The sequence below is a fragment of the Bidens hawaiensis genome, unplaced genomic scaffold, assembly GCF_021521415.1.
Source record: "Bidens hawaiensis isolate Kalapana, Puna unplaced genomic scaffold, B.hawaiensis_p1.1 tig00001842_1, whole genome shotgun sequence".
Taxonomy (NCBI): Eukaryota; Viridiplantae; Streptophyta; class Magnoliopsida; order Asterales; family Asteraceae; genus Bidens; species Bidens hawaiensis.
In genome coordinates this window covers 2,260,647-2,332,735 of record NW_027491102.1, presented here as the reverse complement: position 1 = coordinate 2,332,735, position 72,089 = coordinate 2,260,647, and the positions used below count along the sequence as shown (strand labels likewise).

The 72,089-nt window shown below is 35.5% G+C and overlaps 3 protein-coding genes and 1 long non-coding RNA gene across 4 annotated transcripts; 2 read left to right on the top strand and 2 right to left on the bottom strand.

Moving 5' to 3' along the window:
• Nucleotides 1-24,372: 24,372 nt before the first annotated feature.
• Nucleotides 24,373-26,932, bottom strand: LOC143597925 (uncharacterized). The gene is made up of 3 exons (XR_013147013.1): nucleotides 26,662-26,932; nucleotides 26,490-26,551; nucleotides 24,373-24,488 (listed from the first exon to the last, which is right to left on the bottom strand). It is a non-coding gene; the product is annotated as an uncharacterized LOC143597925 (long non-coding RNA).
• A 2,128-nt stretch (nucleotides 26,933-29,060) lies between these two features.
• LOC143598302 (uncharacterized) lies at nucleotides 29,061-31,161 on the bottom strand. The gene has a single exon (XM_077076550.1). The coding sequence runs from the start codon at nucleotides 30,919-30,921 to the stop codon at nucleotides 29,263-29,265; it is 1,659 nt and encodes a 552-aa protein (XP_076932665.1). The 5' UTR covers nucleotides 30,922-31,161; the 3' UTR covers nucleotides 29,061-29,262.
• Nucleotides 31,162-39,165: 8,004 nt separating this feature from the next.
• LOC143598290 (BTB/POZ domain-containing protein At1g04390-like) lies at nucleotides 39,166-45,722 on the top strand. The gene is made up of 8 exons (XM_077076544.1): nucleotides 39,166-39,334; nucleotides 40,253-40,376; nucleotides 40,448-40,949; nucleotides 41,027-41,160; nucleotides 41,874-42,310; nucleotides 42,389-43,441; nucleotides 43,537-43,689; nucleotides 44,605-45,722. Exons 1-8 carry the CDS (start codon nucleotides 39,228-39,230, stop codon nucleotides 45,029-45,031), a joined length of 2,937 nt encoding a protein of 978 aa, XP_076932659.1. The 5' UTR covers nucleotides 39,166-39,227; the 3' UTR covers nucleotides 45,032-45,722.
• A 4,125-nt stretch (nucleotides 45,723-49,847) lies between these two features.
• LOC143597917 (peptidyl-prolyl cis-trans isomerase CYP59-like) lies at nucleotides 49,848-54,910 on the top strand. Its single transcript, XM_077076289.1, has 14 exons — nucleotides 49,848-49,985; nucleotides 50,102-50,206; nucleotides 50,311-50,428; nucleotides 50,544-50,594; nucleotides 50,688-50,779; nucleotides 50,860-50,959; nucleotides 51,050-51,172; nucleotides 51,929-52,006; nucleotides 52,085-52,131; nucleotides 52,220-52,275; nucleotides 52,923-52,963; nucleotides 53,060-53,165; nucleotides 53,245-53,383; nucleotides 54,282-54,910. The coding sequence occupies exons 1-14, from the start codon at nucleotides 49,888-49,890 to the stop codon at nucleotides 54,766-54,768; spliced, it is 1,641 nt and encodes a 546-aa protein (XP_076932404.1). The 5' UTR covers nucleotides 49,848-49,887; the 3' UTR covers nucleotides 54,769-54,910.
• The last annotated feature ends 17,179 nt before the right edge of the window (nucleotides 54,911-72,089 follow it).

The following is a 72,089-nucleotide window of genomic DNA, read 5'->3' as shown; positions in this document are numbered from 1 at the left end:
CCACATGACAGATATGCAATAGGAACCAAATGGGTGTTCAGAAATAAAAGGGATGAAAGGGGTTTGGTGATTAAGAACAAAGCAAGACTTGTAGCACTGGGATGTCTTCAAAAGGAAGGGATAGACTTTGAGGAAGTGTTTGCACCAGTTGCAAGACTAGAAGCCATAAGGATTTTTCTTGCATATGCTGCCTCAAAGAACATTAAAGTATTCCAGCTTGATGTCAAATCTGCATTCCTTAATGGAAAGATTGATGAAGAAGTGTATGTGACTCAACCACCAGGCTTTGAGGATCTCATGTATCCAAACAGGGTGTATAAGCTAAACAAAGCCCTTTATGGTTTACATTAGGTTCCTAGAGCATGGTATGATGAGTTATCAACTCATTTACTTGAAAATGGCTTCACAGGGGGAGCTAGACAAGACACTCTTCTACAAAAGACAAGGGTCAGATTTGCTGCTTGTACAAGTCTATGTTGATGATATCATCTTTGGATCTACAAATGAAAATATGTGTTTGGATTTTGAAGAGGTGATGAAGTCCAAGTACAGCATGAGTTCCATGGGTGAAATGAATTTCTTTCTGGGACTACAAGTTCAACAAAAGGATGAAGGAATCTTCATTCACCAAGCTAAGTATGTGCAGGACATTCTGAATAAGTTCAACTGTCATGATTACAAGGCTGCATCAACTCCAATGGACACCAAAGAAAAGATGATAGCTGATGAAAAGGAGGAGCCAGTTGATGAACATGAATACAGAGCCAAGATTGGATCACTGATGTATCTGACTGCAACAAGACCAGATATCATGTTTGCTGTATGTGTATGTGCTAGGTTCCAATCAAATCCAAAAGTCTCCCACATGAATGCTGTGAAAAGAATATTCAGATATTTGAAGGGAAGACCAGACTTAGGGATTTGGTATCCTAAGAACCAATCCTTTGATCTGATTGCATACACATACAGTGATTATGATGGATGCAATATGAGTAGAAAGTCAACATCAGGGGGATGCCAGTTTTTGGGTGAAAGGCTAGTGTCATGGCAATGCAAGAAACAGACCACTGTGTCAATCTCCACTGCAGAAGCTGAATATGTTGCTGCATCTGCCTGCTGTGCACAAGTTCTCTGGATTCAGAATCAGATGCTGGACTATGGTTTGAACTTTCTAAACACCCCTATTCTGATTGATAATACTGCTGCATATTTTACTGTTAAGAATCCTGTGCAACATTCTAAGACTAAGCATATTGAAATCAGACATCACTTCATCAGAGATTGTAGTGAAAAGGGGTTGATTGAAATGCAAAGAGTTGATACAAGTGATAATCTGGCTGACCTATTCACCAAACCACTTGATAGAACTAGGTTCAACTTTCTGTTGAAAGCCCTGGGGATGATCAACTCTGATGAAATCCGATTAAGGATGTGTGCTTAGTTGTGTACCTCTATGTGCTACTTGAATATTTTAGAAGAGGTCACACATGCTGAATATGTTGCTGAATATGTTGCTGAATATGTTGATGAATATGTTGCTGAATATGTTGTTTAATATGTTTTGATTATGTCACTGCTTTGATGTTAACTGATAGGTACTTGCGTGACTACTTGTGCAATTTGGTTGATTTTGATGATAATACTTGACTATCTTGTTAACTGATCTGATGTTATGATAAGTAATTAGATCTGTTTAGATGAGATTAATTGCTTATCTAATGTCATGAGTAATCACATGTTTATGATTACTTGAATATGATCTTAATCTGATCTTCTGAAGTTGTTAAGGTAGAATAGACATTGAATGAAATGACAGTCTGTTTTTCTTAATGATGATAGAATGATTAAGATTTGAGTATGAGATGCAACTGTTTGTGTCAAAATGTGTTTTATGTCAAAATTATGTGATTCAATGAAATTTATAATGAATTTTGCATAAATACTATATTTTGGTCAAAACATGAGCAAGTTGATTAATGGTGAAGAGATATGATAAGATTATTCAGTTCAAGCTTTTAAGAAGCTTAAAAGAAGGATTTTTAAAGGGAAAGATCTCAAACAGTTGTTTTTGCTGAAAATTATGTCAATTGTCCAGTTGAAAGGACATGCACTTGTGTATGTTTGGTCCTTAAATCTCTATAGATTCAAAGGATAGTCATTGACCTGAAAACTGAATGCATTTGGGGCAATTATGACTTGTTTCTTATTCCTTCACTTAAAACTATGTCAATAACTCTGACTTTGACAGGACATATATTCACATGTATGTTTGGTCCTGTTGACCACTTTTGGTCAATACAGGATAGCCATTAACCTGACAATGAAGAGGTATTGGGGTGATTGAATATTAAACTGTATATTTGGGAAATGATAGTACATTGACTACTTAGCTGATCATATGGAATTAATAGGCTAAAAAGGCCTTAGTATAGTCATTAACATGTATGGTTGCTTTCCCATGATGATGTAAAATCTAAGGTGATATAAACATAATGAATATGCTAATCTTTATGTGGAGATGCATAGTTGTTTTGCATGTCTCAAGATAGATCTCTTCGAATGATATGGCAGAAAAGTTATTACCCAGTCATACACAAGCCTGTTGTTATTTGGTCAACCAAAATGAAACATTTTTTATATGATAAAGAACATGCTTTAAGAAAATTTTAGAAAATATCAAAAACAAGGGGAAGAATGAATAAATCAACCAAAGTTGATAAATGTTTTAAATATTTTATCAAACAAGAGGGTTACAACAAGAACTACAAAGATGTTGACAAAATATGTCTCATCTTGAATGAAAGGCATGTTGCTAACTGTAAGTCCAATGTTCAACCTCTATACATGTTTGAATATCAAAAGTCCAAAAATACAATAAGTTCTGTCATAAGAAACTATTTTTGACCAAATACAGGAGGTTGGAGTCAAATTGGGGTGATCTGGGGAAAGCCAAATAAGCTTTGAGAAGAGATATGAGGCATCATAGCACAGTGTTGACCATTATTGCATTATGCTCAAATTGAATCTTAATCATATCACCAAAGAGATGAAAATCATGCTAAGTTTATACCTGCTGTTAACCTATCTAAGCTGTCATAATAATGCTGAGAGTGAAGCAATGAGATAGCTACTTAGTCAATATGATCCCATTCCTGAGATCTTTTCAGTTTATAAAAGAAATTGTTTTGAAGTGAAGTATAACTGAAATTTGATCTCTTAATGCACCATTTGCTCTTAAACTATGTTCTAAAATGATACATAACTTAGAAATGTCTTTGAAAAGTGGTTTAAGTCAAAATGTGTTGCATTTTGCCTAAAGTAGGCTGAATATGTAAGTTCGAGTAAGGTTTGATGATTTCTAATCCTCTCGAGCACAAACTGTTTGAATATGTATTTTCGGGTAAGGTTATTGAATTATAACCTTTCCGAGTACAAAACAGTTGATTATGTCTGAATATGTAAGTTCGAGTAAGGTTGGATGATTTACAACCTTCTCGAGCACAAACTGTTTGAATATGTATTTTCGGGTAAGGTTATTGAATTATAACCTTTCCGAGTACAGAACAGTTGAGTATGTGTGAATATGTTGTTTCGGGTAAGGTTTGACAACTTTCAACCTTTCCGAGTAAGCTTAGTCATTTTTGACTAACATTATGATTTTCGGGCATGCTTTGAAATGTTTGCACTATTGCACTCACTTTCCGAGCAAGCTTGAAGTCTTGAGATGATTATGTGTGGAAATAGCTAGCTGTCAACAAGAAATTCTTGTTTCGAGTAAGCTATGCATGTTATATGTTAGCTTCAAGTAAGCTATGCATGTTATATGCTGATTGTGTTGTCAAGCAAACTTTGTGCACTTGAGTGAGTGTACCGAGTAAGCTTTGAGTGAATATGCTGTTAGGAAAGACTTGTTAATCTTTCCGGGCACGCTTAAATGTTACTGTTTAAGTTTGTCATTTTCGGGTATGGTTTGATATGATAAGTTACCTCGTGCAAGGGCATACCTGATGTTTGAATGTGTTTATCCTAGCTAGCATTAAGCTAACTTAGGATTTTCGAGCAAGCTCTATGAAATTTTAGACTATAGCACACTTAAATGTTTATATGTTTAATTTCATGTCGAGCATGCTCTTTGATATGTTTGTATATGATTTCTTTGAAATTACAAGTGTTTTCGGGCAAACTTCGTTTACCGAGCACACTTTATATTTCGGGTACACTTGTGTTCCTTTAATATACTTGGTAATTTTCAAAACCCAACTTTACGAGTACACTGTCTGCTAGAATTTGGTTTCGAGCACACTTTGTACTATATGAAAGTTATTCGAGTATAATTAGCACAAGATTATTGTCCGAGCACACTTTACATTTGAAAGAATGCTCGAGCACAATTTTCATACAAGCATACTTGAATGAATGCATTGATTGAATATGTTAGTATGATGAAATTGTTTTGACTCATACTTGAATGAATACGTTGTTTGATTATGTTAGTGATTGTGATTTTTAGGGTTCATGCTAGATAAGTTTTAATTTGAATTTGAGAAATTTTTGGGAGGATCTTAATTGATTCTTAGTAAGAATGTTTATTTGATAACTATATTTGATTATTTGTCTTGCGACTATTTCTCAAGAAATCAAGTATTTCGGGAAAGCTTTCTTCATTATATCTTAACTTTAAATTAATTTACTTGATCGAGCAAGGTTGGAAAAGAGAAGTATTCGGGCAAACTTTATATTCAAAATGAAAATCTTTTCGAGTAAAGTTTGACCGAGTAAAGCTGTTAGTGGAAGAAGATCGAGTAGACTTTGGTTAAATTAAATTTTCGAGTAAGGTCTTATGATTTTAAATAAGATTAAATATTTTTAATATATCAAGTGGATAATGTTACTGGTTGACAGCTAGTAATTCACAAGAAGACAAAAAGCATTTAAAACCCACTTTCAAAATGTATAAAAGAGGGACTTAGGCAAATTTCTTCTACATTATTTCCCTCTATCTCTCTCCTTCCACTGCAAATCTCTCTTACTAAGAAAATTAACCGACTTATCGAATTCAAAATTAATCCGAACCCTAATTTTTATCAGCCACTTATTTCCGACTCGGTAAGCATGAAATTTTATGTTTTCCGATCACGATTAGATTGTGATTGTGACTTGATTATGTATTCGAGTACTAACACTCTGTTTATGTGTTTAGGTTATTAATTTGTCGAAGAACAGGTTCTTGAAGATTTTTGTCTTTCTTCTTCATTTTTATAACTTGAAATTGTCTAAAGTTTTAAACTTTATGTCTAATTTCACTTTGAATATGTTTGTTTATGTTTTACAGATATGGCAGACAACGAGCCGAAGTATGTGTTTGAGCCAAAGCACAATATGTGCGCACTACTTCAAGTAACACCAGAGAATGAACCGATGGCTCGGATGATCCTATGGATGGCACGGTCAAACATTAGCTTTACACTAACTGAATGCCCGATTATCTACAGAAATCACTCTTTGGATTTCTGGAGATCAGCAGAGCTTGTTGAAGACGGTAATGAAAGACGAATCGAGGCGACCGTGGCCAGACAAGAGATTCAGATTACTGAAAGGATGATAAGAAGGTGTTTAAGACTGAATGACGATGATCACAATCACATCAGCTTCGATACAAAGCATCTGTTGAAGATTTTCAGAGATACAATGGGGTATCAAGGAAAGGTCCATGAGGGACAGTTTCAGAAGGGTTTATTTCCGATGCTGTACAGATTTCTGATTCACCACATTATTCATGGATTTGCTCCAAGAAAGGGATCATGGACTCTGATGAGCCTTGATCTAGCAAATGCCACCGTTGGTACAATTTTTGATCTGCCATTTAATTTTTCCAAGATGATTTTTGATGGGCTAGTGGGGAATCTGAAGAAACCAGAAAGCAAAAGATTTTTATAGTACCCGAGATTCCTGCAGATCATATTTAATAGCACACTGCATGATTTACCAACAATTGGAACCACCCATAAACTGCAAGATCCCGATGCATACAAGAGAATAAAAAATCCTGGTGTTTCAAACAATTTTGATGCAAGTGTTCCACTGGAAATTCTGCCATGGTTATTAAACCATGATTTGGCTGTTATGCCTGTACCTGCGCTGAGCTCAGAGGAGAAAGAAGGGAGTGATGATGAGAGTGCTGGAGGAGACTCTGATGATTATGTAGATGGAAATGATGGGGGAGATGGTCTGGATATGGAGACTATGGCACAAGTACAGGGGGAGCAACATGAAGAACTTGAACAACCTATCCCTACACTACCACAATCACTACCACATACTTCACCACATCAAACACCACCTCAATCTTTCAACCTAGACCAACCAGAAACCTCCACACAACACACACAATCCCCATCCATCACTGAACTACCCACTTATGAACCATTACCTACAACCCCACCCTCAAGCCAACAAGAAAACACACTTCAAAGAAATATTGAACTAATGTTGGAGAATGATGAGTTGAAGAGGAGAGCTGAGGAGGTTAGGGATGAAAATGCTGAGTTGAGTAGAAAGAATGAAGAGCTAACAAATGAAAATGAAATGTTGTTAAAAAGGTTAGCTGAAGCTGAACTGATGATTCAAACCCTGAGCAGGAGCTTGAAAAGAACTCAGCTGCCCCAAAACAGGGGGAGAATATTTATGATGATGTTGTGGGTATGACTGATGCTGAATGTGCTGAAAATATTGATGGTTTGATGAGGATTATGAATGATTATGATGTTAGTGATGAGAATGAAGAAGGGGTGTGTGAAGAGGAAACAAATGATGATGAGAATGTGATTACAGAAGAGTTGACTGATATTGTGGATGAGGAGATGACTGTAGAGAATGTGAATGAGAATGCTACTACTGAGGAACTGATAAACACTGAACCTGAAGATGATCAAGAAGCTAGTTCCAAGAGGGCAGAGCATGATTCGGAATTAGATCAATTGTTCAAAGAAATTGATGATTATGAAACTGGTGATGAGCAAGAAAATGAAGAGCAGTTGAGAAAAAGAAAAGAAAAAGGCAAAGGAATAGCAAAAGAGGATGAGCCTGCTGTATATGTTGAGAAAGATGTATCCTTTGTTGATACTGCTGCTGCTGCTGCTCTTGCTGAGAGAGAAAGACTGATTAAAGAATCAATGGAAAGGGAAGCAATTGCCCACTCCTTGACTGAAGAAGAGTTGGCACAGCAGGACCTATTGATCAATGAAGCCAATGTAGCAAAAGAAATATTCCAAGATGTGGCAGATCAAGAGGTTATTGAAATTCTGGTAAATATGAACAAAACTCAAGAGTTTGATGACTCTTTGAAAAAAGTGGTTAACAAGTTTCAAGAGCAACAAGAGCATAATGCTGAAACATCAACCAATCTTAGCACTAACATGATTATACCTGAAGAGATTGGGGAGTCAATTGCATCTGAAGCTGCTAAGAAATGGGTTGATCAAGTAAAAGAAGACATGAAAAAGAACCCTACTAGTAACTGGGGAGAAAGAAGATTTGAAAAGACTTATCAAAGAAGAAGGAAATCTGCTGAACAAACTGATGATAAGCCAATCAGGGCAATCCCCTTGAAAACACTGAAACCAGGAGAAAAATTACCAGGGGTCCCTGATGTTGATGTCCCTGAGGCTGAGGTTCATGATGTTGATGTTACTGAACCAGAGCATCCTGCCTTTGATGAACCAAAGATAGATGCCATGAATGATCTATCAGATGATGGGGAGGATGACTCTGAGGAGTCTGATGGAAAGGGTGATGATCACCCTGATCAAGGAGGTGAGAAAGTTGACACAAGCTCTAATGCTGAGACCCCTCAAGCTGAAATGACTTATATTCAAAGGGGCATAATTGAAATAAATGCAGAGGAAGTCCTAAAGAAGGTTGAGAAAAGAAAGAAAAACACTGAGCACTATAAAACCTTTTTGAAGGTTAAAGGGTATCCTGAAGCTGCTTTAGAAAGATACACTGTTGATCAAATTGAAGATCTGTACAAAAGTGAGAAAGAGATAGTGTCAGAAAAATTTGTTAAAAAGGATTACAGGGTTGAGCTGGAAGAATTAAAGAAGAAATATGATGGAATGTGTGGTTATCTGATTGAGAAAGGGATAAAGCCTGAAGTTGTGAGAAACTTAAGCAAAGAGGCAGTTTTTGACCAATACTCCAAAATGAAAAAGAAAGAGATGAAAAGGGTCCAAACTGAGAGCTCAATTAAGAAAGAAACTGATGATGAGCCACCTGTGAAAAGAAGAAGAATCAGGACTGTGAGGGAGAAAGAGAAGGAACTAGAGAAAATTGCTGAAACTCCTATCCCTCAGCCAGAACAGCCTGAGCCTGAGTCTGATGAAGAGAAGTTCTTGCCATGGGAGAATGAGGAAATGATAAACATCCTCAGGAACATAATGATACATCAAAGAGGCATGACTGAAGCTGATTTCAATGCCCTAGAAAAGGTTGATCTGATAGACTTATTTTATATCCAGAAGGCAGAATGGGAAAAGGCCTTAAAGGAGGGTGAAAACCCTAGGTATTATGCAAATGGCAGGTTTGTACCAGCCAGATCAGCAAACACAGTGGGAATGGCAAAGATGTTGAATGAGCTTCACAAGCATGGGGTGAATGTGAGAGAGCTTGAAAATTTACCAACTGAAATGGTGGAGGCCACATACGGAAAATTCTTTAATTTGGGTCCTGAAAAGCCAAGAAAGTCAATTCCTATTAGACCTCCATTTCATCAGAGATTCCCTAGAGGAAGAGGTGAGTCAAGTAGCTCTGCACAACAAAGATCATATGGACCACAGTCTGATGTGGATCTACCAAGAGAGCTTTACTATGACTCAGTTACTGATTCTTTGAAAGTCATAATGGAAAGTAGGCAGTTAAGGGAGATTGTTGTAATAAGTGATTTCAGAGAATACAAAGAAGAACAACTAAGAAGAATGGAGTCACTTCACTTATACGATTTCAGGGACAGAGACAGATCAGCAGGAAGACAAATGAATGATTTATCTAAGTATCTACAAGAACAAGCTGATGATGGGTTCAAATTTTTAAAAGAAAAGAGAAGTTGGAGACTGATCCAACTTCACAAGTCAAGGAGGTCAGAAAAACTGAAGAAAATGGACAGGGCTGAGCTGAACTTCCAGATGAGAGTCCGAGATCAAAATCCTCTGTCCAACATGGAGACTTGTATAAGCTTGGGAAGAAGGATGAGAAGGCCGAATTACACAGTGCAGAAAAATGGTGTCATTACAGAAGTTGAATACAGAGAAGACACTGGCCACTATGTGCTGAGGAATTCAGATGGGAAGGCCTTGGCAACAATCAAGAAGGATGCAGATCTGAAATGCCTACATAATGATGATCTTGCTGATATAAGAGACTTGGTGATACAAGAAGGACACATTCACTACCAAGTGCTCAATATATTCAGAGAAAGGGCAGCATCTGTGATCCAGCTGAGAAGACAAGCAGCCTACAATGAGAGGAAAAGACAAATGAGATAGAATAGGCTTTGCTTTGTAATGTCTTCGGACAAACCTTTGATTATGTAATTTTTTACTTATGTAATTCAATTACGAAATTTGATGTGTATTTTGCTAAGTGTAAGTAACCATAGAGTGTTTTGGGTCAGCTGAGATGTTCCAATCTAGGGGGAGATTGTTGGGTCAAGAGTTTGACCCAAATGAGAAGATTTGACCTAATTGAAGAATATTGAAGATTGGAATCTTCTCAACCTCCTCAGAAACTGCTAAGTATTGAATCCGGGTACACATTGGACCTTCGAGTAAGCTTTTACTTAGCCGAGTACGAGATTTTGCCTTCCGGGCACGGTTTACTTCAAATAATCTTCTTAAGTGGATATCCGAGCAAGGTATGCTTTTTGGTAATTTCCGAGTAAGGTTCATCTATTTTGCATATCCGAGTAAGGTTCACTTTGTCAAGCAGGTTTGTTCTTCAAGACCAAGTATTTTACTCTTCCGAGTAAGGTATGGTCAACCAAGTCCAAGAAGCCAAGTAATTGGAAGACCGGGCAAGGTATTATTTAATAATTATGGTCCGAGTATACTTGATGAGTTGATGGAATCGAGTAAGGTTCTGCTCGAGTAAGGTATGTACTCCCGAGTCCGCCTTATCAATAAATTATTCAACTAACAAAGAGTCAAACAGGATCATAGAAGAACAAGGTTGCTCGTGAGGATTTGTCGAGCAAAGTTTGATAAGTCCAAGAAGATTGAAGTCTACTCGGTGAATATTTTACTTGGTAAAATATTCTTTAAGTAAAGTCTACCCGGAAACTGATTCCGAGTACACTTCTTTGTTTACCAAGTCTGAAGGAAGGCCGAGTACACTGCGTACTCGGAGACTGAAGTTTAATGAAAAGCTTACCCGGAAGACTTGTTTTACACTTAGTATATTTTTGAATATGTAAATTGAGTATGTACTATCGGATAGGGTTTCTAGAAGGAATGACAGCCTGTCTTAGGTTGGCAGGCCTATAAATAGAATAATTAGGGCACGCCGCCAAAGACACACGAAAAAGAGGAAGATCCGAGAGACAGAGTGGATAAGACCGACACATTAATTAAAAGAATATTTTGTATGTGACGGCTGTCCTAGGATTCCTCCAAAACCCTAATCGATTATCCTTTTGTATGATTAACGTTATATAAATGGAAATCTTTTGAGTAAATCCTTCGTGTGTCTTCGTATATTGAATATTCATTGCAACCGTATGTTTGTTATTGATTCCGCCTTTAACAAACGGTCATCTTTCTAAATATAGTAACCCGTCATTAACTCTCTTGTCAACACGATTAATTTTGTGTGAGTTATGACATGATTGATTAAGATCCGATTCGAAACGACCATCAAATATCTTGGGACCTGACATTCTCTTTACCCATTTTATATCGACGGATGATTAAATGCTGAGAGCAAATGAAAGCTTCAGATCTGGAATTGGAGAGAAAACGGAGAGATAGAAGATGTGAATGAATGGAAGGGGAGTTTGATCTATTTATACACATCGCAGTTAATGCGACTTATTGGATGCCAGTGGAGAGAGAAAAATCGGCCCAATCGACTTACTGGATGCCAGTGGCGGGAAAGACGAAAAAGCACAACAGACTGTAGAAAGACGTCAGATACGTCTTATCAACTCACCTGCAATATTTCTCTTTCCGCCACGTCATCATTTTTCCCCACTTGCAAGATTCAAAAATGGATGATTCAAAAATATCACACAAAATATTATCCTAACGAGAAATAATTCGAAACTCACAAGAAGACAAAAAGATTTCTTTTCATTTATGATTAAAGAATAGTTACATAATATGGAAAGAAATTACAAGTCTAATCTATCCTAAGGGTCTGGAGCGGATGAATCTTCTGGAGGAGTAGGCGGAGTATCTTCCGTTCCTTCCCCCAAATAATCTTTCAACTACTCCACACCGACGCTCGCCGCTGTGAACTCAGGAAACATGTCTTGCAAAGGAAATGTCAAATTGTCATATTCCTCTATATGCATGTCATACTCCCGAGTGACATCGAGTCCATGCAGCGGATGTTCGTCAAACGAGCGGTCGGCTTGAGCGTACACCATTCCTTCATTAAAGCCTGTTACGCGGCCAGAATTTGAAGAGGCAATGAGCAGGAAAGCAAGGCTATCCGTCATCTACGCTCCTCCTTGATATGTTTAATCACTTGCAATGGAAAGAAAAATTTATTAAACAACTGGCAACAAAATAATACAACAACGGAAGAGTAGGGTAACATACCGCGTTAAGACCCTGGCCTAGCAGCCCCCGTCGCTCCCTTTCTTCCTGCTCCGCCCTTTCCTGAAGTTCATGGAACCCGTCAGCTATCTTTTGCTTCTCATTTAGATATTCAGCTGAACAAGCTTCCGCTTCATCACGAGCCTGCAGAAGTGAGTTATAGGCGGCCTGTATATCAACAGCTCTTTTTTCATTAAGCTCCACCTGCTCCTTCCGCTCTTTCGAATCCGTCTCGAGCTCCTGGATAAGAACACCTTGGCGGGCCACTTGTTCTTCTAATGTCGTATTGGCATCAAGTGCCTTGGCCAAGTCATCCTTCTTTTTCTGAGTTTCAGCCCGGGCAGCTTGAAGAACAATGTTTTGTTTCTTGCAAGCTTCTTCCCATTGACGTGCGGCAGCCGCGTGGCGGTTTTTCTCATTTCAGAGATCAATTTCAGCATCAGACTGCTTCCACTTGGTAGTATTGGCAGCAAGTGTTGTTCACGATCTTCCTTCTTCGCTTCCTCCGAAGATTGAATTAGCTCACCCCATCGAGCGCCACTCGCGCAAAATTTCCTGCCCATAAGCCATAGTGTTGGCCAAAGACGAGGAATAGTCAAGATAAAGATCTTGACGAGGACTACCACGCTGATGAGTTCGCTCCGCAGGCGGGTCACAGTGGTTGACAAAAGCCACACAAGTGTCCAGATCGGTAAAGCGAGATCCCTTCACAAGGTTACAACCAGAGATAAACATATGGTCATCTTCTCCCGGATTTGCCTCCCTATAATAATCGAAATTTTAATGCTTGGGGACACACCGGGATAGAAGAAGACACATGGGGCAGAGATTTAGTTAACGCCCGAAGATAGAAGATGGGAATGCAAACTCCCCCCCCCCCCCCTCACCCGTCAGAAATGGTGAGGAAGAAGTCAGAAATTCTGGGGTAGTTTGGAGTGGCGATGTCTGCATTTTAGGCGCTTAAGCATTAGTAGTCGGCCCCTTCCCCTTGGTACTTTAATCATCCCCAGCCTTAAACAGTTAGGCCAGCGGATCTTTGGTTTCCGGTGGAGGAAGTGGAGTCTCTTGATTTTCCTCAAACAGAGGAGTTAACGGCCTATCCCCTTTCTCCGGAGTCGGGGATGGTAGTTTCTCACATTCAGGCGTTGGGGATGGTAACTTGTCTGATACATTACCTACATTCGCGGACAAGTCTACATAGTAAAATCACATATAAGTATTGGTTAAAATACAGAAGTAAAAAAAAGGTGTTAAAGCAGCTTACCAGCCATTCCCTTCATACGTTCAGCAAGGCTGACTCTCCTCTTCAGATGGTGTGTACGTTGCTTCTTTGTCGCTGGACCTTCCTCGGTGTACGCGGGTTTAACGCCCGTATCGCTCAACCGGAAGGATTGGAGATTTCTCTTCCGCTCCAACTCTGCCAATAGACACGAGACAGATGAAATTTCAGAAGCGTCATCGGAGTCTTCTTCTTCTTGGGATGTTGATTCGTCACTCGAAGAAAGAATGAAGACCACCCCATCATAAATAAGAGAATTGAGCGGATGAGGATTAAGAGTATACGCACATGTCTGGAAGATAGCTTCCGAAGTAGCAGGTTCAGCACATACTTTCGTAGGGAAGAGAAATTGGTTCTGTGTACAGGAATCTCTTTCGCATCACGGATTCGCTTTCCTGTACAACCCCTATTTTCAAAAAGGGCATTCAACATAGGCCCTTCACCTGAAAAACGCATAAGAAGTCAGTAAAAAACGTTTCATATGAAATAAAAGGGAGGAAAGGGAATGCAACTTACGTTCGTTCACGCCCATAAAGACAGGCTCTAAAACTGGATATGGCCATAGATGGCTCATTCATGCCCATACTCAGGCTTCCTCGGGCAAAACCCGCATTGGGGATGGTTCTGAAACCAAAGTGTGGAACCACTCCCGGCCCTCGTGAGGAGCCGTAACAACTTCCGGGAGAACCTCGTTGGCCGAACGACGGACCATAGCATCTGGAACGACGTACTCAGAGATCCATAAGAATTTATTGTGTCAATATTTAGAACCTCCCTCGGGTACAATGCCAATGATCCTGTCAGATATTGGACTACACCTAAACCACCTGCCACGGTTGGTCATCCAGTAGATTACCGGGAATCGTTCAATTCGAGGCAACATCCCCTTCGCCGTACACAAAGATTCGAAGTGCCGAATTTGCATAAGCGTAAGAGGGTTTAATTAGGATAAATGGATCCCATAAGCACTTAATACCTTCATGAGAAATTTGGTTATCGGAAACCGAAAATTCTCATAAACAAAGTAATCAGAGTATACTGCCATCTTCCGGCAGAAGGCATGGTTGCGACAGACCCGGCATTAGGGAATTCTGGCCCCCATTCTGATGGGATACAATAAGTACGAAGTAACATTTCGTACTCAGAGATATCCTAATTAACCTCTACAGTATCGATGTTTGGTAACGTAGATCTTGTATCACTAGCCATCGGTTCGACAGTATATGGATAACAACGAGCAATCGTGAAGAGAATCGAAAGATCGGTTAGAAAATTGGGAGAAAACAAAGAAGAATTAGGAAAATCACATGTGATAAAACTTCGAAATGAAGATAATCTCCACTATTTATACCCATCGCAGTTAATGCGATGGGATACGAACAGTGGAGAGAGAAAGTTGTCATCCACCCAGCAAACACCATGTCACGCGGGAAATTTGAAAAAGGGAAAAAGTGTACAGTCGGGTACAGTGACAGCCGGCATCAACATCCCATCATCTGTTCACGTGCCTGCAAGTGGTCAACTTGTCCTTTTTCAATTAATCCACACCAACAACAGAAGATATTTCTACCAAACTCTAAAATTCAAAACTCCCCAAATATACCTTAAGTCTAAAATTTCACCCGCATAAAAACTTCACGCGGAAGAAACACTGGACATAGGGGACTTATAGAGGTAGGGTATCAAAAAGACCCAAATACCCTTAAGTGTCACCCGCGGGTCGGGGAGAAACCCCTCATATGCCACCCACGGGACATATGGATCACCCGCATAACTTATCAAACGCGGAAGCATCCAGGCACCCTCTAAAGTCATCCGCAGGGTAACATATTCAAAAGTTGTGGCGACAGGAAGGCAATGCCACAGAACAGCTGTAATTAACTAATTACCTTCCATAAGAATAACCATGATCGTTACTTGAAGGATACGTGACCCGTTAACCAACAAATCGAGGAAAGCTGGCCAGGTTGTTATAACCGTGCACATGGCTAGAAATTAACTCATCCTATCATAGAACGACGTGTGTCCGGGTTGTTATGCCCATGCACATGGGACGTATAGCTCAACCTATCATGTAAGGACACATGTCCAGACGGTTACGAGAGATCTTCTAGAATGGGACAATTGGCCCAATCACATTCCCTCTCAACCTGCATGAGTTATTCATTCACTCCCAACTATCTACTAAGATTACTTAAGTACTTTCTCTCTTAAGAACTGTACTTATTCTCACGCCTGAGAGTGGTTACGGGAAGACCCCCCCCCCCCCTCTTGTCATTCCCGTAACAAGCTCACAGTGTCTGTTTTGCAGGTTCCGGTCACTGGATTTGGGAAGTTGTGCCCATATCATGTTGGTTGTTATTGTATCCTACCATGTGGACTCATTGGATCTAGGACCTGTAAAGGGGATCAGATCTGTGTTTCTTCATAATGTTTTGGGTATCAAACCTACAAGTGTTTATACATTTTCTCATATAGTACTATGCTTAAAACTTCATATATTTATTGAATTATTTTGCATGCTTGTTTGAGCATTTTATTAGATTGCAGAGTAATTATTGTTGGTGTCTTTCGTGTCACAAAGCCCTTTTGGATGATGTAACATCACGAAATTTCTAAAATAATATTAATTATATTATTTAATATTAGTGGGAAGGTTACTCGGGTTGGCGGAGAAATAATTAAATAAAGTAGGAGTTAATACGAGTCAGGTTTGTGTTGGGTTAGGTAATATGGGTAATGGACTTGGGTTAAAATGGAAGGAAGATAGATCATGGGCTCAAGCCCATGACCCATCATATAAATACCTTCATTATGCCTTAATCCCTTTATTTACACATATTCCATACACCACCAAAAACACACACTTAACTCTCTCTCATCCTACTTTCTCTCTCTAAGCCGAAACCAAGAAGAAGAATCGATCCCGACCCGAGGTAATGATAGTATGATATTGTAGAGATCCAAACCCGTTAGATTTAGTCACGAAACGACGAGCCGACACCGTTAACCCGTTGAAGTCACGAGATCTGGGTGGAATCAGGTATAAACCGAACCTAATATGAGCTTAGGGATCACCCTAGCTCAGATCTGGATTGAACGGGACGAAAAATGGTGAAAATGGTGGTGAAATAAGCGAGATCTTGCTTTTCCGACGAGATCCCGTTATTCCGGCAATGGCGGCGCCGGAGAATGTGATACGAGGTTTAGATCTTGTCAGGGAATGTTCTGGCCTAACCCTAGTTTGTTAGCGGGAATTTGACGAACCAACCTTAGTTCGTTAACAAAGACATAACAAATTAGCAAGTAATTCGTTATGACCTTTCGTTAAGCTGAGATAACGAACTAGAAGGCATTTCGTTAAGTTAATTCGTTAACAGAAGCTTAACGAACTAATCTCAATTCGTTATGTTAATTCGTTAAGGGTTCAGTTTGTTAAGGGTTCAGTTCGTTGAGGGTCCAGTTCGTTAGAGGTTCAGTTCGTTATGATGACCAATTCTTCATACAGGCTGATTCGTTAAGGAATAACGAAGGAGCCTCTTTCGTTAACGAACCAGATAACGAAGTGGACTTTGGCAGAATTACAGAATGGTCACTAGACTTAAAGAAGAAGGATATAATTACATAACGGCCCTTGGACTTTGATAATTTACGAAAGATACCTATAAAGGTTAACGTGTAACGATTTAACTAACCGGGTATTGATTCAATGAAGTAAAACCGGCTTAGACGCGTAAGGCTAATTAAGTAGTAATGAGACTGGCTAGAGTAGTATTTGATATTCAATTATTAAACAGTTAGACGCACACGGCCCGAGAAGGAATAACCATTAGCGGAAGAAGTAACTGAGTTCAGGTGAGTTTCTAGCCCCGTTTTTCCTTGTTGTGTTTTCGGGGCTGTGTGCATACTCGATGTGAAGTGTGAATACACTTACCTTAAGTGGTAAGTGTATGCTATAGATGTTATACGAAGTAGTTATTATATAATGCTTGTCGGTGCGTGAACGATCTTCGGATATTGCACGTATCGTCAAGGATAGTGATTGTCTAGTGGTTATTAGTGTGTATGATTGCTATGATGTGACTTGTTTACTATGTAAATAATGTACTATTAGAAAGTGTGTTATAGACAAGCAGAAGAAGAGTGTGATACAAGTGGATAAGGGTCTAGTAAGAGTGTTAAAGCTGCAAAGTTGGATAACGTTATTCGTTATTAAAGTGGCAAAGTGGCATAACGTTATTCGTTATTAAAGTGGCATAACGATATTCGTTATTAAAGTGGCAAAGTGGCATAACGATATTCGTTATTAAAGTGGCAAAGTGGCATAACGTTATTCGTTATTAAAGTGGCATAAAGTGGCATAAGTGACTAAGCTGTAGGAGTAATTAAGTGGCTAAGTTGTAGGGCTAATTAAGTGGCTAAGCTGTAGGGGTAATTAAGTGGTTAAGCAGTAACAGGTTAGACAGTGGACTATGTGTCTTCGGACACGTATATAAATGCATGTAGTGGTTGTATGACAAGTTGCTTGATTAACTAGAACTCACTTAGCGTAGCTGAATTTTAGTATGCACGCATGTTAACAGACTGAGACAGCTGGTTTGAGATGGACACATGGCAGGATTGAAGAGGCTGGCATCTGAAGATTGTCATGATGTTTTGAATGTTATATTTTATGTTATGTTTTAAAAGACAAATTATGGATATTTGTAATGAATGGTGGATGTTTTATATGTTCCGCGAAAGTTTTATTTAACTCTGATATTTAGAACTGCGTTTATGAGTAAATCTAACGTCCAATGTAAGGCACCGGTAATGGGGCCTTACAGATGACCATTTTGACACAAGTTAGTATGTGTGGGAAATATGTTATCATATTGAGATGATACTGGGAGAGGCTTTGGATTTATATGATAGATCAAAATTTGCATGCAAACCTATTATTAGTCGTGACTGATTGCCGGTGGCAACTGATGATAAATGGTAATGTATTAGCAGTGCTTGGGAACTAAGTTGCAATTGATGGACTACTACGGTTTTTTACTTTTACTATATATCCAACTATTGATAATTATAAACTTATAATTATCAAATGAAATATTATGATGGTTCGTTTCTTATATAGATAAGGTCTTTGTACTATTTCCAGTACGCTATTTTCCTAGCAGGCATGCATATTAATATTAATTTGTTACTTTATTCGAATTTTGCAATTGCTTTTGATAAGTATCGACAAAATATTTGGGATTTCACAGAGATATCCAGAATTATACAAGCCTACTATTTATTGCATCTGATAATTGTCAAAAGGATTAATATTTAGTTTAAACAAATTACAGTTATACCAATTCAATGAATCCACTTTATGAGCTTACAAAAGCATGCCTGTCGCTTTGAGGTACAGATGACTGGCAAATCTAACAAGAGAAGGATCAACTTGATTTGGTTTTTTTATATAATATGGGAATTTATGATATGTATAAACTGTTTGTTTTTGCATCTTACATGTATCTAATAACTAGATTTATTTGATGTTCATGAATCTATATTTGTCATGAGCATAAATGTTATTGTGCAATGGATAAAAATTTATAGCCAGTGAGCTTGGACCACCCAACGCTATCTGTGATCGCGGGCGTACAAGGTCGTCTTTTGCAAATGAGTTACCCCGAGTAGCTGGGTTTTGTCTGTCGGTTGTTCAAGAAAAAAAATGTATCGGTTCCACTCTATGGACATTGAATTCCCACCTCTACAGCTTAGATTCATTTCACAATACATTAGGACTAAGAGGGTTCAATAATGTGACTGTATGGTCCTTGTCCTATAACAGGGACTCCAATAGTGTTATTGTTCTTTGATATCTATTAATTATATAACACAATTCATGTTGATAATTTTGACATTGTACGCGCACATGTACAAGCTCATTATACCATTTAAGCTTACACATTACATGCAAAATCTATTGCTCAAACAAAGAACTAGGAAGTACGATGGGCGTCAAGACAACCATCATGTTGTAATATTTAGTGATACCATATAGATAGCATATTTTTTAAAATACATAATCCTAGAGGTATATTGTAATTGGCGTGCCAGTATGGACAATGACACGTCTTGAACACATAATATGGATGGGTCGAAGGATCTTAAACAATATTTTGGATTGGCCCAACCCAATACATATATTCTTTATTTATTATTATTATTTTCGTAAAAATAAAACTACTAAGCAAAAAAGATGGGTGGGTCGTGGCACGGCCTTACCCACACAAAGAGCTGCCCTTGTATGTGAGATTATATATAAAGCAAGTATGTGAGATTATATATAAAGCAACACACCAAATCAATCATCAATTAAAACAGCCTACTGTCATAATTGTGAATCCGTTAGTCAAAGCTCCAGTTACAACCTTTTAATGACATTGGGTTATGACCAGTCTTCTGACTAATAAAGTCTTCCCATATGATATCTTGCTTATAACTGAGAATGTGTTTTCTCCATATATATCAAGAATCGGCACTAGCTTTTTTTCAGTGGGAGCCGATAGGGATAGAGAACAGGCCAGGGCAATTAAAGCCATGACTATTGTGTTAGAGTTCCTATGAACTTCAACGGGTCTTCGGGTTTAACTTATAAGAAGACCGACACAACCAGGAGAGTCAAGAAAGTAAGTAGATATACAAGTTATCTTGCCTCAAAGCGGAAAATTGTTGGGTTTATGGTGGCTTGATTTACTTATTGAGTCCGCAATAGAAGACAGTCAAAGTGGCATCGAATTAAAGATGTGGGTAGGTCCATTTTGTTTTATTTTAGCCAATACAGTTGTCTTGTGGATTAAGCAGCAAACCTTAATATCGTATTATATATACAATATCGTATACTTGTAATTCCTCATGAGTGCGACTGTGAATAACAACATTAATCCTATTGGCAGTCTGTGGATGTTGGTCAGTCGATCGAAACATGTCAATCAATAGCATGGGAATCTAGCTTTTGAAGCTTGAAAATGTAATTGTAGACTTGTAGTCTTTAATATGACGAAAGCTTTTGGCATACGATTTTAAAAGGCAACAAAAGCTGAATTTAAAAGCGACAAGGCTTCAATTCTAACAAAACATTGTCGAAAGATATTTAATATTTGTACAATGTGTAATGTATTTAAATCCCTTTAGACAATAGTAATTACAGGCTTGGGCCTTGGCAAAGAGTGTGAATGGCACAGTGATCAAGTGTGGGAAAGGTACAGTGGCACACCCTGGGCATGCAGTTAAGACACATGTTTATTTACAGTTGTAGGCTCAGGATAAAACACCAGTCCAACCCATGACCCACTTGTTACTATTGCACATTTTTCATAAACATATTCTCATATTTGAGTAATTATCTTTTTTTTTTAGTAATTACCTACTTTTATCTTTATTCTTTTAAATCCATTTAGCTTACAATATAATGGTATTAAGTTTCAAATAATGTTTTAAGCTTAAGTTCATATTTAGTAATAAATCAACATTATTATTAACTTTATAGTAATCATGTATGATAAACATTGTTTTCATAATCGGACCAGATAACAATTTCATTTGGGTTGCAAAGTTATTATGTTGTTCAGCTAAACTGGCGAACAGAAATGAGGTTAAACTTGGGTTACTAAATGTTTGTTATGTTAAGGGGTGTACACCCCTCAACATTAATCCCTTGCCACATCAGTTTGCCCTCATTATTCAACATAACCCATAAATCACTCTCCATCATTCTTCATTTTCTATTTTTCTTTTTGTTTTATATAATTTTTATATTTAAAATATATCTTTAAAATTAAAATTGTCATATTTAATAACATAAATTAAAATGCATAAATAAATGTGGAAACAATTACATTAAAAAAAATAAATCACAAAATAAAAAACTAGAAAAGAAACCTTAAAAAAAAGTAAACATAAATAACTAAAAAATAAACCTAAAAAACTAAAAAGTTATATTATATTTTTTTCCAATACATCGTTTCAATCCTAACGCCAAGTTAAGCTCTTCTCCGTGAAGATGGCTAAGATCTCTCGTTAAGATATCGAAGTCATTCCGCCCGGCCTCCTTTAAACACATTTTTTCCCGTTCGATCTTGGCCGCCTCTTCGCTTATTTTTTGCCTCATTTTCATCTTCTCAATTTGCAGCTTTTTAAAACTTGCAAATAGGGATGAGCAAATTCGGTACCGGTACCGTACTGGTATCGGTACCGATTTGGTACCGTCGATACCGAATCGGTACCAAAGTTTTGAGTTTCGGGATCGGTACGGTACGGGACGGTACCGGTATTCCCGATTTTTTACCTTCGGTACCGGTACCAAGAATTTGCAAATTTCGGGATCGGTATTTTTGGTACCGGTACCGAGCTCATCCCTACTTGCAAACTCATCCTTTATAAAATTCAATTTCGAATCGTCGGTTGAAGACGATCCAGATCCCGTTCCCGTTCCCGTTCCTTTGGTTTTTGGTTGAAATGGGTTGGTTAGTTTGTATTTAATTATTTATAATAAAAAACATTTTTTTATAAGGAACTATTGAGGGTGGCAACGGTAAAAAAAGGGTGATAATGAGGGTGGTCAAGTCGGTCCCCCATGCATGACCGGGGGGGGGGGGGGGGGGGGAGTGCTCATGGGGTGTAGAACTCCTCATCTACATAAGGGGTGTATATCGGTTAGTCTTAGGCAAGGAGGGGCACCTTTCATATAGCATTCACTACTACAGATTCTACTGATAAGATTGGTGTCTTCAAGTTTATTCGCAACTACCCATACCCTAAACAACTGTTATTGGTGATGTCGTCATCGCAACGCTCGAGTTTTACCGACCGAATAAGCGTCATTTTAAATATTTTATATTTTTACATATTAATTTGACGAACTATCTTTTGGGTTTTACCAACATTGTGTATACTGTTACGAACGTAATCGATGCTGAAAAAAATCATGTCTGCTCGCTATCATAACGCTCGGTTTTACCCGCCAGGGTTTTAATCCTCGAGTTTTACCAACCCTCCTCGGGTTTTACCAGCCGATTAAACGTCATTTTAAATATTTAATTTTTTTAGATATAAATATTTCTATATGTTAATTCGATGAATTTATTTTTTGGGTTTTATAGTGGTATAGTTACGAACGAAATCGGTACCAAACGAATCTGACCGTATAAACATCATTTTAAATATGTTAAGTTCTTTTTTATAATGCGTTATACGAGTGCTGCTATTTTTTGGGTTTTTTTATATTTTAAATATTTTAGTTTGACGAATTTACTTTTTATGTTTAGTATCGGTACTGTCACGAACTTAGCTAATACCGACTGAAAACTCTGTGCAATACGTGCAGTAAAATCAGTGTCATACCTTTACGACCTTTTTAATATGGTAACTTTTTTATTATAAGTTACAGTAGCATCACTACCCTTTCTTGCTTTGACATACTAATTTATTTAATTCAGTGAACTTAACTTCTACCAACTGAATGTACATTAGTGCACCACCACAACACGATAGGTACATAAACATATTCCAAATGCCCCGACGTAACGTGCAGCGTAAAACACGGTATGAATTGTATTAGTTCAAATTTGAAGTTATAACTTTATTTGCACCTTAGTGTGACATATAAGACAGATCCGACTACTAAACCTACCTAACATAGGATTAGATAACCGGTCTTGTTAGTAATATATTAACGGTAAATTGTAATCTCGCATGTATATAGTTTGTGTACAAATATTAAATATATAGAATGAGGTTATAGTAAAAGTCAATTGAAAAATGTAACGAAAGCAGTCAAAGGAAATAGGTGACAAATTCAGCATCATACACTGTCACGCTGTTCATTAACAGTTCAAACCCAAAATCCAATAAACGAGTACCACTATATATATAGCTTTTACACACAAAACAAAAATAGTTACAATCATAAAACTGTAAATCATTACAAATATTTTTTTTAACTAAAAGAACAAAAGTTGAAAGAACATCACGCTAAACATCTTGAAAATGTTACTATATATCCTCCCATGTTTACACATCATGCTGGCAAATGTCATACGTATATAACAAATAAGTACCAGATACTGTCCGTGTAAATCATTAAAATTATTGGTTTCACATGTAGATGAAGATCCACCCAATTATTCTCATCATGTTGGAACAAAAACAATTTTAGTACCAAAAGCATAGCTAGGATAATAGAGAGACCGGATTCTTGAAACTAAAACGGATAAGGCTTGTAAGAAACAATGATAAAAGAAGCAGCAGCACTGGCATTTGGCATTACTAAATCCTAAAACAATCAAACTAGTGGAATTCAATCTGCGTGCTGTGGTGGAGACGTTATGGGAATTCAGTCAGTATAGCTTTGGTTCGTTATAGCGCCGGTATAGTACGGCACGCACTATAGCAGCCGAAAGAGAATGCCCATACATAAAGTCGAAATATGACCAGAAAGATGTCTACGCACGTTTAGTTTGTCGGCGCCTCAATTTGCATATTGAAACATAAATAAAAAAACATGGTGAAGGTATATTCGGAAATCATGAGCTAGTTACTTGTAATATAAAACCGTGTTAAGGGTGCCATATTTCAATTTATTATAATTAATTAAACCTTTAGATATAATAAATTAAGGGAACTGGAATATAAACCTGCGTCACTCAGGTGGAGAACAAGCAACCCAACCACTCGATCAACATGCTTATTAGAATCGTCATGGTGGTTGTGTTCATGTTGACCACTACAGTTAATAACATATAAGTATATATAATATATAAATTAATTAAAAATCAAATAAAATTAAATATTTGATTAAATAGTATAAATTCCCTAACAATTAAAATTATCATTTAGTGAAATAAAATGCGTTTACATCTGAACCAAAAATATTTGTAAGGTAAACCTTCTGAGAAAAGGACTAAAAATGCCCCTTGGCCTCGTATGAAGGATACATGATCCGATTTATCAGAAAAATGGATAGGTTATAAAACTTAAGCCTCAAGGCATGATATGTTAAAAAGATTATTTTGAACTAAATGTGTTAAACATTCCAAACTACAAGGGCCGAAAGCGTAATTTACTCTTTATAATATAACATTCTGTTGAGAGAGATGAATAGAAAGACTGCATACAATTCAATTTTTAAAAACAATGTGGTCCTTGGTAAGTATAGAATTTCATTAAAAACTGATATAAAAGAGTTTACATGTCAACCCAACCCGACATATTTTGACCTAAAAACTTATGTCCTGACCTGCTTGACCCGTTTTGATGCATTACACGATCCACATTTCCCTTTCATCTTGTCACCCATTAAACTAAACCACACCAAGTTGCTAGCTCTGGCTCAATCAGTATCCAAATGTTTGTGAACATTCCTGCAACCAAAAAGGGCGAACAATCAAATCTTTTGCAAGTAACGGTACACTTTTTTTTTTTTTTTTTGAACGACGAACAAAGAAAATTTATTAAATCACCAAACGGTATAGCCAGAAACTAACCGGGCCATGTACAAATTATCTCCCGAAGGAAGAAAAGCACCCAGAAACAAAAACAAACACCAAAAAACATCTCCTTACAGGTTAAAAGACCTCCAATTCTCCCACGTTATATCCGTCATTTTCAATCTATTAAGCACCCATAAAAAGCCCAAGGCTTTTATGTTTCCCACTACAATACCTAAATGGGCCGATTTCCCATTAAAAATCACGTCATTCCGGGTCTTCCAAAGGCACCACATTTGCGGCTTAACCGAAGAATCCGCGGAGCACATTATGGTTTCATGTCCCTTTGCTCAAGCAACTTGGCAAGTGATCTCCCAATGGTGTAAGGTCCCGTCTTTTTTTGCTTTTGGAACTCGTGATATTTTGGAGATGTATAAATATACTAGATTCCCAAAGCAAAAGGCCAAAGCTTTCCAAGCTTTGCTTACAAGACAAATTCAAATTGGAAAATATCTGATTGACATTACAAGAGACCTATTTTAGTCTCATGAAACCTATCTTTAAATTGTTGCAGTCTTGATGATATTTTAAAGCCTATTTTAAAAAGAAAGCTGCCAGAATTGCATAAGCACTTAGACTTACTGTAATCGTGCTACATAAAGCGGTTATCTAACCGCATAACCACCTCTCTCTCTCTCTCTCTCTCTCTCTCTCTCTCTCTCTCTCTCTCTCTATATATATATATATATATATATATATGTATATGACATACATGTAGGCCTGTAAACGAACCAACCGTTCAGTGAACCATTCATGAACAATTCGGCGGAAGTGTGTTTATTTAGTAAATGAACAAACATGAACAAAAACCTTTGTTTATTTAGTTAAAAGAACAAACATGAACACATGTCTCGTTCGCTCATTTATGTTCATGAACGTTTGCTCATCTAAATTCATTTGTAATTAGTTTCCATTTATTTCATTCGTTTACATTTATTGATATATTCATTAATTTTTCCAGCCCATTGTAGTTAGTGATTAGTCTAGTTTTAACTTTTAATATTCTTTTAGGCCCAACACTCATTGCTGTTCACATTTATTTTTTAATTGGCTTTAGCTCAGTTATGCATGTTCATCTATATTCAACTATGTTCGTTCGTTTACGTTTATGAACCATTCATTTATATTCTCAACGAACAAACATAAGCCCGTTAGTTTTCTTAACGAACAAACAAGAACATGAAAACCCCATTCGGTTAATTGTTCGTGTTTGATTTGTTTACAAGCTACATGGAAACAAGAACACGAAAACCCGTTAATTGTTCGTGTTCGATTTGTTTACAAGCACAGCTCTATAAATGATGTGTTTATGTTTGCGAGCCCGTGTGTATGTATGAAAGAGAGAGAACAGCCGATACAAAACAAAACTTAAGTAGAGAACTAGACCGCATAGAAACCTGTACCTTTTGTTCTAATTGTTATACATAACTGGTTTTCTCTCTCTCACCATATCTGACATGCACAATGTGCAGGTACTTGCACAGTTCTCTCCTTCAAACTGGTTTTGTGATGAAGGTGTCCTTACTAATACAGTTCTCTACTTATAATCCAGTTAAGCTGTAAGATAATACTGTAGGAGTATAGGCTCAAGACACTCAGTTTCCGCCAAAAAAACAAACATAACTTTTACTGAAATTTGTACTATTCTATGTAATTTTGGTAGTTGGTTGCTAGAAACATAAATTAATGCATAGCATGTAACTACTTTATAGATAAAAAACATGATAGATATATTAAATGCTATATTATGAGCTACCCCACAACATGGTTTTACACTTTTACTTCTCTGCTTTTGACCTAAGTAAGAAATCAATTAAAATGTCATTTACACCTTTCCACAGATCGCACATAAAGATGAGAAGTTATATTAGTTACCTCTAAAATCTTTAATACAAAGAACCATCAGTGTTCTGCAGGACTTCCACTGGCTACCTCATCTACCAAAAAAAGTTGAAATTCAAATGATGATGTAAATATATGTAGCAAAATGCATATGCATATGCAAATCCATGTAAACGATACGCAATTGAATGTGCTCTTTACATACCAATAGGCAAGCCATGAGAGACCAATCTGTCTATATTGTCAACACGCCTTTGTATGGACTTCAAAACTGAATTTAGAGACGATACTCGCTTTCTAACACCAGATATTTTTGCAGCATGCTGCATAATGAAAGGTGACGGTGCATCTGCTAGAAGCTGATCCAACTCTGCATAATCACAGTTACAATTTAATCAAATACTTCACAAACCAGCACACATTCAAGGCACCATAAACCTCATATCAGAACAACACGCCACACAATCAATGACCCTAATTTTTGTTCAGAAATGATGAGATTATAACCATTTTTAGCTTGCCAACACACTTGAACTTAAAAATACTAGTCCATCTTTCATAGAGCTAGAAGTTTCCTATTATTTTTATAGAATAATGAAAACACCATAAGGTATAGTGTGTTATTAATAACCTATTTATAGAAGTAACAATAATTAGAAAGGAAAGCTAATCAAATAATATTTTCTAACCATGGTAACGATAGAACAATAAACCCTAACGGTATATTCCCTTTAATACGCTGAAGTGACTCCACATCTAGGGTGTAAGAAAAGAAATGAAAGTAAAACTTGTCCTTATTTCCTTCATTCCGAATGGGATAGATTTAGAACTAGAGGAGGATTTTTAACAGATAAACGATTTCCTTGGAACTCGGTAGTTAATCGAATCTTTCTTTTCCGTCCTTAACTCTCTTTATTCTGTTTACTAAACTCGATAACACATTGACGTGATATAGTGATGAATTTAACTGGTAGAGCTTGAGGTTATTGCATTACTAGTGAGTTCATTTTTAATAAAACAAAGCCTAACTCCCACAAATACTGATAATTATATTCCAATTTGTTGGAGCTTCAATTTGCTATTAATTCAATCAACACCTAATTCATAACCCCACAAGAGATTTAAACATTGACCCAATTTAATAACCTAAAAAGTAATTAAAAGGTAAACAAGTATGAAAAGCCCTAGTTGGTTAGATGGCGGAAGAAAGGTGATGTTGACTACGACAAGTGTGATGGTGTAAGACAAACCCTTCGCCGTCTGAGAAGACCCCACATCTGTTCCGGACTTGGCAGCGGAAGAGTAAATAAAAGTGGGCTTGCTTTGGCCCAATTGACCATCGTTACGTTACGTTAAGTTACGTTACTTCTCAACAACAATTTTGTCAAATATCCTTCTCCTTTTTATAACAATCCAACTCACCATTTGAAAGGCTTCTACATTTTTATGTAAACATTTTAGCCTTCACAGTTCATACTTTCTTGCGTGTTGCTAAGTTAGTTGATTACACTTGTTAACTTTAGGAAAAGATGTTAACCGTATAATGCAATATCGGTAGTCTACAATAGTTGTTTGCAGTGGTGAACCTAAGATTTTTTACCATTCTTCGGTTTTCAGATTTTTCGGGCCAGTGGCCATTCGGGTCGGGTCGGGTCAGGTGGGATGAGGAATATAATAAAATAGAATATCGTAATAAAAAAAACATGCTCATTATTCACAAAAATAAGATCCGTTTCTTCATAACTGAAATCATATGAATACAACTTGGCCACCTTAATATCTTTTGAACATCGTGCATTCACTAAGATTATTGTTCGGGCTCAAGCTACCAATACACGTAACTAGACGGTGGCGACCGGTGAGAGTCACATTGACTAAAGGTTGTTGCGATGTGAGTTTGTGTTAGAGACTAATTCAAGATAATCAATCTCTCTATTTAGCTTTTCGTAATAAGCACACACTCCTACAAATTAAGATAATAAGAGTATAACTTTGTTCCAATTTCTGGTTGTTTCATTTTTAAAAACAAAGTCTTTTATAGGAATTCAAAACAAGTTACGAAAGAAAATAAACACGCATATTGAGCAACAACCAGATGTCCAGAACTATTTTGATAGTATAGGTTTCATCTATTAATTCTTATGGGATTAAGGTAAAATTTAACATACCATTTTTAAGAGATAACTGCCTCTGATTGTTTGTAATATAGTTTTTCACAATGGAGAGGTAGGGTTGGGTCTTCGGCCACTCACGCATCTTTCTTTTGGTGAAAGATGCAATGTATTCAATCCATGTAATGCTATTAGCGTAATCACTCGTCTATTTAGTGATACCAGCTTTAGCATTGATTCATATGGGAATTACATAACATCCACTTCTTGGATGTTTTCTTAAGTTTTCTTAGTTGGCAGGGTATTGATGGGTATTGTGACTTTTCCAATAGCATATTCTCATAGTTATTTGAAAACAAAATAATGAATTTAATACGAGGGTGTCGAAAATGGGTAATGCGTCATACATGGTTGCATTTTCCAACCAGCAAATCAAACATTCGAATGTTCGTTTTCAAAATATCACTTTAGCATATTAGATGATATAAGATATACAATATAGATCATACCGTTTTATAAAACCTAAACAGCTTATAACTGAACTTATCTAGCATAAACAACAAAATAACATTACCAATTTAGCATACCTCAAAGCCTGCTAAAATCCAACAACTTAAAAGAACAAATCCTCCATCAATAACCTTAATAGCTGCATCCTTCAACCTGAATTAAGCTTACAACTTCCTTGCACTTATTTACCCGGTGAGATCCTCAAAATCATACTGCATAAGAAGCCTATCTACCGTACTCCTACCAATCACCCGCCTCGCATACAACTCTCTCAAAACCAAAGCCGCAAGCTCCTTCTCACCTTCATGTGCAATCCCTTCAACAATAATAGTATAAGTCGTCTCGTTAGGCATATACTCTTTCTCAATCATCATCTCATAAATCTCCAAAGACAAGTCCGTCCTCTGAGACTTACAAAGCCCGAGTATTAACGCGTTCAAATTATCAATATCTGCCCTACAATAACTCTCTTCAATGATCCCAAACACCCCCATCGCTTCACGTAACATACCCTCCAAACACAACCCTCTAATCAAAGACGAGTAAGTATACGAGTCGGGTGTAAAACCGTACCTTGTCATCTCGTAAAGAAGCTGAAAAGCAGGGAAAGTATTCCCCTTTCTACACAAACCCGATATCACATTTTTATAAAAATCATGATTCGACGAGTTCTGTTTACTGCTTAAACTATTAATAATCGAAAACGCTTCTTGCACCATACCCTTGTTACACAACCCTGCAATTGCATTATAAGTCCCCTCGTTCGGACTACAGCCTCTATACGTCATCAAATTAAGACACTTCATTACCTCTTCCACTTTCTTCTCCTCACAAAGACGCGCAATAATCGGATTATAAGTCGCAGCAATCGGTTTAAACTCTCCTTTCGTCATTTCATTAAGCACCTTGAGCGCATTATCAGTTCGACCATGAAAAGCCAAAGAACTTATCAGTATATTATAAGTAACCAACGACGGCGACAGCTGCTTATCCACCATTTCCGCCAAAAGCCCGTTCGCTTCATCCCACCGCCCCTCCCGACACAAGCTTCTCAACAAAATATTATATGTCACCACGTTCGGTGCAAACCCTTTCGACGGCAACTCCCTAAAGAACAGAAGCGCCTCGTTTACTCTATTCTCCTTACACAGACCCGTCAACAAAACGTTATAACTCACCAAATTCGGCTCACCCCCTTTCGCAACGATATCATTCAAAAGCCTAACCGCTTCATCCGCGCCCCTTTCCTTATACGCAGCCTCCAATATTATCGAATACGTAAACGCATTCGGCACCAAACCTTTCCCAACCAACTTATCAACAAACCGCAACGTCTGGTTCAAGTTCCCGAGCATACAAAGCCCTCTAACCAAGGAATTATACGTGACGGTGTGCGTCGGGTAGCCATGATCCTCCATCTTGTCGACCAGCTGCATCGCGTGGCCGACGTTGCCTCGTTTACACAGCTGGCTGACTAGAAAATTATAGGAGGCGGCGTCGGGCACGCCGCCTGAATCGACAATCATTTCCATGACCCGGGTGGCTTTCCTAAGGCGTTTGGACTTGCACAGGTCGTAGAGCAACTGGGTGGAGTGGTAGACGTCTGGCGTGTGGCCTTTGGAGACCATGTACTCGAGGTACAGAAAGGCGTCGTTGATGCGGTAGTCTTTGGTTTTGGGGTCGGTGGGTTTGGCTGATCGCCAGTTGGGTAAGGTAAATACGGAGTCTTTGGAGGCTAATGCGGTGTGTGTGGAGGCTGAGACCTGAAGGAATCTGGTGGGGAATTGGGGGTGTTTTATCGGGAGGCTTGTGATTGGTGGGTGTGAGTTAAGTAGAATCGCCATGGATGGGATGAGTTGGGGTTTAAGCGGAATTGAGCATTGAAATTGAAATTGAAATGAGGGTTTGGTGAAGAATGGCTGGGGTCGTGTCCACGAAGAAGAAGAAGATGATGGTGTTGAAGAACATCTTATCGTTGGGAGGGTGAGACTTGTTGGTTCTCTTTTCTATACACACACAAAAGAATAATAATGTTAAGTTTGTGCCTTTGTGTTTTATCCGAAACAAGTTTGCACCTCTCACTTTTGAATTTACTCAATTTTGGAGTCTTGTTATGAACTTGTGATTCTAAGATGCTTGTGTAAGTTATATCAGAATTCACAACGCTAAAAAGACACATATTATATACACTAGTTTGAGGCTCGTGTATTACATAAAAAATTGATGAAAATTTTAAATTTTAAACATTAAACAAAATACGATCAACAACACGATTATCATATATTGTTAATACAATTACAATTCACATACATTAAAATAAGCGAAAGTACAGAACGAACATTGCACAAATATTTACAAATAAGTAAAAACATTATTTGTACACTACATTTGTGGTTGTGTTGGTCAATATACATTGTTTATCAAGAATCAAAATCTTTAGTCCATATCTAATTGTAACTCTTGATAACGCGACATATAGTTGTCCGTGTGAGAACACGGCTCTTTAAAGTTTATTGGCTTTTCTACCAAATTAACTTCTTATATGAAAATGCAATCGATACGGCTCTTCGCATTAGACCAATCTACCAAACTGTAATATGTAGACATTTATGATAAAACATTATTGTTAAAATGAGTGATCCAACAATAAAGTAATTTAAATATACTTTTAACTTAGCTGTTGTTTCATCCCGATTTCTTCTTTATCTATTTACCTCCCCTCTCCCTCCAGATTAAGTTAGAGATATATGAAAGGGGCAGTATGAAAGCCGCTCTTCAAATCATAATCATCAAAAGCAGTATAACAGTTGCCCAGATTGATTTTCTCGGGCCTAAAGATTAAAAAAATAATAATTGAAAAAAAGCATTTTAAGTTAAAAAAAAGTTGGTTTTACAACGTATACTTGTCATTAACAAACCTCCATTTTTCAACATCCCGCAAGTCCATAGTGGCATACAGGAAAATAAACACTTATGCAGTGTATGACATTGTTGCAAATAATATGTCTGTAACTATACAACTTAATGTAAATATTTTTATATAATTATTAAACGTATTTAACAGGAAACTGGGAGATGATTACACACTTTGTAGTCACTTGTATTTATGAGTGACCTTATGACACGCATAATGAAACATTATAATCCCACAAAAGAATATAGCAAGGATTCCACTTAATCCATACACCTAGAGAGAATAAAAGCAAGTTTTGTGACAAATTACCTAAACTGTTCTTAGAGCCATATATGATGAAGAACGCACTTCAGCTGTAATGTAAGAAAGATAAACCATGAGCATCATGAGAGCTACTTCACGGTCACTTGAATGCCTGAAAATTGACGAAATATTTGTTTAACATTCAACCTACACGTTTACTGAAATATAGTAACTGTGTACCTTCCAAAATATAACGTTCTAACTTCTAATGATGAAAGTACTTAGAAACCCAACCTACAAGTAAGATGAAAAACTTATAATGGTTTCCAAATTTAATATTTAAAAACAGGAATTGTAGATTTCCGAAGTTGTAAAACTAATAATGTTTTTAATGTTATAAATATTTAAATTTTATATACCAAAATTGTTAAAATTCTATCACACTTACTTATGTGAAAAAGTTTCATTTATGGGCCATTTTTAGGGGTTAGGATTCAAATTAAAAAAAAAAAAAAGCAGATCAAACATCATCAAAAGCACACTCAAGTTTCACAAGCTTTTAAATCTATGTATCTACGTATTCCAATAAAAGACTACCCATTATCGCCACTTGTCAATCTCATAGCCCTCCTTATTTTTTTAAATAATTTCTATATATGGTCCTTATCTTTTAAGCCATTTAAATTTTTTCTTTATTAAATGTAAATCATAACTGATTTATTCATTAACATTAATGGTGATATAAGAACACAAGGAAATATCAAAATTGAGTTGCATGCATGTTATAATAAACTTTTAGAGTGATGACCGTCGTTTGAGTCATGCAAAAACCTAATTAACCTAAGTAGCTAGGATAAGTAATGTATCGTATCCACCAGGAGTATGTGGTCAATGCAAATCGTGTAAAAAAGCTTCAATATTATGAAGTAGCAAGTTTTAGTGCTGATCACACAAGCAAATAGTTTTAGTTTAAAATTAAGCAAACGAATAAGCAAACAATTTTCAATCAAATAGTAAAAGCAAATCACACCCGGGACTTCAAGTAAGTAACTTACAGTAATCTCATGCAACCTAACAGATTAATCATTAACGGTTAACTACAGACTGATCAACTAGACAAAAACTTATGCATCAATAATCGCTTTACACACGTCACTGGTTATCAAACAATCTCTGCCAGTGTGACTCAGTTAAGGGCAGTTATATGCTTTATCGTATTCAACCTAATCAAACTACCCTATGGTAAATTATTATAGCAACTGGTAACTAATCGTTCAGATCAACGTAAACCTAAACCGATTGAAAACACGGACATACTAAACATCAATAACCATAGATTAGCCATAAACAATTATACATAAACGTTCTTGGTTACATGAGAAAACTGAAATCGTTAGAAACTTTACATTCCCGGGTGAGACTCTATAAGTTTAGCCGCATCTCGGCATCGTAAAATCTTCTATAATGATGAAATAGAGCATGTAGGTGGTCTCGGTATGATCCGGTATGGTGGAATCGGCCTCCTTGAGCTCTGTAAATCGCCTGGTTCGAAGTATGATGAAATAGGGTCGTCAAAGATGAAATTGATATAAAACCCTAAGTTTCCTGTCTGGGCCACCCATCGCGATACGCGATGGGTTTTCACTGGTCCATCGCGAGTCAAACTCATTTAATTACCCATTGCGACACGCGATGGGTCTTCAAACATGCCCATCACATATCGCGATGGGTCTTATCACCAGCATAATTCTTTTGTCTTTTCTCGTTTTGCGTGCTGGACGTCCCAAATCTTCATCACGTGCATCAGCGGGTCCCAATTAAGTATTTTAACGTCAATGACCTGAAATACAATACACACGTATGAAGTATCGAAGCTTCTACAATAAACTGTTAAAACTAAGAAATAAACGAACTTTAATATATATACAAATTAACCAACCATCCCCAGCTAATTGCAAATCAATAAAATAAAGGTGCATCATTGTCGAAATTTGGATTTATATGGTAAACTACAATTGTTTTAAACTGGGATTCGAGTAGCAGTGTAGAATTTTTTATATAAGATTGATTTTAAATTTGGATTTAAATAGTTCACATATGCATTTGAATTCAAGAAAATGTGTATTTTCTTAATGTTCTCCAAACATTTTGTATAAATATTACAAACATGGAAAATATATATTATACATATCTTTATGTTTAACATTAAATCATTGAAGTTGATTATTATAATTATAATCCATATATATAACAATTTAATATATGAATTATATGTCTTTATTATATGATGTTTTTGTGTAGTTTAAAGGGTTTTAGCAGTTGAAAGATCAATATTTAGTCTTCAATATTTTCTTCCAAAACTCAGATCAAAATGCTTCAGAAACATATATTTTATGACTTGAATTATACTTTTTTATACATTTAAATATATTTAATTTAATATGTCTTATAAGACAAATTATTTAATTAAAAGCATTCAAAATTTTAAACAAAGAAATATGTTTCAATCTCATTCCACTATTTTCTCTTACCAAAAATCATTTAAGATATTGAAACCTGGAAGATCGGTTTCATTAGTTATTCACATAATTTCAATATTATATTAGATTATTAATTTTATTTTTATACAAATACAACGAATTGGGATTATGTTAGTGTTACATGCTAGTCAGTACATAATTAAAGTGTTTATTATGGTTTAAAGTCCATTTTCACATTAATATAAAAAAATAGTTTTTCCAGTTAAAATTTATTTACCACGCTTCCATAAAATTTGAAATCATTGCTTTGTCTTTCCCCCCTATAAATTGTTAATATATGTATGTCGATTAATTAAATATTTCAATAACTCCCCATAATATTAACTAATAACACGGGATTTGTATTCAAAATTTAAACATTCATTATCCAATACTTTCAACTATTATAAATAAGAATCACTACATTCATTTTATGCAACTTTAACTCTTCTAATTTTCCGTTAACTCAGAATAATCATTGTTATTTGAACATGACTTTAATTTAAGGTTAGTATGTCTTTGTCATTTTCTGTTCATATGAAATGAAACAAATTATTTTGTTATATTTTAATTTTTGGTTTTATATGTTGCTTGATTATACAATTTTTAATTATGAAATATAAAATCAATTAAATATTTCATAATTAAAATTTGTCACACACAGAATATTAATGACAACAAATTTGTCATGGTCAATCAATTTCAAATTATAAAGATTAAAAGATGAGTATTTCATCAAAGTTCTACAAATCTGGTTTTTGGGATAATCATGAGCAGAATATCTCAAATAACATAATATTAATTGATTAAAATGTATAATATTTTATGTGTATGAATATTTTTTTTTATTATTATGGATATATTAACATTTATTTAGGGTTGGTATGTATATGAAACACCTTATTTGTCACACGGACAACTATACGTGACTATATCAAGAGTTATAAGCAGACATATATGTTACCTTATCAAGAACTACAAGCAGACATGAACTAAATATTTTGATTTATTATATACAATATATACCGACCAATAGAATCACGAATGTAGTGTACGAGGAAGGTTTTACCTAGATGAAAACTTTCCACGTGACTGAAGATGGCAACAATTAGCAATTGCAACGTTGTTAATGAAATCATAAATTTGTAGCACTTCAAATGTAAATAAATCACAGGATTCTAAGTCTGGCCTAAAGCTAATCAAACATCAAAACGATTTCAAATTAATAAAACATGAAAATTGATGGATCTAAAAGAAGGAATTGCGACCAGAATAAGTCACAGAGTTCTGCAACATTGAAGTAATGGTTATGAATCATCAGCGACGGTGTGGATAAACCATATCACAAGTGTAATCGGAGAAAAAAGGGAAATACCAATCAAGTTTTGTAATCGGCGAGGGGCTGATTTAAATCGGCAGCGGCGGTGGTGATGAACAACCTGCTTGTGTTTTTTTAAGGCTGCATTGAGAATAACCTAGGGTTACGATTGTGCTAAAAGAAAAACAAACCGGGTTTGGCAATATATAGATCCGAAAATCAATGTTTGGTTTGGGTAATGACCCAAATGGGATCCGAGAAAAGTAACCATATATTGAAAACGGGTTAAAAATGTGAGGAAGGTTGAGAGAGTGACAAGTTGCACAAATTGATATTCTTTTATTATATAGAAGATATAAATAGAGAGATGCACTGGGTCAAGTTTCCAGATGAAAAGAAATTGAAAAGTGTGATATGAGGGTCAGATCATTTAGGTGTGGGTTGGTCCTAAGTTTGTTGGGTTTTACAAATTAAGACTACATTATAACTTTCTGTTTGAGGTTGATAATACTAGCAACGCAATGAAGAGACTTGTAAAACATATTTATCTTGCTTGGCTCCTGGACAAGGTCCAATACAATATAATTGGTCCAAAAGAGATTTTAATGTTTTACGATTGCTGAATTCACAAGGCAAAATGTTAAAACTAAGGCCAACAAAAACTAGAAGATTGGGGAACGTACATGTTTGTTTACTTGATTTTCAGTCATTTAGTAAGCTTAGTTTTGTGCGCCAAGCTTTGTAATATGATGTAAAACACAAAGATATGTTAGAAAATTTTAAATGTAATAATTATTAGTGTAATAAAGTTAAAAAACACAATATACTGGTGTTTTTACAAGATTAGTTTTGGACACAGAGTAACAATATGGTTATTAAGTAGGAAAAGCTTAAATGTAACACTTAAAATTTTTATCACTTATGAAAAAATTTTATTACTATGTCCTTTTACGTATATCACAACTTTTCACAATCATGGTTATTTAAATTCATGTTTGTTTTACTTAGTGTGACATTTTGTAACAACAACCTATACTTCCTAAAAAGCTAAAACATAGTGATTTACGCGAGACTTTATCTTGATCTAGCTCCTGTTTAATATATCTAGCTTCAACAACCTATACTTCCTAAGAGTTTGGAACACAACGATCCATATTCGGACTTGATCTTGATCTGGCTCCCGTTTAATATATCTAGCATGAGAGTATATGCATAACAACTTATTAGTAACGGTTCATGAGTATATATGATAACATGCGTGAATAAGCACATGTAAAATCCAAAACATCAAATCACAACTCACCCTAACATATTATTGGCAGTACCTCTGAAAGTATAGACTTAGGTATAACGTATATGCCTCACTCGTAGGTCATTTTGGTCACAATGTTTGAAATTGTTAAAAATGAGTTTTTAGCAAAACAAGAAAGTGAGTTGTTCTTAACCTTTGACTTAGATAATTGTATTCATTTATGCGATATTTATATCACTTTGGTCTATGTTTTTTCTCCTTCACTGGCGAGCGACAACCAACAAATTTTCCGGTGGCTTCCTTTGACCTATTGAGCTATGATTCTTCTACGCTTTTGTACGTGCTACGGGTTTATATCATTCTACAAGTCTCTATTGCTTAATTTTTTCAATATTTATGTTAATTTTAACTTCCAAAAACTTGGAACATAAAGTAGTGGAAACGTGTATCAAATTGAACCTATGTTTTTGTTTATGTTTAGGTTCTCTTTGATATATACATTTTTTGAACAACTTTTGAAACTATCCTATAGAGGTAGGGTTGTAGAACGAGGAGGTGGGCCCAGAAGCCCTTAGCTCATTAAACACTCCCACATGTCATTTATGCCAAGAATGGTACATGCGGAGGACACCCGCCAAAAAGTAGAAGTCCAATTAAATTGTACAGAAACTTGCGGAAGGTATCCGCGGACGGAGGAATAAAAATATCTAAGAACATTCTTCTAGAAGCTTGCGCGAGGTACCCGCATGAAGGAAAAATAATGACTTTCATATTGGTAATAGACAGTTGGCTACCGGAAGATCCTTTGATAACGATGTTTACCTCTCTCAGGGAGAGCACGTGACGGGTCAACCAATAAGGAGGAGCCAACTGAATGTTTCCCAACGGTCTAGCGCATGGCCAGCTGTTGTCCCTATCAAAATCGGCCACGTGTCCTTCCAGGTAAAAGGAAACATCTTCTGGATAGTGACAGCTTGACCAATCATTCTCTTTTACTCTCGACTATAAATATCTTCTCAATCATCATGAATTATTCATTCACAACCTCCATATTACATCAATAAGATATTTTACTTTCTCTTTCTAGAAGAACAATACTTATTCTCACGCCGGAAGGTGATTACAAGAAGACCCCCATCCGGTCCTTCTCGTCACGAGCTTACAATGATTTGTTTTGCAGGATTTAGATCTGTATCTCGGTCTCTTCACAATCCGTTAAACCTAATTATATCCCTAAACCCTCACCCTGTTGAAGTGTAGCTCTAACCCTAATCCGTTTTGGATCCCTACTTCTTCATACCCAATACCCAATTGAGTTTTCTTGAGACGAGATATCGACCGCCCTGTCCTGATTTTGACGCTCTAAGTCTCACTTCATCTAAGTAGAAAACTCACCGCTGCAAAAAAAACTTTATTAAATCAAATTTCAAACATAAAACCTTAAAAGAACCCAAGTCTTAACCATCACCGCATCTCGTATTATTAAACAAAAGTTAATGGGTGTTTGGCTAAGCTTTTTGTTTTTGCTTTTAGAGAGGTAAAATGTCCAAAATGCTCATCCAAAAAACAAAAAAACTTTAATTTGAAGCTTTTGGAGGGGTATTTTGGACATTTTACCCCTCCAAAAGCAAAAAAACAAAAAGAAAAAGCTTAGCCAAACACCCACTTGCCTGGATAAACATGATGGTATTAAGAAAAGTAATGAGGTAGCTAGCTGCAGGTCTCCTCCTATCCATAAAAAGGCTAGCTTTCAAAACCCCAAAATGGAAAGAAACGGTCACACATCACACTTGGTATTAATTAATAATCCAAAACAAACAAGCTTCAAATAGTTGAACCACCAACTACAGATTTCTTTTTCTTTCAGTCGATCATCACAATCGCAAATCATCACCGTCATAATAATGCGATCATCATCATCAAAGCAGGTTGCAGAGAACAATCGCGGCTTAAACGGCCGCTTCTTCACTCTCCGTAGCCGCCTCTACAACGCTCTAGGTCTCGGTCTCAGGTTTATTATTCACTTCTTCCTCTTCATTTTCATTCAAATTTCTACTTGTTTATCTGCTCAAATTCTGTTCGGTTATATTAGTTGTTGAAAATCGGTTTCAAATTGTTAACCGGAATATTCTAGGGTTTAGTTAATGGTGTGTTTGGATGAGTGATTGATTGATCATGTGATGTTGATTAATGATTATCAGAATAGTCAGAGTGTGTTTAGGTAATTGATTGCATAATTGCATGTGCAGGTATTGTTTGGATGTGATTTCTAGGGTTTAGGATTTGCTTGTGGGGTTGTAAACGAACCAAATGTTCAGCGCCGTTCGTTTATGTTCGTTTGTTTAATAAATGAACGAACATGAACAAGAAATTCCGTTCCATTAGTTAAACAAGCGAACATGAACTAAGCCTCAATTGTGTTCGTGAACATTCGCTAATGTGTTAATGAGCATTCGTTCATGTTCATGTGTATACGCTCTGTTCATGAAAGGTTTTTGTACATTTATTTACTTTATCTAAGCATTTTGTACTCTTTAATTTATGCCCCTAAATTCAAATAGGAAACCATATTCTCACATTGTTTTTGCATTGTTCCCATTTCCTTTCTCGTTATTCACATTATTGATCTCAGTCTCTAGGCTTCGCCGATTTTGTTTGTGTGTGTGAATTATTGGTGAACACATTCATTTCCTTAATGAACGACCACGAACATAAATCTCGTTTGATAAGTGTCCGTGAACACATTATTTCCTTGACAAACGATCATGAGCAAGGCATGTTTGTGTTCATTCGGTTCATTTGCAGCCCTGTTTGCTTGAACCTGTTATATACTTAGATAGTCATCTTGTTGCCCCTAAATAGACTGATAATCAGAGGTGTTGTGCGTTCATTATGACGTTATGTTATAACATAAATAAATGATTCACAGAAACGAGGAGGGAGGACGAAGATGGTCATGTACAGATGTCGAGACACAAAGACACGTTGTTCGTTCTATTGACGCGTTTCTCGAGTGTATAACTTCTGACATGTCACTACATCCTTTAGTAAAGGTAGTTATGATAGCACATCATTGTCAATCTAATTTATAATGTCAGGTTTGATATTTTATTTTAAATGTCAGGAATCAGTTGCTGATATCGTACCAGCATTAGGAAACATACTCCTTCAAAAAAATGAAGCAGTTATGAAACTAGCTTCAAAGGTGTTTGTAAAACTGGTGAATGTTATACCGTATTCAGTAACCGAGTCTCTCATATTGGAAATAATCCACCCGGTATCATCTTCTTTATCTTCATGCCATGTACCAGTTATTATTTTATGTGCCACTGCATTGAAAACCATCTTATCGTGTCTAAGTTCCAAAAAAGAGAGAGATGTATGGAAGGTTCTAGAAGAAACCGAGACGATTAGTTACATCATCCATCATATACAGTCTGGCGGGAGTAAACCACCCGATTTCTTTGTTGAAACAATCTCATTGTTGAGTTATATACTTAACCGTTATCCGTATTCTAGATTTTCTGTTTGGAATAATAATGGATTAATGGAAGTATTGAGGTCTCTGAGTCTCGAGCCTATGCTTTCTGTGAAGGCTGCGGTTTTGCAGTTGTATTCGGCTATAGGTATTTAAAATTTGTGTTTTTAATGTTTTTATATTTAATTATTGCTTTTCTAAACAGTTCCTAATTTTGGGTACCAGCTCTATGTAGAAATGGATCTCAGAAGCTTCTAGAAAGTGGAAACTCTCCTTTACAACTAATGATGGAATCAATGGATGGTTTAAACCCTAACTATCTACAGCTTGCTGGTTTTACACTTGCTGAATGCTTTGTGGTATTAGACAATATTCAGTATATAGGCCTGTAAATGATGTTTGTGAACCATTTAACAGGAAGTTTGTTTATGTTTGTTTTTTAATAAACGAAGGAACATGAACAGAACTTTTTGTTCAGTTACTTAAGGAACGGACATGAACACCTGTCTCGTTTGTTCATTTATGTTCGTGAACGTTCGTTCGTTTATATTCATTTATGTTTGTTTGTTTGTTATGTTCATTTATGTTCGTTAGTTTTCGTTTCCTTAAGCTACTTTGTATATATTAAGTTTTTTAGGCTCATTACAGTTTATTCTAGTTTTCTGAAATTCATAATATCAATATCAACCATTACAATTTAGTCAAGTTTGATCATATTAAGGCCCAACATATTGATGTTCATGTTTACTTTTAGTTGGTGCTTGCTCAGTCATGTTCGTTATATCTGTTCATCTATGTTCAGTCATGTTCTTTTATTCACATTTGTGAGCTGTTTGTTTATACTATTAGTGAACAAACGTGGACACACTCATTTTCTTAACAAACGAACACGAACAAGAAAACTTCAATCGTTGAACTGTTCATGTCCGATCGTTTGTTCTGTTAAAGTTAACCGATTTGGTCCGTTTACAGGTCTATCAATACTCAATACTCACCATTTATCATTTGATATCATTTTGAATTTATGTTTAAACTTTGTAATAACATGTACATAATTTACTGTGTCACTTAGGTAAACGAAGAAGGAAGATTCACAATGATTGAATCATACAGAGAGACATTAGTTAAATCCATCATTGGTGGACTAAACAGCTGGAGTTTGCATTCAGGAAAGCTTACTAAAGAACAAATGTCACTAATTAAGGTTGCTTGTTGTGCGTGCAAGATCGTTTGTTACCCCGGAAAGCATCATAATTACTTCTGGCAACTAGGAATCGAGAGCGTTCTTCTTAAGTTGCTTCTAGATGATTCCCATATTAACCAAATCCCTGATCATTTAAACGAACCGGAAGTCATTGCACGTGATGGTTTAAGTGCTAATTTTCTACCTTCAATTAAGCCTCATGTATGGGATATTCTTGGCGGGCTTGCAGCACATTGCGCAGAAGATTTAACCGCACAAATGGTTAAGAGTGAAAACCACCTTAAAATCCTCATCACATGTGCATGGTAATATTCTTGATCACCGTAATATGTATTGCTGGTGCTACTATTTTAGTTTGTTTGCTTATGTATGTCTTTAAACAGCTTAGGATTTGCGAGTTCCTTGCGTTCAACACGTCAGCGTTGCCAAGATGTAGAAAACGAGCTAGTGTCAAGAGCGGTTTTATTATTGATTTACTCTCCTTCAAAGTACATTTCATCACAGACAAAATCAATATTATGTGGAATACTAAAACCAAATGCGAAGGAAGATATTAAGTACCTATTGAATACCCTTAACACCATGTCATCTTGTTCCAACAATATGGTGTTGGATAGTCTTCAAGTGATACACTTAATAAGTGTGGCTTGTTATTCGGGTCTATCTCAATACCATAGGTATGTTATGAAAAATCAAGGAATACACATATTATGTTCTTACATACAAATGTTGTCAAGAGACCGTGTTTACGCACAAAGGATGAATACATTGTCTCATTATCGTGATCATAACATGAAGATGTGTTGCTATGAGTTTAAAGACGATTGGCTCGGTGATGAAACGTGTATGGTTTTTGGTTTGTTAGGGCTAGCTGAACTGGTACATCATTCTGGTTCGGTCAAAGATCATGTTTGGTTGAAGTCAACCGAATCTCAACTAATATCTCTAGTGCAGGACATTTGCATCAACTCGTTTGCTTCGGGACCAAAATGGTACTGTGCTTATCTTCTTAGCTATTTTGGGTTTTATGGGTTTCCATCAAAACTTGGAAAGAGGGTCAGGACCTCTCTCAATGAGGATGAAATTACAAATTTGACCCTCGTTCTTGGTAATCAAGAACGTGTAAGTGTTCATGGTGTTATTCTTAGTGTCCGGTGTCCGTCACTTTTCCCCTCTGAAGGGAAAGCTTCTAGAAGAAATGAGATTCGGCTCTCGGCTCATGTGAGTCATCAGGCGTTGTTGAAATTATTAGAATATGTGTACTCGGGACATTTAATGGCGGGTGATGATCTTATGAAAAGTTTAAAAACATTAGCTAAACATTGTAATTTGCAGCTTTTGTTGCAAATGCTTTGTAGAAATCGGCCCAAATGGGGAGCTCGCTTTCCAACCTTTGACCTTACTTCGGCTCTTGGACCAAACGGTTTTTGTTTCTCGTAAGAATATGTTTCTCTCAACTTAATTACATCCATCTCAAGCTAATTATGTAATTATATATTTGTATTATATTCAATTAATTTGTGTTTTGTAGAGATATTGTTCTTGAAGCAAAGGGTGATACATGTGAAGAATGGAAGTGTGAATTTTGTATTTTGTCACAGCCACACTTACATGCTCATAAGGCCATTTTATGTGCAAGTTCGGATCACATGCGCGCTTTGCTTTGTTCTGGAATGCAAGAAAGGTACTTATTACATAATGATTGCATAATCTTGGTTTAAAAAGTGTGCGTTAGACGTATGACCATCTGGAAAATGCCTCAAGGGCCTCGAGGCAGTGTCTCATGCACGTCTTGGTCAAAGTTAAGCCTGCTGGAGGCTAGGCGCCTAGGCCTGTAAACGAAGCAAACGAACACGAACAGAGGCATGTTTGTGCTCGTTTGTTTAACTTTAACCGAACAAACGATCTAACATGAAGAATTAGATGAATGAGTTTTCTGGTTCATGTTCGTTAGTTAACAGTATAAACGAACGGTTCGCGGATGGACATGAATGTTGTAACTATAGATGAACGAACATAATGAGCTAAAACCAATTAAAAATCAATGTGAACCACAATGTGCTGGAGCTAAAAAGTTATTTAAACGACTAAATTGTAATGGGCCTAAAAATTTTTAATGAATATATTAACGGGCATAAGCGAACAAACTTAAACAAATGTAATAAATTGTAAAATAACGAACATAAATGAACGTAAACAAATGAACAAAAACGAATTTAAGTGAACGAACATTAAAGAACATAAATGAACACATGAGTCATGTGTTCATGTTCACTCATTTAACTAAATGAACAAAAACTTCTATTCATGTTCGTCCGTTATTAAATAAACAACCTTCCCGCCGAACGATTCAGGCCTATAGGAGGTTGTTTACTAAATAAACAACCTTCGTCCGTTACTGAACGGCCGGTTCGTTTACAGGCCTATGGGAGGCTGTGATATAGACACGACCAAAGGGATGAGAAAATATAATATGCTTGATATGCATCTTCTGGTTGTACACACAGCCTCACGTTTTTTAAACCAAGATTGTATTCATATTTAGCCTTAGATTTGCATATTTCATTAGACTGTTTCATCATATATCTTTAATTTGCAGCCAGTCTGAAAGTATAAAGATTGACCTCGGTTGGAACGCGCTAGTTCGACTAGTAAACTGGCTGTATTCTGGTGAACTTGTTCCAAAACCCGAACACGGTTGTTTATGGTATAATCTAGACGAACAAGTGAAGTTAGAACAAGTTATTCCATATGTTGAACTGTACTGTTTATCAGACAGTTGGCTTCTAGAGGACCTTCACAAAGAATGTTTAGAAGTAATTACGAATTGCTTAGATTCAGTTAACATGGCAACTAAAATGATTCAAATAGGTGCTGATTGTTGCCAGTGGGATTTGGTTGAGTTGGCTGCTAAGTTTATGGCTCCGTCTTATCATCATCTTAGAAACTCGGGGCAGCTTCTAGAACTTGATGAACAGCTTGTTGATATAGTGCGTGCTGCATCTGTTGCTAGACTATCTCAATGAGGTATTCAGCTTATAATATATAGAGGTGTTATATAGATTATTGATAGATGTTGATGTCTGAAATTGTCATGGAACTAACAACTTTCAAGTAGTCATGTAATTTTTGGTATATCCGACCTAAACTACTGGAAATGGGTTAGTCTGTGTATCTTTTGTTTTTCTGAGTTGAATCGGGACATAGTTTAAGACTTTTAAGGAGAAAACGGGCCTGAAAATGTTGTATAAAAAATGGGTGAAAGTTAGTTACAAAATAACTCAAGGGTGGTTGGCGACTGAGCATTTTCACTAGTTGTTTATAGTTTCTAGAGGTGTAAACAAGCTAAGACAATCCTGAACTTAACAATACTCGAGCTCGGGTCTTTCTAATTTATAAAGCTCCACCTTGGCTTGGATTAAGTCTGAAGTTTAAATTTAAGCTCGACTTGTAAAATGGTGTGTAAGACCGGGCTCTGCTCGATTGTTTGATGAGCCTAGATGAATTAAAAGCTTGGCTTGAGCTTTACTGTTTAAACGGTAATAGCTTAGGCCCGAATATTTACTTTAAGCTCGTTAGTCATGAACTGGTTTAACAAACTGATTGAACAAAATGGAAGAACTAGAACTCTAAGCTATCACATCATAAATTATTATTGGTTTTATTTTACCCAAGTAAACAACTTTTTGTGCTCTGATGCCTATCAACTTAACATTAAAATTTTGCGATTGGGTCCGGTCACATGATAAAATAGAATGCCATACATAAGAAGTAATAACCAATGCTAAAGATTACATTTTTATAGAATTTGTGTAGATATCCTTTTAGAAAATGTATCTTTTGTTTACTCGTAATTATAAGAATGAACTTTATGTTCTTGCACCTTTAAATTTATCAATTTGGATGACGCTAAAGAAAAGAAAGGATTATCCCTTAAAAGAGAAAGAAAATGTTTTAAAGAAAAAAAAAGGTTGAAAGAAAAAACTGCAACCAACTGTCACTATTTATTCAACCACACGTTCATAGCTTGTCGTTTGAAATATGATGGGTCAATAAAAAACCAGTAGTTTACGTTACATATAACATAAAAATAACCTAGTGTCGTAATGTATGTAGTGCTACAAGTTCTAATATCAAAAACATATATTAGATTGTCAAATAATATGTATGACTTATCACTCGATCTCCTCATCAATCAACGACTCCTAGTCCTAGGCTAGGCATGAAAACGCGGATGGATACAACATATTGATTGATCCCATTTGTGTAAAATGAAGTTCTATAACTAGGCCAGGCCCCAACCAATCTTCTAATGTGCCTCTGATATATTGTTTGTGAACTGTAATACAAACGTGTTTATAAACAGGTCACCACAAACGAACAAACACATAGCAAACAATGTTTTGTATGATTTTGCTCACAAAAAATTGCGAGTGTCAACAATTTGATTCGACTATCAAATTTGTGTTTGTTTTTTCTTCTCTTTCAACATTCATATTCATATATACACATAATAAACATATTAAAATATATAATTTAGTTTTGTAAGTGATAATTTTTCTTAAATAATACATTTTAAGAATACAAAGTCATTAAAAAATACTAAAAATCTAGAATGAATAAACATAAACATGCTTAATCGAACACCATATTGAATGTTGAGTGCAAACGAGCCAAGCTTCTCGTGAGCTAATCAAGATGAGCTCGTTAAAAAGCTTGATCGAGCCCGACCTCGAGCCTAGAAGTAAGCTAGTTTAATAAACGAGCCCGAGCTTGAGCTTCACTTATCGAGCTTGAACCGGCTCGCGAATCTAAACAACCTGTCATTTATATAATTTTTTAAAATATATAGAGTATAATGTTATGCAAAAATAATAAAAAAACTAAATAATATATTATTTGATACAGAAAGTTATAAACTAAATATATATATATCTAACTATCTATATAATTGCCTACCATAAAATCCTATGTGTCGCTCTCAGGTTGTTTCCCCCATTCTCTAGAGTCACCAGATTGCTTGATTTCTAAATGGAGGCTCTCATGCATTTAACCCGAATTCATGGGTATGGGTCTTACCAAACCCGGATAGTCTTTAAATGGGTTATAACATCTCATATATTTATGAAATTATTTCATAATCAAACAGTTTTTTTTGTGGGTTATGAGTCTCACCAAACCCGGATAACTTCTAAACGGGTTATGACATTAGGATGAGCATGAGATGATACCGGTACCGATTCCGAAAATCGGAAATTCTTGGTACCGGTACCAAAATATTCGGTTTGGTACCTATAACAAACCACAAATAAAAGATAAAAGAGATAAGTGAAGGAAATTCCATCCCACATTGGTGGAGGAAAAAATGGAGAAGGTACCACCATAGTATAAATAGGTTTGTAAGTTCTTGTCTCACATCGCTAGATTAACAAACTAGTGAGCTCTTTATAAGAAAGAAAATTTATATGTTAATGTTCTTATAAGACATATCACACCCAGTGGTCCTAGCGGAGGGTGCGAAGCACCTGAACGCGCACGCGCATGGGCCCGGGCGAAGTACGATGGGCGCAATGTGGCGCTTTGATGGCGCACTTTGCCCTTCGCATGCTCGCATCGCCGCTTAAGGGCCGCCTTAGCATTTTTGTCTCCCATCGCGATACGCGACAGGTTTGGGTTAGCCTCATCGCGTACCGCGATGATGTGTAACCTTATCCAAATATATGGCAGCGTAGCGATACACGATAGGCTGATATAGCTACCCATTGCGTACCGCGACGTGGAGGTTACGCAGAGGACACGTGGCGTGCCACGTAGCAGGCCTAGGGCTGACTCGACTCAGCTATGAGATTCTTCGCGATACGTGACGCCTTTCTATTTATGGCCATCGCGTACCGCGATGGGGTCCATAACTTGCTATAAATAGGAAGCCAACTGGACATTCATTCCTCGCTCAAAACTCTCATATTCTCTCTGAATTTTCACACACATACATAATATTAAGATAACGGTATAATACCCGAGTGTTGTAACGATATCCGATCGAAAGAAATATACACGAATCCGAAGCTCTGCCTGTTAAGGTAAGACATTGTGCCATCATGTAAAGTTTCTACTATCGTGATTATCGTTATGATTATTGGTTTTATACTAATCTAGGTATACTACATAGTGTTTATCCTAGGTGCTTAATACCAGGAGGTGTTACTTAATTGTAAACTTGCAAGGTGAGACATTCGAGTTTTTGTACCACTCACATTTGTGTGAGACAACTGTTTTTCCGACACTGTCATGATGATTTCAAAACCTATAAAACTCATGGCGGATGGTCTAAATGTTTTCAAATATATTTTTAAAAGTATTTTAAATACATTACAGTGATTAAGTCTCTGTAGACTTACGGGATGGTTACTACTGGTATTGTGGGGTTTTGTATACAAGGCTTGCCTACTGGGCTATTACACGTTACTTATTGGACAAGTGTTAGCCAATAAGTAATATGACCACAGTCATAGATACGGTCGAGTGACAAGTACTTTTCGGTAATTTGTAAGCAGGCAGATGTAAAAACATCTTAATGCTGTAACTGTAAAATGTGTCATTTACAAATGAATGTACTCACCAGTATTTCTTGCTGATCAAATATTTTAAACATGTTTCATGTGACTTGTTAGAGACAAAGGAATGATGCATGCGGGCTTCCAGCTTAAATAAGTGGCTTGTCACCAGAATAAAGAAACGTGTTTTGTAAATTAGAGTTTAACTCTATAAAACTTATGTTTGTATCAAAAGGGATTAAATTCCCGGTTTATCATAATAATAATCATGGTGTTTTTACAACTCTGATAATTTTTTCCTAACTACGGTTCTGATGAAATTTTCCGCTGCAAAATAATTTAATAAACACCGATACCACCAATCAATGTTCACGGCTCCCCTCCCGGGGTATAGGGGTCGGGGGCTGTGACAGTACCGGTACCGAGGGTAAAAAATCGGGAAATACCGGTACCGGTACCGATCCCGAAACTTAAAACTTTGGTACCGATTCGGTACCGACGGTACCAAATCGGTACCGCTACCGATTTTGCTCATCCATATATGACATCTCATTTATTTGTGAAATACCGGTACCGGTACCGATCCCGAAACTTAAAACTTTGGTACCGATTCGGTACCGACGGTACCAAATCGGTACCGCTACCGATTTTGCTCATCCATGTATGACATCTCATTTATTTGTGATATAACTCATTAATCATTAAAGAATAATTTACACGGGTTATGGTTCTTAATAGCTCTCAAATGGATTATAGATCTCATTTATTGGTAAACACTATCATTAAACTCTAATTTAATTTATCTCCTTTACATGTGTTCTGTTGCTGGTCTATCAGCTTCATCGCCGGCTAACTTCTGATACTACCCACCATTGTCAACTATATTAACATCCCCTTTTTCATTAGACAAATATTTGTGTTCATGTTTGTTCATTTAAAAAAATCAACATGTTCGTTTGCGTTTATGTTTGTTCGTTAAAAATCTAAAAAACCTAAACATCTCAAACACTAAAAAATATAATAACAAACTAATATATATGTTTTAAATTAAAACTAAACTACGTTAATAAATAAAATAAATCATTATAAAATAATAAAACGACTAAAACAAAAGTTTAAATAGATCCCGTAATACGGGAGGATCAAACTAGTGTTTAATAAATGAGCCCGAACTCTGGTTGATGTTTGAATTAGAGCTTGAAAACCCCAAGCAAACGAAAATAGTTGGTTCCTACTAATAATCAATCTACTCAGTCTTGTGAGCGGTCTAAACAAAATCTCTCTGCAACTCCTCCTCTATTAGGTAATCATCGGTGAGGTTAGGTTAAATGTCTGTTCTGGTGGTTACAAGCTTGGGAGACATCGTTATCGATTTGCATACGGATCGCTGTCCTCTCACCTCCAAGAATTTCCTCAAACTCTGCAAGTATTATTATTATTAACCCTAATTCTTTTGCCTTTTGTTTTTATTAATTCTGTTATGTTACCTAGGGTTTGTATTATTATTATTATTTCTATAATCAAGACGTCCGATTGGTGCAGGATTAAGTATTACAATGGCTGTCTCTTTCACACCGTCCAGAAGGATTTCACCGCACAGACCGGTGATCCCACCGGAACAGGCTCTGGTGGTGATTCTATCTACAAGTAACACAACCTACTTTTATGCTACTCTTTAATATACAAATTATTACATTATTACTAGGCTCATGCTTGATGCAAATTTGCATTTTTATGGCTTTATCTTTCAGATTCTTGTATGGTGATCAAGCTCGGTTTTTTCAAGATGAGATTCATTTGGATCTAAAGCATACAAAGACGGGCACAATTGCCATGGCTAGTGCTGGAGAGAATCTTAATGCTTCACAGGTACTTTTAACATTGTTTTTGTACTCTTGTTAGATTAAATATTACAATGTATTTGTAAAAATGATTTTTTTAGTGTAATATGTTATAAAGTGCATGCTCATTTTATGTTTTTCAGTTTTACATTACACTGCGTGATGATCTTGACTACCTAGATGGCAAGAAGACTGTAAGTTTTATGGTTCATGATATGTTTTTTGATTATTTATTAATCTATAGATTCTGATATCTTATGTTGCCATATACTATTCAACTATTGTAGGTGTTTGGTGAGGTGGCTGAAGGGTTTGAAACGCTCACCAGGATAAATGAAGCTTATGTAGACGATAAAAACCGACCATATAAAAACATACGGTACATTAAACATTCTCATATTGTGTTTTTTAGCTTCTACCAACTTACAAAATTAATGCTGTTTTTTTTTTTGGTCACAGCATCAAGCACACTTACATACTTGATGATCCTTTTGAGGATCCTGAACAGTTATCTGAGCTAATTCCAGATGCTTCACCTGAAGGAAAGCCAAAAGATGAGGTAATAAATTATATTTATAAATGACCACAAAGGGTTACAAGTTTGATATATTTTGAGTTATTAATGTTTAATAATTTGTTACAAATATAGGTTGATGATGAAGTGAGGCTTGAAGATGATTGGGTGCCGTTGGATGAGCAATTGGATGCAGCAGAACTTGAGCAGGTCATCCGGGACAAAGAAGCACATTCTAGAGCAGTTGTGCTTGAAAGCGTACGTATCGTATATTTTAATGATTATTGTTATAACATATTAATTATTCGTGAAATAAAATAGTTTGTGTAGAGACATATTTGACACTAAGTGATTAGATATGGGCCTGTAAATGAACCAAACGAACTATTACAATTAAATTAGCAGGGTTTTTATGTTCGTGCTCGTTCATTAAGAATATGAACATTTTTGTTTATGTTCGTTAATTAATGTAAGCGAACGGGTCACGAACATAAACGAATGAACATTACTGAACATAGATAAATGAACATAACTGAGCTAAAACCAACTACAATAAATGTGAACAACAATGTTTGGTGCATACTAATAATTAAAACTAGACTAACTTGTAATGGGCTTAGAATATTTAATTGAATGTATTAACAAATGTAAACTACATAAGTGAGCATACATGAACGAACATAAAACAAACTTAACTGAACCATTGTAAACAAACGGTCCCGAGCCTAAATGAACGAATGAGCCATGTGTTCATGTTCATTCGTTTATTAAATAAACGAACATAATTGAACTCCCTGCTAAACAGTTCACCAAACGTTCGGTCTGTTAAAGTTTGAAAATTTTGGACATAAAGTCTTTCAGGTCAACTCAGCCCATTTTGAAATATGCGATAAAGTCATAAAACTACTTGTTTTGACCCGTTATCTGTCCCACTTGACCTGTCTACTTTGCTACCTCTAGTTAGTATAAGACATTCACAGTTTCACACTTGTCATTATGTTTTTGGCATTCCAGATAGGCGATATTCCAGATGCTGAGATTAAACCTCCTGATAATGTGCTCTTTGTATGCAAACTAAATCCTGTAACTGAAGTAAGTTGTTAAACCGCTTAACTAAATATGTATAATGATTATACTTTCTTTGTAAATGTTATATCTTTTCTATTACAGGATGAGGATCTGAATACTATCTTTTCTCGGTTTGGAACAGTGACCTCGTAAGTTTTCAAATCTTGAATCTTTCTAATTGACCAGATCTATTTTTTGTTAGAATAACAATTTCTATAATATCATGAACTTTTGCAGAGCTGATATAATTCGTGACTATAAAACTGGAGACAGCTTGTGCTATGCCTTTATTGGTGAGTCTTTTATCTTTATCATTCAGCTTGTAGCTATTGATATTTTTTAGGATTAATTTCATATATAACATACACCCAATTAAAACTAAAAACTGTCATATATACCCAGTTTTAATGAGTTTTTACTTAATGACTATTCTATTCATTTTCATTTTATTTGTGTGAACCCTATTTTTATATTTGGTTTGACTTCTATGATAACCAAGCAAACCCAACTGTCGTCTCTCTTTTATTCTCTCGATGACGGATAATCTAACAATGGATGCTGTATATTTGAATCAGAGTATCAAACTTGAACCAGATAGTTGCATGATAAAAAAAAATAAGTTATAAAATGGGTAAAAATTTAAGCTAAACATGGGCATATAAAAAATTTTAAAGTTAAAGATGGGCATATTTGAAATTTTGAAGATTTAGAAAAATAAGGGTAAAATAGTCATTCAATTAATTGTTTTTAATGATATAAGTATATTTAATATTTTATTTACTTTGTAACGGCATGTATGATATTTTTAGTTTTGCATGGGGGATATTTGATATTTTCTAAGTTTATAGGGGTATATATGAAGTTGCCCCTTTTTTTATTTTTTTTACTTTTTAGTTGGTTTAGTTTTAATCTGAAATTGTCATTTGTATTTATATATCAGAGTTCGAGGACAAAGAAGCTTGTGAGCAAGCATATTTCAAGGTAACATGGTTCTATTTTCATGTTTTATGTCATTAAAGAAATTTGTAGCTAGAAATATGATATTTCTAAAGTATTATTTAAAATATATGATGACAGATGGATAATGCGTTAATAGATGATAGGAGAATACACGTGGATTTCAGTCAAAGTGTGTCAAGAATGTGGAACCAGTACAGGCGTAAAGGGAATCGGTCAGGAATAGGTAAAATGGTTTGGTTGGACTTAAGTTATTATATTTAGCTCTTTTTTGTATTAAACGTTTGTTTTTGGTTTTATTGTAGCTGGTAAAGGTTGCTTCAAATGTGGTTCCCTTGATCATATTGCAAAAGACTGTACTGGGAGCTCTGATAACAAACAACCTCCAAAGTACATCTTGAAGGATGATGATATTTCTAGAAAAGGTGGCAACAATAGCTCAAGGTTTGTAAACCTCTATACATGCGCTTTGAGGTGGCAAGATGGGTGTGTCGGGTAATGGGTCAAATCAAGTGTTTTTTTAGTTGACTTTTTGAGCCACAAACACCTTTATATATAAATGACCATTTTGCAAACTTTTTCTATTTGACCTGCTTGACCACTCTGAAATAACGCTACATCCCAGATTAACCCGTTCATAAGCATGCTTGTAAACAAACCGAATGAACACGAACGAAGTGTGATCGTGTTCTTTCGTATAACTTTAACCGAACAAATGATCGAACACGTACAATGGAACAATTAAGGTATTCTTGTTCGTGTTCGTCATTTAAGAAAATCAACATGTTCGTGCTTGTTTATGTTTATGTTTGTTACTTATTAACAATATAAACGAACAGTTTATGAAAGTAAGCAACGAACATAATTGAACATAGATGAACGGACATGACTTTGCTAAAACCAGTTAAAAGTAATCTGGAGAACAATGTGTTGGGCCTAGAAAGTTATTAAAGCTAGACTAAGTTGTAATGGACCAAAACTTTTTAATGAATATATTAACAAATGTAAACGAACGAACTTAAACAAACATAAATGAAAGTAAATGAATGAACATAAACAATTTTATACGAAAGAATGTTCACGAACATAAATGAACGAACAAGACGTGCTCATGTTCGTTTCTTTAACTCGATGAAAAAAAGTTTTTGTTCATGTTCGTTCATTTATTAAATAAACTAACATAAAAGAACTTCTAGCTGAACGGTTCACAGGTTGTTCACTGAAAATGTTCGGTTCATTTACAGGCCATAAGTAAACGGGTCAAAATTGCCACCCATGTTCGTTTGTTTAACTCAAGGTTTGCATGCTCGCTTAGACTAACACAAAGTTGTTTTTTTTACAGGTATGACATGGTGTTTGATGATGACACCCATGGAAGTCCACAAAGAAAGAAGCCACCAAGACACGAGGCAGATGACTCTAACGCGTATCGAAAACCTAGTCACCGGGCGTCAAATGAAACAAATAAAAGCGACTACAAACATAAAGACTCGGTGGATGAAAGAAGAAGAGAGCATAGGCGAGATGATAGGCACCACACATCAGAGGGAAGAAGGGATTACAAGAGAGACGAGTCGGATCATAGAACATCTAGGAACAATGACAGAGATATAACCCGTGATGATGATAAGAGGCGTGATAGTAGAGATGACAGGAAGAGATACAGGGAAGATGAGTATGATAGGAAAAAGGATAACCGAAGAGATGAGTCGTATAGAAGAACAACACGCGAAGATGATGTTGGGCATAAGCAGAGCAAGGAGGGAGATCGTGGTCGTGTTAGAAGCAGCACAAAATATGATAATAGGGATCGTAGTAGGAGGGAATAAATGGTTGGTTTTGATTATACGAGGAAGGAAATGAGTTGGATAATGTGTTTTTTTCTGACCATTATAGACACTATCCTGATTCTCTTTGTTGTTACTTTGCAGTTTGTCTTTCGTTTCTAGATTTTGGGTATGATAACTATTGAATTTATGAATTTGTTAAAAGTTCTTTTTTCTTTTTATATCATTTGCCAAATTATTTTAAAATATAAGACATTACAACCTTAGGGGGTTGAAGGTCAAAAATTATAGCATCTTACTATATTATATGTTCATACTTATCGTGTCACAAGTGTGAGTGATTTCCATCTCGTGTCTTACTGATGATTACTAAAACAACAAACCCATACAAATCGTCATCTTATTGTCACATCATATTCAAAACTTTTCTTAGAAACCTTATTATCTTTCATAAGGGATTACTCTATAGAATAGTAACCAACTTTAAAAGTTATTCCAATCAGGTCATTGATACAAACTTTTATTCCAATCAGGTCATTGAACTTTCATTTTTGTTCCAATCCTAGATATTTTACCTGGATAGCAGGTAATCTAATTTTTTTTTAATTTTTCAATGTTTTTACTTTGCATAATAACTTTTAAAGGTTGCGAAAATTAGTAAAAATTCGAAATATAATTTTAAAATTTCGAAAATTTGCAAAAAAAATTCGGAAATTTGAGGTTCGGGTTAGAACGGGTCAAGGTCGGAACGGGTCAAAACGGGTTTCGGGTCAGTTTTTTTTTTGAACCAACGAATCAGCGTGTTTTTAACACGTTACAACTCATTTTAACAGCAAAAGCTCGTTTAAGCGATTTTTCAGTTCGTTTCAGCACCTAACAGCTTATTTAAGAGATTTTTAAGTTCGTTTCAGCACGTAACAGCTCGTTTAAGCGATTTTTCAGTTCGTTTCAGCACGTAACAGCTCGTTTAAGCGATGTTTCAGCTCGTTTCAGCACCTAACAGCTCGTTTAAGCGATGTTTCAGCACCTAATAGCTCGTTTAAGCGATTTTTAAGTTCGTTTCAGCACCTAACAGCTCGTTTAAGCGATTTTAAGTTCGTTTCAGCACCTAACAGCTCGTTTAAGCGATTTTTAAGTTCGTTTCAGTTTTTTTTGAACCAACGAATCAGCGTGTTTTCAACACGTTACAACTCGTTTTAAGCGATTTTTAAGTTCGTTTCAGCACCTAACAGCTGTTAAGTGCTGTTAGGTGCTGAAAAATCGCTTAAACGAGCTGTTAGGTGCTGAAAGAACTAAAAAATCACTTAAACGAGCTGTTAAGTGCTGAAACGAACTTAAAAATCGCTTAAACGAGCTGTTATGTGCTGAAACGAACTGAAAAATCGCTTAAACGAGCTGTTACGTGCTGAAACGAACTTAAAAATCGCTTAAACGAGCTGTTAGGTGCTGAAAGAACTAAAAAATCACTTAAACGAGCTGTTAGGTGCTGAAACGAACTTAAAAATCGCTTAAACGAGCTGTTAGGTGCTGAAACGAACTTAAAAATCGCTTAAACGAGCTGTTAGGTGCTGAAACGAACTGAAAAATCACTTAAACGAGCTTTTGCTGTTAAAACGAGTTGTAGCGTGTTGAAAACACGCTGATTTGTTGGTTAAAAAAAATGACCCGAAACCCGTTTTGACCCGTTCCGACCTTGACCCGTTCTAACCCGAACCTCAATTTTCCGAACTATTTTTTGCAAATTTTTTGAAATTTTAAAATTATATTTCGCATTTTTACTAATTTTCGCAACCTTTAAAAGTTATTATGCAAAGTAAAAACATTGGAAAAAAAAAACAAAAACCTAGATTACCTGCTATCCAGGTAAAATATCTAGGATTGGAACAACTTTCAAAATTGGTTACTATTATATGGAGTAATCCCCTTTCGTAACAACAAACTTTCGCAAATCCTATTAAAAAGTATTAAAGTTATATATATATATATATATATATATATATATATGTGTGTGTATGTGAGTCATGGCCACATCATTAGGTTGTTCCTAGTTTGCTTTCACAAACTTCCTGTAGACGTTGAAGGCATATATTCTACCTCCACAACAAGGATATTTGTGACCAAAAAGTTTGACACCTGTCACATGGACTCAAACCTTCCCATTGTTGTTGCTCTAATTGTGTTTGGGATTGATTTTTAAAATAACTTATTGACTTTTTCTAAAAGTAATTTTAAAAAACTAAGATTTGTGGTTTTCAGAAAACAGTTTTTTAACCATTTTAAAAAAACTAAAATAAGAAATATTTTTGTGATTGGTAAATTTTTTTTTAATTTATTGCTTTTTGAAAAAATTAATAAACCAATAAGTTGTTTTCAAACTCAATCTCAAACATGCTCTAGGATGGTATATTGATACACCAATATGAATGAATGTTTAATAGTATTTGTAGTAAGCTTCCAATGCGTATTTATTCTTAATAATTGGTGTACCTTTTTAACGAGTTTTGAGCTTCTTTTTATGTTATTAATTTTTCTTTTACAAATTATTAACTCTTCTTCGAGTTGTTTGAAATTTTCAGAAAACTAAATAACCTAAACAAGTACTAGTTTAAAGTTCTTAATAATGTTATCATTTTATTTCATAATATTCACAATTCCAAATATGATAATGTAAATTTAATTTTAAACACGGCAAATCCACAATTTACAATTGAAACAAAGGGTATTCAATAAAAAACACAATCAAACCAAACTAATTTTATATTTGAAAAAAAAAAGAAAAAATATGATATATTTGATGTACTTATTTGTTTTCTCATGAAAATGAGATATGTATCAAATTACAAAACAAGAAAAGAGTTAAGTATGTATAAATTCCTTTGTCGACAAGAGAAGGTTTGATACCAACATATTCAAGTTGTTGATGGTATCACTTATAAGCTGTTAATCTTGTGTGATCGGGTAATTCTTATTGCTTTTAATCGAAATCACATGGTGACTTAGAAGCTAGCTAATGCCTAATGGGAATGTTAATGTCATGTATCTTGCTTCCAACATCTACCTAGCTATATCAACCATCAAACTACATATCAAACAATCACACGTATTACTTTAATCGTTTAGAATAAAATAAAATAGCAAATATGATTGCATATTTTGGTGACTGTCCATCCCCTCCATCGTTGTGGTAGGGTCCGATCGGTGTGGGGTTACTTTTTTCATAAAACTTTTTGCGGACAATATATATCCATCCTGTACCTAACGGTCCAAGGGTCCTAGACTACTGGTCCATAAACAGCTTATTCTTTTTCTTTCTAATTTTGGTTTGATAACAAGTTCAAATATATTTTGACTTTTACAAGTGGTAAATAAATATGTATTACTAATAATCCATCCACCATATTATTTGAGTGGGGTTTTTAAAATATATAGATTGGTTTAAGGTATCGTGAGTGAATAATAGAGAAAATATTATGAATTTTCTGTATATTTGAAAGTTCATGTAACACCTTATAATTTTTTAATATTTTTTTAGAGTGGTTGTGAGTAGATGAAGAAGAAAAAAATGTAATGATAAATGTATCAAAAAAATTATTATTTAACTGAAAAGAAGACAAAAAATGTGTGATTTTTAGTAGGGGTGTGCACGGTTCGTTTAATTTCTAGTTAATAACCAATATCAAACTTGGGCTAAAATTTTGCTTAAAAATACATGAAATGAAGGCTTAAATACATTAAATGAAGGTATAACTACATGAAATGGAGGTATAAATATATGAAATTGAGATATTAGTACATGAAATAGATATATAAATACATGAAAATGATAGTATTAAACAATTAATACATATAATACATGAAATAGATGAAAAAAGGCTTAAAAATATGGGGAAAAAAATGAATAGTTCGGTGCGGTTCGGTTAATTTTGGTTAATTTGGTTTTTTCGGTTCGGTTTCGTCGATCTTCAGTTCGGTTAACGATTCGTTTATTTCTCACCTCTAATTTTTTGTATAATTTTAGATTTTGAGATAGAGAAATGAATAAGAATGTTGTGACATACAAGTTTTATAAGGTTTTGTTTTCTTATTATGTCATTTGCCATTTGGTCCATAGAAGACATACAATTTCCTTCTCAAACCAAGGTCGTGTGTAATGGTTAATGCCTTTTAAAAGGCATTTTCTGTCACAACATTATAACAATTTTAGTCAAAAACATGTGTAATTGATGATGTCTCTTAATACCCCTTCAATCATTACAATTCTAGACAAATGAGGTTAATTGTAAAAACGTCCATACTTCTATAATGCCCTTAGCCCCTTATGCTAACTGTAGTGGGCGACAATTGAGGGGCGACGAGGGTGACAAAAAGGTGGGACCTGCCCCCATGCGATATTAGGCCGATTTGTTTTTTTTAAGGGGGGGGGGGTTAGTTTTTGTCGTCGGATTTATTTGTTGGTTTATTATTATTATTATTATTATTATTATTATGATGATGATGTGTGTAATATATATGTATATATATACATATTGGGCTACAACACCATTAGGCTGTGTGTAATGGGCCGAGAAAAAGGGCGAGAAGGGGCTACAACACCGCCCCCAAGCGATTTTTGGGGCGAGAAGGGGGGGGGGTTGTCGCTCTCTCTTCCTTTACTTTTATTATTATTATATTCATATGTGAGCGCTATATATATACATATATATAGAGGCTACAACACCACTACACCCTAAACAAAAGCCACTCTTTGTTGACTGGGTGTTACATGACGCAAAACGCCCCATTTTGTAGCCCCTTCACTACACATAGCCTTACACCTCTAAAACAAAAACTCAATATTTACTGACTGGACATCACATAACGCAAAACGTCACATTTTGTAGTCTCTCCATTACACATAACCTTATTTATAATACTAATAATACGTGGCCTAAAATTTATGTCTTGACCAACAAAATGGGTTTTGTATGGATGTGAAATAAAAGTGAAAGGATCCAGGTGAGGTGAGGTGAGGTGAGGTGAGGTGAGGTGAGGTCTGTTTCTGGTAGTACCATCACTATGCAGTAATTTGGATGGTCAAATTGTGTGGCGGACCTTGTTTCACGGACAAGGGCAGAAATAGTCGTTTTGATTATTATTATTATTATTATTATTATTATTATTATTATTATTATAGCAATGCTACACCATGCTACTATTTCGATATTTGTCCTACCAAGTTACCTTTTGTTGTCATGGATTTGGACGATCAACTTACTTATTTCTTTATGAAAAGGCTAAAAGTTGTAAACAGCTATCAGAATAGTGAGAGGTAATTGTGTTCACTTGACCAACAATTTTCTAGCAGAAATATATGTAAGTTAGGCCCATAGTAAAAAAACGTATTATGGCGTAGAGCGGAAGCATAAAAAGTTAAACGAGGATTACTATCAGAAATTAAATAAAAAACCGAATATCTTAAACGATACATAAATAGCTCTTTCGTAGCACTTTTCTAAATTTAGCAGTTTTGAAGAATAAATTGACTTAAAAGGGCTATTTAGCAATCATGTGCTGAATCAGTTAGATGTAACATCTAGTTAGATGTAACATCTGAATCATTCAGTTTATGAAATCTACTAATTAAGATCCATCAACCATTATCTAGTGAACCAATTAACTAGGGGTGACAAAACAAACCCAACTGGGTTGTTTTGGGTCAATATGGATAATTTTTAAAATTAGAATGGATCAAAAGAATTTTCCAAGAAGGTCAGGATAGGTTAGGAAAATGCTAGTGACTTTTGGTTATGGGTTGACGGGTGTATCAGAGTATGACCCGTAAGTGTGTTTAATTGATATAAAATGATATGCTTTAAGTATTAATTTCATGGAAATTGGATAACTACTGTTTTGTGGTTAATTGCAGGCTTAAAGGAAGTTCCGGAGTCCAACTGGTGTATAACGAAGAAACCAAACGAACCTGCAAGTCAAGAAGATCAAAACAAGTGGAAAATGGAGTTGTGTGGCTGAAGTCCACCGTGGCCCACGGTGCTCACCGTGGGCCACGGTCCAAATTACCAACTTGAACAGAAGCCACCGTACCGTGGTGTGAAGCTAGACCGTGGAGGTCACGATCCAACTTTTCAAAACCCACAGATGCCACCATACCGTGGCCACTATATCACCGTGGAGAGGACCATGGGCCACAATCTGGGCTGTAACTGCCGAAGTTTTTCTATATTTATTACGTTTTTGTTGGTCTTTTCATATACTTTTCAATCAAGAACACCTAAGGGACGAATATGGAAGTGCAAGAACAATATTTGGGTAATTGTAATCATTAGTTTGGGTTTGTGATTCGTATGATTACCCTAATTGATGTGATGATGAATCAAACTATGTGTGGCTAGTTCTCTTTATGTTCTCTCCCGAATTGTAAGGTTTCAATTGAATACTTGTGAATCGTTTACGTTATTTGTGGGATAGTAATTTGATCTTATGATTGTATTGCTATGGTGATTATGAATTTGATTAGTAATTGTTAGTATAGTATAATTCGTGTTCTTAGCCATCAGTTCTTGGTGCCCTAGGTAATCGGGATTTATTGGATGGGAATTAGGGTTAACTATATACAACTGATTATCGAGTGACAACCTTGTGTTTTTACAATCCAAGTACTTAGTCCTCTTTTATCACAATCAAACGCACTTTTACGAACTATGTCTATATAGTTCATCCAAAAAGTAAACGTTAACATTATTAACATTGGAAACCTGAAATCGGGAGGGAGCATTCTTTTTATTAATTCAGTTAAAAAATCGTTGAATTGTTTTAGTTCTTTTTGTTATTCAAATCAAACAACCAAATCATTGAATTTACTTTTTGCACATAGTTTAATATAGATTAATTACAAAGCTACTTAGTAACACATTTTCCACAAACTCCTTGTGTTCGACACCCGTTTATCGCTATCTAATTAGTTATAATCGGTTTATTTTTAAGTGAGTCTTCGACCTCACGTCATGGGTTAGAATGGGTTTGTTTATATATTACAATGGACTAAAACAAGCTCCATCCAATTTTATTTTAAACAAAACCCACAAAACCGAATAGAAATTGAGAAATCGAAACCGAAATCATTGAAACCGAATAGATACCGAAACTGACCGAAGAGAAAAAAGAAAGCAAAACCGAACCGAAAAAAACCGAAAAATCGAACTTGAACCGGTACAAAACCGGTTTTTTTATTGAACGAGGATGACGGGGGAAACATTTTAGATATTTTTACATTTTGCGTTTTTGATTTATATTTTGTATTATTATTTTTTTAATAATTTTTTTGAATATCTTTTTGAGGGGTTTTGAAACCCTTTGTATTTTAACCTTCAATTGGGTCAAGATGGGTTAAATTTACCCATCTTTACACATACCCATCCTAACCCACTATTTTAAAAATTCATCCTGACCCATACCCATCACCCAAATCCAACCTAACCCACTCACATTGTCACCTCTACAATTAACCAAACACACTCGACCTCTGACTGATTCGAAGATAGCCTCTTAATAGAATTATTTAAAGGCTACCAAACTGCCACTAAGACTATAAATAAAGACATAGATGACTTGAATCCGTGGTTCATTTGTTTAGCCTAAATAAGGAAAGATTAAATATTGTAAAGTTTGGGGAAACTTAGTAATTGGTAAAACTAAAACTTAAATTAAGGAAATAGTTGTACAACTTATCCAAACCACCAAATGCTTTGCTACATAGTTTTAGGGATGGCAATGAAACCCGAATTTGATGGGAAAACTCGAAACCCGATATAAACGGGATGGGAAAACTCGAAACCCGATATAAACGGGACGGGTAATACCCGACCCATTAGGGTTTGGGACGGGTTTGGGATTAGTTTTGAATTTTTTCGCGGGTTTAGGTTTGGTTTGGGATTTCAAATATACCTGATTACCCGATAACATAAACCCATTTACCCGATTATATACCCGATGTACCCGATATAGCTTATTATATTATATATATACTATATTCCAAATATATTATTTGTCAGAACTTGTTTATGTCAATTATTTGAGATATGTTATCTTTATGGTAACCATCTTTGTAATCGATTAGTTATATTTTGTCAAAACCTGGCAGAAACCTAGCGGGTTTTGAGCCGGGTATACCCGACGGGTATTTTATCAAAACCCAATATAGCTTATTATATATATTCCAAATATATTATTTGTCAAACCTTGTTTATGTCAATTATTTTAGATATGTTATCTTTATGGTAACCATCTTTGTAATCGATTAGTTATATTTTGTCAAAACCCGATAGAAACCTAGCGGGTTTTGATCCAGGTATACTCGACGGGTATTTTATCAAAACTCGATAAGAAACCCGAAACCCGATGGGAAAAACCGAAACCCGACGGGTTTGGGACGGACTTTAATAACCCGGTGTAACACCGCGTAAAATACCCTAGAATAAATGTGCCAAATATACTAACTTTATAAGTTTAGGGACTTAAACTTAAAATTTTGAAAAATGTATCCATCACGATATGCGATGGGATAGGCACTAAGCCCATCGCGTAACGCTATGGACTTGCACAAAAACCCAGACTTGGGCGGCGTAGCGATACGCGATGGCTCACCCTCAAAGACCATCGCGTAGCGCGATGACTAGGCTAAGTAACGGGGACACGTGTCCAACCACGTGTCAACACATGGCACGATATGACAGGCCATGTATCACAATCTGGTAAGGTAGCGTCAAATTGCGGCGTCGCGATACGCGACGGGGTAAAGAGGAACCCATCGCGTATCGCGATGGGTACCAGAATCCGCCTATAAAAGGGGGTGACGGGCATTGAACCAATTCATCCCATTTTCACCTCCATTTCACATAGTTAAAACAGATTGACATACTATAAATGGGATATAATCAAGTTATAAATGGAGTAAACTAGCCATAAGCATGTTGATATATTATAACCCCCCTATGTAATAAAAGACAATCTTTTAGGGCACTTGTCCCCTTCTCCTTGAATGTGCTGATGTGTCACTCATATTCGATTTGCTGATGTGTCACTTTTTTAAGCAACGGTAAAAAAAGACCCGGTTCATCAATCTATTCAATTTTCATAAACCTTAAAACATATCGTCTTATGCTCTCTTCTTTGCCTCTTCTTCTTTCTTCTCCAGAAACCCTAAATAAATCACCTTTCATCTATGCTACTGCTATATTTCTCTCCATCAAATTAACCTTGGCTTCTCGAATAACCTACAATTCATTTACTTGACGAACGTTCCCCTGATTTTAAGGTACGACTCTTTCTTCAAACTTTAGATCTGCTTATTTGTTAATTATCTTTTAAATGAATTAGTATCATTACTTTGATTCTATTATGACTTCCTTTTGTTTAACTTTTTTATAGGTTTGACAAACAACCAAAACTGAATGCTCATTCAATGAATTGGTCAAACCCTAACTTGACGAACACCTAATTTTATGGTATGAGTATTTTGTCAAACTTCATATCTGGTTCATTTGTTAAATTTTGTTGAAATTAATTAGTATCATTACTTTGAATATTATGTTATGACTTTCTTTTCTTTCACTTTTTTATAGGTTTCACAAACAACCAAATACGATGCTCATCTGATGAATCAGTCAAACCCTAACTAAGTGGTGTTACATTGGAGGCCATTATGTAAAAGCCATCACCATCGAATATTTCAGATTTAGGCTCCAATGCTGTAAGTTATAGTTAATGTTTATTATAACTACATTCTTGATACATAAACATTTATGATAATAGTTTTGATCTTTTATGTTTAATTGCAAAAATAATAACCAAGTATAGTGTGCCATTTTTATCTAAAGCTAAAACATTGATGGTTTTCTGGCCTAAAATAAAATTTAGACCAATGTTGATTACTTTTTATTATTTAGTAAATTTTATTAAACTTGAAAGAAAATATCAAAACTGATTCATACCTATAATAAAAAAATGAGTAAAGTGTCATTTTCGTCATTGTGGTTTGACAAATAATACAAATTTATTTCAAAAAGTTTATTTTTTGCATATTTTTGCGAATTTAGTCTTATTTAGTCCAAAAATTGCAAATTTGAAACCACTGGACTAAAAGTGCAGATTTGACAAACTAGAGGGACGGAAACCGCAGTTCACTAATATAAATATTATAATAAAGAATAGTGAAAAGACATGTCTACCCCTGATCACTTAACGATTAAATTTAACGGGGTTAGTAATTTGGATGTAATTGGCAAGAACTGGGAAACGTGGAGGGTCCATATGCAAAAAATAATCTGTTTGGACTAATTCGCATTATTGCCAAACCACAAGGACACGAATGGCACTTTACTCTAAAAAACTTAAAGGTGAGAATCTGCACGGGATCTCAGGTCGAAAGCGAACTTGAAGTCGCAAAGAAAGACTATTTACAAGTTGCAATCGCGATCTCAACTTAAAACAAAATGGTCGCGGTTCCAAAACTATTGGATTGGTATATGCTTGATTTTGCTAAAGATATGAAGTCATTGCTAGATTGGGTATGCCTTCAATTACCAAATAATATTTCTTAATTTTTGCTAAAAAAACATTAATTGTTAAGAGTTAGTCGTTAGTTTAGTCATAAATTTATTTTTAATCTGTGTGTTCAGTTTTTCAAAAGTTTCATTATTGATTTCCATAATTACGAAAAAATAAAACTCATATTGCCCTAATTTGAATTTGCAATTATAAAACAAAAACTTAGTAACAAAAATTGGGTTTTTACGTTTTTAAAGGTTTGGATCAGTTTTCAGTACATGAAATACCGAAACTTAACCGGAAACTCGGTTGTTTGAAAAACTACTTGTTATTCAATAAAAAAGCGATTTATATTTTTTAATATTTTGATTTCAGGAATTCTAGCTTTGATTCTGAGACGTTTCAAGTTGACCCGTAACGTAATGTTTTATGCTCACATGGCTTCTCCTCTTGCTTGGAATGTTGATCGTTGGTTCCCTTGCTCAAGTAATTATCTTTATAGCCTTATACAATGTCTGGTTTTTGGGTTACTAAAACCGTTTGGTTTTTGATTCTCACAACGAGTTTGGTTCAGTTTCAAATTTTTCAGTCTTTTATTAAATTTAAAAAACATAAACTTAATAACAAAAACTGATTTTTTCGGTTTTTAAAGGTTCGGTTCAGTTTTTCAGTTTTCGGTACATGAAATACTGAAACCGAACCGGAAACTCGGTTGTTAGAAAAACCATAAACTATCTTTTATTCAATAAAAAGGGATTTATATTTTTAAATATTTTGATTTCATGAACTCTAGCTTTGATCCCAAGACGTTTTGAGTGGACCCGTAACACAATGTTCAGTATCTTTATGCTCACATGGCTTCTCCTCATGCTTGGGATGTTGATCGTTGGTTCCCTTGTTCAAATAATTATCTTTATATGTTTATACAAAGTTTGCTTTTTTGGTTACTAAAGTCGTTCCTTGCTCAAGTAATTATCTTTACATGTTTATATAAAGTTTGGTTTTTGGGTTACTAAAACCGTTCGGTTTTCATTTTTCACCAGTTTGATTCGGTTTCAATTTTTTAGTCTTTTATTAAATTTAAAAAATATAAAGTCAATAACAAAAACCGGTTTTTTCGATATGGTCCAGTTTTCCAGTTTTCGGTACATGAAATACCGAAATCGAACCGGAAACTCGGTTGTTTGAAAAAACTATTTGTTATTCAATAAAAAAAGATTTCTAGATTTATAAAAGGTTTTGTCTTAAAAAAAATATCAATTTTTCATTCTTTCTTAAAGTTACTTTTAAACATATATTTGAAATTCACATTAAGATTAATCTTATTTGTCTTTACATAAATTTGAATATGAATTTGAATTGAGCATACATATAAAACCTCAAATGAGATAACTATTTGAGGTTTCCAACTTCTATAATTCTATAAATTTTATTTTTTGGTCAACTATTTATGTTTATAGATATATCTACTATTTAAAACTGCAATTCATTCTTTCTTAATCTTCTTTTATCTTTTGTTACAATCAATGATGTTTTAACTTATATAGGAGGACTTGACCTTACATTTTTTGATTGGGACTTGTCACTTTTTCTAACATTTTCACGTTTACCAATAGAGATTCAACTTCATACTTTTTTGATGCATACTTAGAATGCATTTTTGCTCTACTTTTCAACATTATAAATATTACTCATTTTCCAACACATTTCTACAAACCTACAAACCCCCTTCTCACTTTTTTGTGTTCATTGAGTTCTTTATCTACCAAATACCACTCAACTCATGAAACCCAAGTACTATTATTCTCTCTTCATATTTTGTTTTTTTTTTATGTTTCAACATAGTTAATACATTTAACATTTATTGATAAACATCTATATTTCTATACAGCTTGCCGGCACTCGATAACATCATCTTCCTGAAGGATCTGGATTAGTCTCGGCGTGCTTATACGGTCAATGTTCGTGTCATCTGGTTATGGAAACAACCCATGTACAACAATCCTCAACAGTGTTACTCCATTCAAATTTAATTTCCCAAATTGAGAAAATTCATGAAAGCAAGCGCGTTAGAGGACAGTCCTGAATGCAACTTTCAATACGACCGCAATGAATCTTTGTTGGTTTCAAAAGTTCTTCATTAAACGAAATCAGTACAACTAATGTTTAAAACGAACGTGGACAAGAAAAGTTTATTTTGCTAACTGTCAAGACAAGTTTGAATGGTTTGGTTTTATGGTTTGATGTTTTCTATTAAAACAACTTTAGACTTTGTTGTGTTGAATGTTCATAGTATGGTTTAAACACTTATATGTTAATGTATTTGTTTTAGTTTTGATTATAAAGCACTATTTCTTAATGTAGCTCTTATCATTGTTATTTTTGCTTTTATGCTTTTCTTAATGCATTTAATTCATGTTCACCTTCAAGTAAAACAAAACAATTGAATTTTTAATAACAAAGATAAAACTTAAACATAGAATTACTATACCACTTTGAAAAATCTTCTTATTAGTGACTTTAGTTATGATTTATTTTGTCTTGACATAAATCCTTATTAAGTATATTATCAAATTTAATGTATTATATTATATTTTTATTTTTTTGCATTTTTTTTACCCGCGTATCACACGGGAATTTAGTCTAGTAGAGTAATAACGAAATAACATTTAAAAAAATACTCTAAAATTTTGTTTTATAGTTCAAACTAGTTTTTATCTCCCCGTATTACGGGGTTGTGTTTCATTTTTCGTGTATAATATTTACATATTTTTTTGGATTTTAATTTTATTTATTGTGAAAAATTTAATACAAACTTAGGGTTTGATGATGAAAGGGTTTTGCGAATAAATGAGATGTTATAACTTGTTTAAATGCTATGGGTTTAGTGAGACCCGTGACACGTTTATTTTTTTTACTATAAAGTTGTATCTTAATATAAGTAATATTCTTTTCTTAAAAAACTGGATATTAATTTTTAGTAGATATCTATTTTATAGGATTTTCATATCAAATATACGGTGAGATTAAATTTTAATGTAATGAGATGTTATAACCCGTTTAAGTTTATATGAGTTTGGGGAGACCGATACCCGTGAATTTAGGTCTTATGTATGAGAAGTCTCTGTTCACAAATAAAACAATCTGATGACTTGAGAGAATGTACCAAGCAACCAAAGAACTTTTAAAAGTTTTACGAGATTGTTTTACATTATTCGTTTCTAATATTTTATATACTTTTTAAAATTTCAAATTTATTTATTGTAAGGAAGTTAATGATATACTTAGAATCTAATGATGAGTATATTAAAAAATAAAACAATTTGGTGAGTAGAGAGAATTTATGGAGCTTTCGTTTATATATTTAAGATACCGAGAAATTATTGTCTGATTTTACTAGAAAGACAAGAATAACTCAAATTTAAAGCCTGACAAAAAAAAAATAATATCATATGGATTACCTCCACTAGGCCCAGTAACCAATAAAGTAAGAAAAACCTGGATCATGTTCGTGATCCAATATTCAAAACTCAAAAGAAAGCCTGGCCCAGATGAGTTGATAATCATAATTAGAAACAAACCACCCCGTTAGACATGTTCAAAACGGTTTGGGACTAGGAACCAGAACCGGTTCCTAACCGGTTCCTATATTCAAAACCCTCAATTAAACCGGTTTCAGGCTCGAACCGGTTAGGGAACCGAACCGGTTCTCCCACCCTCGGACCCCTAACCTATCTAACCGGTTCCTGTACCGTAACCGGTTCCAACCGGTTACAGTGTAAAATTTTTTTTTTTTTTTCGTTTTTCGTTTGCGATTTGGATTCTAAACTACGATTCGTATTTGTATAACATGAAAAATAAAAAAAACAATTAACATAAAAATAAATATAAAGTTGTGACATGTTTTAAAATCTTCAAAAACAAACTAACAAAACATTAAACTTATAAATATAAAGTTGTGACATATTATTTCTAGAAAAGCCTTCTTGTTCGTCGTAATTATTGAGCGGCGACTTCTTCCTCGGAATTACTTGTAGAAAATGCCTTCTTGTTCGTCGTGCACTCGAACATCAAGTGGTGTTTCATCTTTGAGAGTGGTTACGTGTTGAATACGATCGATTGAGTCCAAGTGATCCTTTAAGCAAATGCACATCTCCACCGACTCCGAATTTAGTCTTGTTCTTCTCACAGATATTACCCTGCCACTAGGAGAAAAAGCGGATTCCGAAGCTACCGTAGAAGCTTGGACGGTTAGTAAATCACGGGCCATGGTGGCAAGAATCGGAAACTCGGTTTCCTTTACCTTCCACTAAGCCAAAACATCAAAAGTGCCATATTCCTCTTCGGATAAACCGGTAGAGTAATCATTTGCACTATACCTTCCTAGTTCGCTTGAAAATGTGTTACCCCTTTGTTTTTTAGCCGGTACGTTGCGAACGGTGTTCATAAGGCTAATCATGGGATCTCGTACTCTAGTAGCACTTGAACTTGATGAAGACCCCCCCGGCATAGGCATGTGTATGTTTGACCCATATTTATTTAAATAAAAGTCATACATAAATTTAAAATTCAAGTTAAAATCATTTTTTGCCCATGTTGAAAAGTTTGGGTCAACTTCATGCATATCTAAGGCTGAAAAAATTTTGTCTATCACACATTCAACCCCCGTAACATTTAACATTGGGTTTAAAGCGGCGGCGCAAGTAAAAACCGGTGGCAATTCAAGAAAGTATTTTTTTAATTTAAACTTCATTGGTAATATGATGTTTGAAAACATTGGACTTTTATTTTCAAATTCTTTAAGATTGTTAACGATTAAAAATAACTCCGAAAGAACCAAGGGACTTGTCGGATAATACGTTCCCGATAGTTTCGTAGTTGATGTTTTAAAAACTTCAAGAAAAGTCGATAAGTCATTGATAATTTCTCATTTCTCATTTGAAAAGGGGATTGCCAAATCATTCTCGGCAAGACTAGAATGAAACATTTGTAAAGTTTCTCTTTGTTTCAAAGCACTTTGAAACATTATGCAAGTGGAATTCCATCGATGAGGTACATCCCAATTAGCTCCCAAAGCTTTTCTTCCCGTATCTTTACAAAATTTTCTATATTCCATTTGTCTTTTTTTACTTTTCTTAAAAACTTCATGTATCATTAGTCTAAAATCGTTTATAACCGATGTAACCTCATCCGAAGCAAGTCCGTCTTGCACGATTAAATTAATGATATGTGCAACACACCTTGAGTGAAAAAATACACCATTGCAAATCGGCGTATATTTTAATTTTAATTTATCAACCGCCGATGTATTATTCGACGCGTTATCAAATGCCATTGAAAATATTTTATTTTCTAGTTTATAAGTTTTTATAACAGAATCTAAAATTTCAAACAAATTATCTCCCGTATGTGGATACTCAAAGAGTTCGAAAGCAATGGTGCGTTTCATCATTTCCCACGATGACGGGTCTACCCAATGAGCGGTGACACAAAGATAAGATTCGGGTAGACCATGTGGAGCCGACCAAACATCACTAGTTAAGTTTATTCCCGTATTTATATTTTCAAAATATGCAATTAGTACCTCTTTGGCCTTCTTCCACAATTTTAAACAATAACGTTTAAGAGTATGACGACTTACGTGAGTGTATTGTGGTTGAAGCGTATCTCGAATCATGGCGGTTAAGCGAGGGTTGTCGAAGTGACTAAACGGCAAAGCTTCTTGAATCACAAACTTCGCCATACGATCTTGAACTCGATCAATTTGGTATGTAAATATTCCGCCTTCACTATCCATTTGCGTTTGTTGCGAATCGACGTTCTTTTTCAACGCCTTGCAATACGGTTTTTCGATGTGTTTCTTCAAATTTGAATTCGAAAGTGGGTTTAAATAAATCCCACAAAACTTGCATCGAGCCTTGAATGAATGGTCACTCAATTCAACCAAATCCCAATTGCACCAAATCTCTTGATTACGATTATGAGGTACAATACGAACGAAACTTGGTTCGGCGTTGGAACCTTGACCAACCGATGATTGTGAGGTAGCTATAACAACAAATATGAATATAGAAGAAGAGAAAACAAGAGATTAGAGAACTCAAAACGTTGTAATAGCGTTTTTTTGTATTTTTTTGCGTTCGGGTTTGCGTTTTGAGTGTTGTGATGAACCCATGACACCAAATACCTATTTATACTAGTAGTGGGGTGCTTGGGGGAGCCAAAAAACGGCTATTTTTGACCCCAACGGTCAAAAAACGGCCAAAAAACTATTTCCAACGGCTATATTCGATCCAACGGCTAGGACCGGTTAGGAACCGGTTCCGGATGGTTCGGTTCCAGAACCGGTTCCGGTTCGGTTCCGGTTCCTACCCGCCCACACTCAGAAATGCAAGAACCGGTCACGGATCATCGGGTTGAATCAGATAGGGTCCGGTTCCTACAAAAACCGGGTAGGAACCGGTTCGGGTCCGGTTCGGGTCCACCGGTTCGGTTCCAGGAACCGGTTTGAATGTACACCTCTACACCCCGTTGTTATCATGGTTCCTCCCGTACTACAACACTCCAACTGGGTTACAAATACTCTGACCTCATTTCCGTATTATTATTATTATCTATAATATAATATATATAAACGAAAACATAAAAGTCCTACGTGTCGCGATGAAGTCGCTCTCTCTTTTTTTGGAGTCATCAGATTTGCTTGATTTTTAAGCGGTGAGCTCTCGTTGATTTAACCCGGTTTTAACCCGTTTATGCTTTAATTTTCGCGGGTCTCCAAACTCGGATACCCTTACACGGGTTATGACAGCTTTATAACC

What these genes read in the sequence shown, in the direction of transcription:
- LOC143597917 (XM_077076289.1), top strand. Translation starts at nt 49,888, where the DNA reads ATGTCTGTTCTGGTGGTTACAAGCTTGGGAGACATCGTTATCGATTTG. An exon ending in AGAATCTTAATGCTTCACAG is followed by an intron (nt 50,429 to 50,543) that starts GTACTTTTAACA and finishes TATGTTTTTCAG; the next exon opens with TTTTACATTACACTGCGTGA. An exon ending in CTTGTGCTATGCCTTTATTG is followed by an intron (nt 52,276 to 52,922) that starts GTGAGTCTTTTA and finishes TTTATATATCAG; the next exon opens with AGTTCGAGGACAAAGAAGCT.
- LOC143598290 (XM_077076544.1), top strand. Translation starts at nt 39,228, where the DNA reads ATGCGATCATCATCATCAAAGCAGGTTGCAGAGAACAATCGCGGCTTA. An exon ending in GCTCTAGGTCTCGGTCTCAG is followed by an intron (nt 39,335 to 40,252) that starts GTTTATTATTCA and finishes AATGATTCACAG; the next exon opens with AAACGAGGAGGGAGGACGAA. An exon ending in CCAAACGGTTTTTGTTTCTC is followed by an intron (nt 43,442 to 43,536) that starts GTAAGAATATGT and finishes TGTGTTTTGTAG; the next exon opens with AGATATTGTTCTTGAAGCAA.
- LOC143598302 (XM_077076550.1), bottom strand. Translation starts at nt 30,921, where the DNA reads ATGGCGATTCTACTTAACTCACACCCACCAATCACAAGCCTCCCGATA.